The 67,962-nt window shown below is 48.6% G+C and overlaps 1 protein-coding gene and 1 long non-coding RNA gene across 3 annotated transcripts; one reads left to right on the top strand and one right to left on the bottom strand.

Moving 5' to 3' along the window:
• Positions 1-7,843: 7,843 nt before the first annotated feature.
• Positions 7,844-14,130, bottom strand: Gm4262 (predicted gene 4262). The gene is made up of 3 exons (NR_040518.1): positions 13,970-14,130; positions 11,032-11,075; positions 7,844-9,622 (listed from the first exon to the last, which is right to left on the bottom strand). It is a non-coding gene; the product is annotated as a predicted gene 4262 (long non-coding RNA).
• Positions 14,131-29,906: 15,776 nt separating this feature from the next.
• Positions 29,907-63,755, top strand: Litaf (LPS-induced TN factor). Of its 2 annotated transcripts, XM_030249222.1 has the most exons (5): positions 29,924-29,982; positions 47,418-47,601; positions 56,379-56,603; positions 59,615-59,771; positions 61,977-63,537. In XM_030249222.1, the coding sequence occupies exons 3-5, from the start codon at positions 56,384-56,386 to the stop codon at positions 62,083-62,085; spliced, it is 486 nt and encodes a 161-aa protein (XP_030105082.1). In that variant the 5' UTR covers positions 29,924-29,982; positions 47,418-47,601; positions 56,379-56,383; the 3' UTR covers positions 62,086-63,537. The 2 variants fall into 2 exon arrangements, with proteins under 2 accessions (NP_064364.1, XP_030105082.1); NM_019980.2 differs by lacking the exon at positions 47,418-47,601 and having other exon boundaries at positions 29,907-29,982; positions 61,977-63,755.
• Positions 63,756-67,962: the final 4,207 nt, after the last annotated feature.

Genomic DNA, 67,962 nt, shown 5'->3' with positions numbered 1-67,962 from the left:
CTTTTCCATCCCCTTCCCCTCCTTGTCCTCTCTCCTTCCCTCCTCTTTCCCTCATCCCTCCCTTCCTCCTCTCTTCTTCTTTTCCACCCACCTGCTGCTTCTTCTTTCTTCTTCTGAGGCAGGGATCTCCTGTGGCCTGGGCCATCTTAGACCTCACTTAAGGTCTGAAAGACCTTAAGCTCTTGATTTTCCTGTCTCTGTCTCCCAAGTGCTGGATCAGGTGCTGGATTAGAGATGTGAGCAACTGTGTCTGCTTTGTGAGCTGCTGCTGAGATTACAGATGTGCGCCACTGTGCCTGGTTTATGTGCAGCTGGGATTACAGATGTGCATCACTGTGCCTGGTTTATATGTACAGATGTGTGCCACCGTGCTTGATTTATGTGTACAGATGTTCACCGATGTGCTTATTTTATTTGCAGCTGGAATTACAGATGTGCGCCACTCTGCCTGGCTTATAGGCAGCTGGGATTACAGATGTGCCACTGTGCCTGGTTTATGTGCAGCTGGAATTAACCAGGGTATTACTCATACCTGATAAACATTCTACCTACGGAGCCACACCAGAGCCATTTTGGTTTTCTGAGATAGTCTCACTCAGTTACTGAAACTGGCTTTGAATTCATGCCAATCCTCCTGTTTCAGCCTCCTGAGTACTCAGATGATGGGTGTGTGCTACCACCAACTGCTTCAGACCTGTCTGCAGTGTCACACGCACAGGTTCTACCCAGTAGAGTTTGCATGTGCGTCACTAGACCAGCCCAGGTATGGTGTGAGGAAAGACACTGGCTTTAATGGGAAGAGTTGCCAAATACTGTGGTCATGTTTTTCAATCTGCCACACTTTCCTTTTTTAAGACAGATTCCGTCATATGTGGGACAGTTGTGATAAATGCCCCAACACAGTAGCAATCTGTTATTTTTAATGTCCTGCATCCCTTCTGGGACAGTAGGAAACTATGTCCCTTTGCATTATAGTGGAGCTGATTCTTTCAAACTCAAGAGTGGCATGTAGCCAGGAATTTGATCCCATCATTATAGAGATGGGCCAGGGACGTAGGCACATGATCCACAGAGGACCAATAAGATGTTTGCTGGGAGAGTCATAGGATTGTTCAGCTCTCTGGGGACATGCCTGGGGCTGCTGGGGATGAAAGGCCTGCCTGAGGATGAGGTAGTCACAGCAGAGAGCACAATTGACAGATGGAGAGAGCAGGGATGTGTGCCACCATACAGGGCCCAGCTTGTTGTATTTGCATTCGGTTCGCTTTTGGGAGAGCTTGTGGCAAGGTGATGGTTTCAAATAACCAATCCTGAAAAGGCTCCTATCTTGTTGTCTTTGGGAGAGGAGAGGAACAAAGTGAGGTGAGAGGGTAGATTAGGGGAGAGAAGGGGAGGGAGAGGAAGGGAGGGTTCAGATTGAGCTTAAAGGATATTACAACATCTCACTGAAATCTTACACCAACTAGAACTCACATTACTATGTAGCTAAAAGATAATACAGTTCAGAAATGTCTTCCTTAGTGACTTTAGGTAAGCAGATGTGCCTTTCTGGTAGCTCAGCCTTTTAGATCAAGGACAAATTCATAGTCACAGGGAACATGGCTATTGCAAAGCTCAGGCTTTGACAAAGACATTGTCTGCACAGGACGTTCATCAAGCTGTACCTGCTTGCTGTATCACAGTTGAGAGGATGGGTAGCACCACGTGTGGAGAGTTAGAATATTAGAGGGCCAAAGTGAAGTCATAGTGGGCTATTTTAGCCTTTTAAATACCTCCCTCTGAGGCTGAAGAGGTGGCTCAGCGGTTAAGAGCAGTGACTGCTCTTCCAGAGATCCTGAGTTCAATTCCCAGCAACCATATGGTGGCTCACAACCATCTGTAATGGGATCTGATGCCCTCTTCTGGGGTGTCTGAAAGACAGCGACAGCGGTAGTATACTCACATATATAAAATAAATAAATCTTTAAAAGAATATCATTTTCTGGGTATTGTATAATAAGTGGTTGTAACTAATACTCAAAACAATTTAATGGAAGTACTTTAAAAAGATCTATCTTGGGCTGGAGAGATGGCTCAGTAGATAAGAACACTGACTGCTCTTCCAGAGGCCATGAGTTCAATTCCCAGCAACCACATGTTGGCTCACAACCATCTGTAATGAGATCTGATGCCCTCTTCCGGTGTGTCTGAAGACAGCTACAGTGTACTCATATAAATAAAAATAGATCTTTAAAAAAAACTTTTTTAAAAAGATCTATTTCTAACACCCCTATTAAGAGCCATCTCACCAGCCCCCCTCATAAACTTAAAGGATGTAACTCCTGTAGACCCTCTGGTGGCTAGTAGTACCTGTGGTATTTCAGGGGATGGGGTCTGGTTGGCTCCTGACTCAAACCTAACAGGAGGGGAGAGGGAGTGGAAAAGCAGCAGAGACACCCACTTCCACCTTCACAGGAGGCATGCCTTGTACCTGCCCGAGGGCCTGGCTGCCTACATTTGATTTTCCTGGGCTGAAGCTTAGAAATCAGAGGAGTCAGGGTCTCCACCCAGGACGCAGGGTTTGGCACCATAGCCTGGAGTTGGGGGTGCACATGTGTGATAGTCACGTGAGTGGGCAGTGGTGCATGGTCCACCCAGGACCTCCTGTGGTGCCTGCACCGAGGTCCCTGAATCACTGCTATGACTACACCTGACCACGTCTAGCTCTCTGTACCCTGCTGGAGTGCTGGCCAGCTTCCCACTTGTGTATTTGCCTGGCTCTGTCTTGTTTCGTTTTGTTCTGAAATTTTATTTATTTTTGTGCATATGAGTGTTTGGCATATGTATTTATGAATCCCTGGCCCGTGGAGATTAGAAGAGGGCGTCAGGTTCCCTGGAACAGGAGTTACAGATGGTTGTAAGCCACCATGTGGGTGCTGGGAATTGAACCTGGGTCCTCTGCAAAAGCAACCAGTGCTCTTAACCACCAAGCCATCTCTCCAGCTCTTTATTTCATTTTATATTGTTTAATTTGAACTCACAATTAAAGTTTGGAGAATGTGGGGCCAGTTAGATGGCTTAGTGGGAAAAAAAAATCAGGGGCTCACTGACCTTCCTCCCCAGAGTAAACAGACTTCATCTGAACAGCCATTGACTTCTCAGCTTCTCCTCCTGGCTCCCTGGTAAGCCTGAGAGTGCATCTCAGGATCTGGAACATTTGGTTATAGGGCTAGGGGCCCATGAAGGCCCAGTGAGCGTGGGAAGAGAGGTGGGGAAAGACAAGAGCTGAGCCAGGCCTGATGGTGCACTCCTGTAATCCCAACACTCAAGAGGTGGAGGCAGGGGGATCGGAAGTCTACCTGCCTCTGCCTCCTGAGTGCCAGGATGACAGGCGTGTTCCATCACACCTGGCTTTGAAAGGTTTGCTTTCATTACCTTGGATCATATATATGTATGTATCTGTGCATCTGAGGCCAGGTGCTCACGGGGGTAGAGGCACCAGGTCCTCTGAAGTTACAAGGTGGCTCTGAGCCACCAACAGGGTCCTCCAGACCTTGGTGATACATGCACATACTGCTGCAGGGACTTGCCCTGACTGGGCTCTGTGAGAATGTGAAGAAATGACAAACACAGGCAGACACAAAGAGAAGCTGGGTTGGGTGGAAGGGGCGGGGTTACTACATACAGGTAAATAAGGAGGCAGTGTTTATGCTGTACAGAAGAATCATGGTAGAACTCACAGTGCGGGAGCACTCACAGAGCAGGAGCACTCTTCAGGCATCTGCGGTGCTGCTGTGGTGCTCATTATCTGTACACAGGATCAGCATTTGTACTTGGACCAGAGAGGAAAGCTTTGCCGTTTTCTCCAGTGGCAACAGCCTTGCTGCTCCTTTGCTCTTTACTAAGGTTGAGATGTCAAGAGTAGCCTCCCAACTGGGCATTTCATCCCAGCACTTGGGAGGCAGAGGCAGGCAGATTTCTGAGTTCAAGGCCAGCCTGGTCTACACAGAGAAACCCTGTCTCGAAAAACCAAAAAAAATAAAAAAGAGTAGCCTCCCCCAGGAAGCTTTCCCTGACTGCCAGCCCCCAGGGGCTTCTGAAGCACCCTCATCAGGAGACCTCCCAGGAACCAATGTCCAGCCAGAGGGCTCTTTTACCAGGTGTGGCTCCCTGGCAGAGCCAGTGCCTGCCCTAGAGAAGGCCCTCCGTTCTGTCCCCAGCACTGTAAAAGCCCAAACAGCTAAGAACTTGTTGGGCTGCTAGAGGCACTGGAGTCAGGGTCAGAGCCTGGGGCTGGGCAGCCCTCACATGCTAGGCTGGGCCTCCCATCCTCTACAGGCCAAACAGACGCGGAACAGTGGACAGCAGAGACAGGAGGTTTATAGGCGATGAGGCCATGTCAGGAAGAGGTGACTTCCCCAACCTCCAGGTTCCTTCAGGATCCTGACCCAAGGGTTAGGTTTAAATGCCTGCGTGGCTGAGCATCTCTGAGCATCTTGGCCCCAGGACCTCATGAAGGTGGTCTGACAAGTTCAGAACCACGTAAAATCTCTTCCTGGGAGACAAGTTCCTCAGGCTGCACCCGCATCGGCCCTTCCTCCCACCAGAAATTCCTGGGGAAATTCCAGTTTGGGGGTGGGGGGACCATTGTTCAATAGTCTGACAGCCAAAGGGGCTGGAGCAGTGTTTTGGGTGGCTCCTGTCTGGTTGCCACAGTAGCTCCTGGGAGGAAGGCTCTGATGCTGCTCAGTGCAGAACAGCTTTTGTAGCTAAAAGTACCCCAGCGTGCCTCCAGAGACCAGGGCTGCAGGCTTGAGAAGCCACTAGGAGGGCAGCTCAGAGCTATCAGCTGAACGTTTGGATCTAGCCTGGCTTCCAGTGGAATTGTAAACATGTCCTTCTGTCCCTCTCAGGGTTAGCATCACAGAGATGTGGGTGTGACGACTAGGGTGTGGCCTGCTGAAGCTTGGGGGCCAGACCTGGGCTTATTACCATCCCGTTTCCCTTGTGTCCAGAGACAGGGAGGAGCCTGCCCTCTCCAGTGGATTCCCCACAAAAGCCCCCGAATGCCTGTGTCACATGTATCCTGCAACGTCACATGACCTGACTTTCAGAAGCAGCCCAGGGTGGAAGTCTGGGCTGGGCAGAACCTACGAAAGATTGGCTTCAGAACAAGTGGTGTCTTCTGTCTCAGACTCCTCATCCTTCCCTGTTGATGCCAGGCATTAACCACCTTTTGTGACTGGCCACCTGGTGACTCTACAACTATCAGGGGAAGGAATGAGCCCACAGAGAGACTCGTGTGTGTGTGTGTGTGTGTGTGTGTCTGTGTGTGTGTGTGTTGCTGTCTCCACAACGTGGGGGAGTGGGACTTTGTTCTTAATTAGCTGCAGATTTACAGGTATTTCCTGGCAAGGTTAGATTCCTCAGCTATGCCTAAATGTCTGATGGGCAGCAAATGGCTTTTTAAGTGTATTATATGTCACATGGAGGCAAATGTGGTACTAGAAATTGTTTATCTGACCTTCAGATTGAGCTAGATATTGATAAGTTATCTCCACTAACTAAATGAGCCAATTTAGACCAAATTAAATGTAAAAGCAGCTCTCTGTTAAGTTCACTGACCACATAGGAGGGAGTCAGTGAAATCCCCATACTGAGGGAGACAGAGGGGAAGGGAAGAGAAGAGAAATCATGGAGAGAGACAGAGAGAGAGAGAGAGAGAGAGAGAGAGAGAGAGAGAGAGAGAGAGGAAGAAGAAGAAGAAGAAGAAGAAGAAGAAGAAGAAGAAGAAGAAGAAGAAGAAGAGAAGAAAAAGAAGAAGAGGAAGAAGGAGGAGGAAGAGGAGGGGGAGGGGGAGGGGGAGGAGGAGGAGGAGGAGGAGGAGGAGGAGGAAAAGAGAGGAAAGGAGAGAAGAGGAGAGAAGAGAAGAAGAGTAATGCAAGCCGGGCGGTAGTGGCACACGCCTTTAATCCCAGCACTTGTGAGGCAGAGGCAGGCGGATTTTTGAGTTTGAAGCCAGCCTGGTCTACAAAGTGAGTTCCAGGACAGCCAGGGCTACATAGAAAAGCCCTGTCTCGAAAAAACAAACAAACAAACAAACAAAAAACAAAAGAAGGTGGAGGAGGAGGAGGAGGAGGAAGAGGAAGAAGAAGAGGAAAAGGAAGAAGAAGAAGAAGAAGAAGAAGAAGAAGAAGAAGAAGAAGAAGAAGAAGAAGAAGAAGAAGAAGAAGAAGAAGAAGAAGAGTGATGCAAAGGTGAGGGCAGGAAAAGCAAACTAAAGTGCTAAAGTGTCTGGATTATTTAGGAGGGAGTGTCTGGGTGAGAGGAAGCCCAACGAGAGGAAGGTTCTGTGTAGATGTAAGGGTGTGCCAGCCAAGCCCCATAACAGGTAGGGACTGAGGAATGCTGGGAGAACTTTGGTATGTTAAATATGCACCTCAGTTCCTTGTCCCTGGTCTGACTCACAACATCCCAGCCTTTTGTCGATAATAAATGAATAAGAATGACATAATCGTCTATGACTACTTCCTGCTGACGTTGGGGCATTGTTATTGGGGGCCCAAAATCTGGAATGCTGGCCAAGGTTGGTAAGAGTTGGATGCTGTCCAAGTTCTGCAGGACCATCTGGGTCTAGGGATGTAAAGGCCCAGTTGGAACTCTTTGTGAGGCTAGACTGGAGCACCTGTGGGTAACTGCTTCGGAGTTGCCCTGGATGCAGGTCTCCAGGAAGCACTGGGACTTGATAGGATGCTGGGGCAGATATATATGTTAGGGGTAGGAAATAAAGTTAAGGATTTTAGGGAGAAAAAATTTGCTTGGGTGTATGTTTGAAACTTTTAGGCCCGTGGTCTTGATGGTTGGGGGTGGGGGACAAGACCATGGAAAGGGAAATAGATCCCACCCTCAGAAATAGATGGGGGAAACAGACTGTTGATTAACAGTGCTTATTGGAGTCCATTTGACCTGTGAGATGTGGAACCAAATGGATTCCTCGAAGCTTGCCAGAACCTTTTAAGTTCACAAAAAGAGATGCATTTTAGATATGTTAGTATTAGGCTGTTTGTAATCGGTATCTCAAATCTACATTGCAGAAAGAGCAGCAGGCTCACGCCTTTGAGTCATAGTAAAGCTACAGTAAAATGAGTTTGGTCAAGAACATTAACACCCTGGAAGTCTTCCTACAACAGTAGCGTAGTGAGAGGGAGCTCCTGTAGCAGCTTTTCATTCCTCTTACACACACACCCTGTCACTTTCCTCTTACACACCCTGTCACTTTCCTCTTACACACCCTGTCACTTTCCTCTTACACACCCTGTCACTTTCCTCTTACACACCCTGTCACTTTCCTCTTACACACCCTGTCACTTTTTTATCACTTTTTACAGTTTTCATGTTCTCCAACCTTCATAACTTACTTTTGCCAACTTGTTAAATTGTTTATTTTATATATGTGAGTACACTGTCACTGTCTTCAGACTCACCAGAAGAGGGCATCGGATCCCATTACAGATGGTTGTGAACCACCATGTGGTTGCTGGGAATTGAACTCAGGACCTCTGGAGAGCAGTCAGTGCTCTTCTCACTGTAGACATGCTGTCTTAGGTCCTCAGCCGCTTGTCCCAGGTCTGAAACCCAACAGGTATTATATGTGGTGGCCTGTCACCATGCCTGTAATCCCAGTACTTGGGAGGTCAGAATAGAAGGATTACCATGAGTTCAAGTCCAGCCTTGGCTATACAGTGAGTTCTAGGCTAGCCTGGGCTATATAGCAAGACTCACACTGGGATAATCAGGAGCGGGCGTGCTTTTGGGTTCTTAGTCTCATTAGTAAAAAAATATAAGAGTGGAAATAAAATATTAGACGGAAGCTGGAGGACAACTTTATTAGAGGGCAGGTGAGCTACAAACCTCTGCAGCTGCTGGAAGGTGGAGAACAGGGAGGAGAAGGGGACCACCGGTCTTCCTGCTGGAGTTAAAAGGCACAAAGGGCAGTCACATGTCAGGGAGGGGAGCATCCTATTGCTGTGATGAAACACAAACCAAAGGCAATGTAGGCAAAGAACTTAGAGTTTATTTCATCTTACAGATGTCAGGTCACCAAGGGGAGTCGAGTAGGAGCTCTAGACAGGAACCCGGGGACAGGAATGGGAGCAGAAGCTACAGGGGACACTGGCTTGCTTCACAGCTTGCTCAGGCTGCTTCCTTACAGCACCCAGGCCCACCTGTATCACCCACAGTGGGCTGGGCCCTCCCCTCCCACATCCGTCACTAATGAAGAAAATGCCTCACAGACTTGGCCACAGGCCAGGCTAATGGAACCATTTGGTCAGCTGAGGTTCCCTTTACCAGATGACCCTGATTTGGGTCAAGCTGACAAAGCTAACCCTTACAGTGAGGAAGCCCAAAGTATTAGGAAGGCATGCCTAGAGAAGAGACAGAAAGAAGAGAGGTTACACTTCCCTGAGTAATTCAGAAAGCGTGGGCACTCACACAGGTGGATGTGGTCACATTGTAAGAAACTACCAGGAGGCCGGGGTTCTGGGGAGGCAAATCACCTTATCTCATTAAAGGGACATTAGTGCACCTATCTATTTTTTCAGACTTAATTACTTTATTTTTCTTGTATTAAAAACCCTTATGTGGTAGCCACAGCTGGAGCCTGGGTTCTCTGAAGGAAGACACTGGTGTGAGTTTTCATAAGATGTTTCAGTGAATTCCTGAAAAGAAGACTTGGTGAAGCTGGGCGGTAGTGGCACATCCCTTTAATCCCAGCATTTAGGAGGCAGAGGCAAGCAGATCTTTGTGAGCTTGAGGCCAGCCTGATCTACAAAGCAAGTATGCATGTATGTCTCTATCTATATCTAAATATATGTGCATGTCTATTTATATGTGAGCACGTATGCCTCTCTGTATATGGGTGTGTATATGTCTATATATGTGCATGTATATTTTTCTCTACATGTGTGCATGTGTATCGACATGTTTGCACATATCCCTATCATAAATGTGTACATGTATGCCTATCTATATGTGTGCACTTATGTCTCTACTTATACATGTGTGTTTGCTGGCTGGGAAAAGGGAAAAAAGAGGAAAGAGCTCTCAAGGAAAGGGGGTGGCAGGGTGATGGATTGTAGAGGGGACACTGTGTGGAAGAAGAAAGGGACTTGGTGGAGGGGTGGGCTCAGCGAGGGAGGGGAACAAATGAGAACAGGTGTGATGGCGCTCAGAAGTGAAGCACCTTTGCTCTGTATGTGTTGGGAGCCGCGCCCACATTCGCCGTTACAAGATGGCGCTGACAGCTGTGTTCTAAGTGGTAAACAAATAATCTGCGCATGTGCCAAGGGTATCTTATGACTACTTGTGCTCTGCCTTCCCCGTGACGTCAACTCGGCCGATGGGCTGCAGCCAATCAGGGAGTGACACGTCCGAGGCGAAGGAGAATGCTCCTTAAGAGGGACGGGGTTTCGTTTTTCTCTCTCTCTTGCTTCTTGCTCTCTTGCTTCTTGCTCTCTTGCTTCTTGCACTCCTGCTCCTGAAGATGTAAGCAATAAAGTTTTGCCGCAGAAGATTTTGGTCTGTGGTGTTCTTCCTGGCCGGTCGTGAGAACGCGTCTAATAACATGTATGCACCCTAAAACCTTAACCACAGGAAAAAATGATTACATACACACCAGCACCAGCAGCAGCAACAAACGGAACTGCACAACATGCCAAGAAATAGACTGCCCTGCATCCTGAGGACCTCCCTGAACCTGCTTGCTGCCACCTTAGATTCAGTGAGGGACAGAAGGTTTGGGCACTTGGATAAGGGTGTTATCAAGAAAAGTGTCCCCTTTCAGTCCTGCCATCTACAACCTGTACAACCTGACAGAGTGACCCTGCCTGCACTCACTGGTTTTGACACTGTTTTCTCTTTCAAATCTTCCTTCAATTGGGCAGCTAGAGGACATCCTCCCATGCCTTCTCTGTTCTGTGGAAAGCTGCAATGACCTGAGAGGGCAGTGACAGAGTTAACTTCTCTGGGATGACCATCCACAGAGGGCTTTTAGTTTTCTGTAACATCTGTAGGTGGGCGTTCCCTGCCTGCTACCCGGAACTAGGCACTCACCTGATGCTGGAGGGGCCGGGTTGCAAGTTTCCTGCCTGCCCACTCATCTACCACTTCCTATTCCAATCCTCAGATGTGCCCAGCCCCAGCCTAGGCATAATTTTAGAAACTTAATAGATGTTGGCTGCATTCTTGGCCCTGAGCCTGTGGGGGTGGGGCCTGACTGGAGACAGACATTTCTTTCTTTGGCCTTGTTGATTGAGATCCTCTGCTTTCCCCGGGGACCAGCTTCTGAAGGGCCATTGTATGACCACAGCTTCTTGCACACTCGCCTCTTTGTGGGTTCCTACCACACAGCCCCGCCAGCCTGGATTACCATGCAGGATTAGTGGCAGTCATTAGTGGTATTCCCTAAGATCCTCAAAGCCAACAGTAGCAGTGGAAATAGACTTGGAGGACCACTTGCCATCTTTCGTTCATTCATTCGTTCATTCATTCATTCGTTCATTCATTCATTTATTCATCTATTTATCTAATCAGATAGGTAGTTTTTAGAGACAAGATTTTGCTGGGTAGCCCTGGCTGATCTCACTCTAGCCCATCCCTCAAACTCACAGCCACCTTCTGAATCGGTCTTCTGAGTGCTAGGGTTACAGGTATGCCTCACAATGCCTGTTGTCTTAATACCAGAAATGGCAGGCCACATTCAGGTCTGGAGCATGAATCAGGGCCTGGCGCTCAGACACAGGAAAGGCTTTAGTGTCCTTTCTAGGACAAGGTGGTTAGGGTTCTGACTTCGGGGTTGCCTCCTTCCTGAAACCAGCCTTGGCGGAATTCAGGCAAAGAAAGGGGAAGCAGAGAGGACACACGCAGAAGCTGGACCCCCAGCTCCACAGACATCTCAGGCTGGCTCTGGCAGGACACTCCTCACCCCAACCCTATCTTCTAGACCAAAGAACCACTTCATGCCCATCTACAGACAGAGAAGTCAAGGCTCACCTGTGGTCAGCCAGTGCCCTGGGATCATCTTCCACCTCCTTATCCTATTAGCAAAGAGAAAACACTATAGCTTTATTGAGCTACAATTCACCCATTTAAAATGACAGCAAGCACTTGAGTATCCTCCCTGACATGGTCTGTTACCAATCTTTCTTTAATCTGTACTATTGCTTAGTTCCAAATAAAATTGTCTTGCTGTTTTGCAAAGATGAATAGATAGCCAATTGCTTTTCAGGGTGGCACAGCTAGCTCCCCAGTCCATCTCCAGGATGCTCTATCTCACAAAGGATACCGGGTCCTTTTAGTTGCTCCCTTCTGGTGCCTGGGGTTTCTGTGAGTGGCAGGACAGGGAGAGTTCTGGGTCGAGAAACCTGGAGGGGCCACCGTGTAGTGACATTGGCTGTGGCTTCAGCTGGAGGCTCCCTGCTCAGGGCCAGCAGTGCTGTGTCAGTCCCCTGTCTTCAGCTGGCCCAGGCTTTTGCTTCTGGAGGTTCCTAGGCGTCACTCAGAAACATCTTGGGTCACCATGACAGCATGTGGCAACTATCAGCTAAAGGCCAGGGACAAACACTCCCTAACCACTGGCTACCTGACAGTAAAAAGGGGCCTGACCCAGACTTGTGAACTGTGCCCAGGTTGGGAGCTTGTAATGTGTCCGTGACCTGTGGACTTACCCTCTTGCCACTTCCTGACAGGGACTTGATGTAATTTACTGACAAAATCAATGGGAAAGGAAGAAACTGTGGTTAAAACTAATAAAGGCAAAGAATTTCAAACCAGCACAGCTGATACCCAGGTTAATGTACACTGGGTTGTGTGGTAGGTTTAGAGCTTTCTAGCAGCCAGAGCAAAAAGAACAGCAGAATCAATTTTGAGATTTTTTTTTCACCAGTTTAATGTTGGAAACAGAGCCCTCAAAGGCCTAAAGGGCTAGAGTTGTTCTCCTGTGGGTCAGAATAACAGGCTGGAGCTGACAGCACTGTCCTCAAGAGCAGCCATGTAGGGGCCAAAGGAGGGTACACATGCAATGGATCAAGGCCTGAGGTGGATGCAGAGACATCAAACGGGGGGGGGGGGTTCAGAAGCCCCTTGGGTACAGTGAATGAGGACCGCTTGTCAGTCGGATCAACTTTAGTTACGGTGACTGAAGATTTATAAAGACTTTATAAAGGGGGACTGAGGGCAGGAACATCTAGTATGGACTGGGAGCTCAGGGGACCTGGACTGCCTCATTAGCATGGGGAAGCATTTCAGGAATCTCAGGTGCTGGCTGAGCAGGTGTTGTCAGGAGAAAAGAAATTGATCCTATAAACTAACTGAGCTGCCATGACATTCCTCAGGTAGAGGGGAGTGTGGGGCTTAGAATCCCCTGGACAAGGTCAGTGAAGGAGAAACCCTGCTAACCAAGTGTCTTCTTTCTGAGCCCCAGAAGGCTACCCAGTCAAGGGTAGACTTGACTTCATTAGCACTTTTCCCAAGAAGTGGCCAGTTAGGCTAAGTAGGTTGTCTGTGGGCCACCTGCCCTACTGTGGACCACCTGCCCTACTGTGGGCGTCATTGTTCCAGCTGATTACACAAAGCAAGCCATGCTAGGGCAGCTCAGGAGAGCGACTGAACAGAGACGGTTCCGGAGCCAGATGCCTAGGCCAAGACCTGAGTTAACTCCCCTGTAGCTGTGTGATTGGGACTGTTCCAGAAACTTCTCTGAGCTTAGTTTCTTCATCCATATAATGGAGCTGATAACAGTGCCCACCCATTGTGTATATAAAGATTAAAAGAGAGTCTGGGTGCTGCAGTTGGTGAAGGAAGCATGAACAAAGTGCTGGGTCAGTCCCAAGTGTCACAGATGTCACCCCAGCACTAGAGAGGTAGAGGCTGGGGATGAGACCTGATCTCAAATGAGACGCTCTGCTTGCCACGGCATCTGACATCCCAAGTTCAGTCCTTGGATGTCATGAGAGCCAGAGAGCTGACTCCTGTGACTACATGCAAAGCATGTGCACACACATGCACACACACACAGTCACTTATACACACTCACTCACACATACAATACACTCTCATACAGTCACACACATACACACTCACTCATATACACTCACTCACACACACACTCACTCATATACACTCACTCACACACACATACACTCACTTATACATATACACTGACATACAGTCACTCACACACACACACACATACTCAAATACAGTCACTCACACATACACTCACATACACTCACACACACATATATACACACACTCTCACACACATCACTCACACACAGTCACACCCATACACACGCTTACACATGCTCACACACACATGCACACACACTAATGATGATAGTAAATCAAGAGAAATTGAAAAAACAGCTGGCTGTGGGGACACATCTCTGTAATTCCAGCACCTGGAGCCACAGGCAGATAGATCTATGAGTTGAAAGCCTGCCTGGTCTACATAGAAAGTTCCAGGCCAGTCAGGGTTAAATAGTAAGACCACATCTCAAAAACAAAATAAATAACAATAAACAAACCCAAGATCTGTCTGTGTCTGAGAGGTCCTTGGGACTTGAAACTGCATGGAAAAAGCATGAACAGATAGATGTATGGAAGGTGGGCAGAGGGTAAAAACAAGGGTACTGTCGTGTGTGTGTGTGTGTGTACATGTGTGTGTGTGTCTGTGGCACTCCACAGCAAGCAAGACACAAGATTAGCTAGGTAGACCCCACGTGATCGAAAGTTGGTGCCTGAGAAAGTGAGGCCACAGTGGCTGTATGGGCTTTATATTTAAGGGGCAGCTACTGGTGGCTTCCTGAGGGACAAGGGGAAACCTCAGATGTGGGCATCCCACTTTCCCTCTCCCCTCAGCACTGAGGTGCTCAGTGACCTTTGCACTTGGCTTTCCTCTCTCTCAGCCTCCCCTCTGGCAGGTCCTGACCCTCCTTGCTTGCTCTTCGTTTTGTCCTGCTTGCTACCGAAGCTTTTCCTTCCTCAGCTGTTTCTCTCATTCTCCTTGAAGCCGCTGGATCCCCTCCGTGGCCCACGGAACTGTGGGGACCCAGGGCTGGGAAGAAGCCTACATACTCTTAAGGCTGGGACACAGGAAGTTGATGGTTTCCCTCTCTTGCCCATCCATCCAGGAAATGGGCGGGGTCCTGTCTGGGAGCAGGAAGCAGGAACCCGGCCTGGGGCTGGGAGAAAGATGTCCCTAAGATTTCAGAGAGCAGAAAGACAGCAGACCAGTTCCACTTAGCTGTAGGGCACATACCACATGCTCTGGACACATTCTTAAGGAAAGATGGTGGCCAGTGACGTCAATAGGCATTCCTCACAAGTTCCGGGACCACAGTTAGTACAAGAAGAAATATCTGATCTTCCCTAAAGCGTGGGTGTGGAGGGCCAAGATGAGGATCCACACGGAGGGAAAAGGGTTCCTCCCTGCTATAGGGGCCTTTGGCCAGCTCCTGCTGAGCGTCCCCTGTAGTCCTCAAGTCCTGACGCCTGTTCTTGGAAAGGAAGGGAAAGTCCCTCTGTTTCCTGCTCTACTCTGGTTCCTGACACAGAGAACAGATGTCTTGGATCCCATGACACAGATCTTACAGCAGCTGGGCGTGGCAGTCCCTTGGAAAGGCAAATGTCCCGCCCCTTTCCCAGCAGTCTGGCTGAGCAGTTTCAAGCCCTGGAAACAACAAAGACCTCTCTGCTGCTGCACTTCTGGGAATTTGCCGAAGGAAAGGATCCTAAAAGCAGAACAGGAAGTCAGGCATGGTGCACACTGCAGTCCTGGAGCCTGGGAGGCTGCGGTAGAGAACTGGTGGAGCTCCAGGCCAGCCTGGGCTACAATCTGAAAGTCAAGCCAGCCTGAGTTGCAGAGTGAGACCCTGCCTGAACAAAACAAAAGCTAAACACTTCAAATATAGAAAAGAAAGAAGAGGGGGAAGGGGGGAGGGAAAAAAGTGTGTGTGTGTGCACACGTGTGTGTGCGTGTGTTGGCACACACTTGTGAACCCAGCAGTTGGGCAGTTGAGGCAGGAGGATCTCAAGTTAAAGGCTAGCTTGGGCTGTATTATGAGACCCCCCTTTTAAAACCAAACCAAACCAAACCAAAACAAAACAAACAAACAAAAAAAAACCCGTAGGACTGGAACTGGGGCTCAGCTGGTAGGCACAAAGCCCAGCTGAATCCTCACTGTCACATAAACCCAGTGTGGTGTGGAATGTCACACCTGCACTTAGCAGGGGAGGCCAATTCAGGAATTCAGCAACGTCCTCAGCTACTTATGGAGCGTGAGGGTAGCCTGGGCTATATAAACAAAAATAGAAACAACAAATCTCAAAATAAGCAAAGAAAACAAAGCCAACAGCCCCCAAGTGACTGTGGTTGGTGACATCCATGAGCAATGCTCTGTGGGTAACAGTCACCCTGGTGCTGAGCCTGCCGTGCTCAGCTGTGGGCAGGGAGCTCTGTGGATTTCCCTAACCTTCAGTGATGGTGTGGAGGGCCAGCTGGGACTCTGGTGCTACTTCCAGGGGAACCTGGTCAGGTTTTGAGAATGAAGGCTTTTCTTAGCCCACTGCCTGGAAAGGAAATGGAGATGCTGTGAACTTTTCTCACAGTCTTTTCCAGAGATGGAGGCAGGCAAGAATGTTTCTATTTTTCTGAAAACCTTAAAAACAGGCTTTCCTTCCTTGCAAAAACAACACATACTCATTGCTTAAAACAAAAAGCATACAGAATCCTGTGCTGTCTGCCAGGCAGACACCCTCCTGCCTATCCCAGGAAACCATTCCCAGCTTATTCCTGTTTTCTCTTTTAGATAGTTTGCATCCACATTTTACAAACGAATGTTTTTTTTTTTTTTTCTTGAGTTGCAAGCCACACCGGGAAGAACAGCTTTTACATTGTAACCCAGTATGCACAGCTTTGTATGTAAGTAAAGCAGAAGTTTTAGGCAGTGATGATACTCGGGACACCAGTGGGCATCTGGGCATCTCCAAGTCTATTGTTTCTGTTTGCAGAGAAGGGCACTGCTTTTCCCCAGGGCCCGGAGATGCCATGGCCCAGCACTGTGTGACCCGCAGAGATAGCTGCTAGATGCTGACTCCTTGTTCCTTTTTTTCCAACTAGGCTTTGTCTGTGGGACTCAGCAGGCAGCCACTTCTCCTAGCATTTCCATGGATAGCCTGGGTAGGCCCTAGCCTCCTCCCAGGGCAGCAGAACATCTCACATGGAAGGTGGGCAGCCTCTGTCTCTTCTTTCTTCCCAAACTGTCCACAGACGTCCCCGTGATAATACACACACATACACATAAATAACACTACCTCACACAGGACTAGGGATGTGGCTCAGTTCACAGAATGGTTGCCTTATGTGCACAAGGCCCTGGTTCAGTCCCCAGTACCACTTAAACCATGCCTGGTAGCACACTCCTGTAATCTCAGCACTCAGAGGAAGCGCAGGGAAGAGGCTCAGAATTTCAAACTCATCCTCAGTTACATATGTAAACTCCAGTCTTCAGCACACACATGCACAGAAAGGCAAGACACCTGGGCCATGTCCAGTCAGCTGGGTGACTGCGCGTGCCTCCGGGCTGGCCCCGGGACTCTGCTGAAAACCACACACCCTGGTTTTGAACGGACTCAGGCCCAGCTCATTTCTTCTTTCTCCTCCTTGATTCCTCTTTTGTTACTTGAGAGCTTTGGGGAAGTGACTCTTGGCAGCAGATGCTTTCCCACCAGGGAGCAGAAGTGACTTCTGATGCACACGCACCACACTGGGACCAGCAAGGGCCCAGAGGCTGCAGGAAATGAGTGGACACTTTGCCTGGGGGCTCCTGGCTTCAGAGCCTGCTCCTCATATATAAGCAATATTTTTACACTTCCTGCCCAGAGAGGAGCCTATCTGGACTCTAGCCTAGCCTTTGCACTTACTGGCTGTGTGACTGTGGGCAAGCAGCTTGGCTTCAAGGAGTTCTGGTTGCCTCAGACAGGGAATAATGATAGGTCCTGCCTCTTTCTTATGAGGACTAAGAGAATTAGTAGAATATGAAGCAGACCCTTGGCTGTATGTTTGCAGCTATTATTATTTTAAATGTTTAATTTCTGTTTGTTTGTTTGTTTGTTTGTTTGTTTGTTTGTTTTTCAAGACAGGGTTTCTCTGTATAGCCCTGGCTGTCCTGGAACTCACTCTGTAGACCAGGCTGGCCTCGAACTCAGAAATCTGCCTGCCTCTGCCTCCCGAGTGCTGGGATTAAAGGTGTGTGCCACCAATGCCCGGCTAAATGTTTAATTTCTCCTATTTATGTGTATGACTGCCTGCATGTATGTATGTGTACCAAGTATGCTCAAGGAGGTTAGAAGAGGACATCCGAGCCAGGAGTGGGAGGCATAATTCAACCCGATCACATTCACTTCCCAGTCCTCCCAGGTCCATTCTCCACTCTTGTGACCTCCCCAAAAACAAAAGAAAAGGGGGAGGAGGAAGAGGAGGAGGAGGAGGAGGAGGAGGAGGAGGAGGAGGAGGAGGAGAAGGAGGAGGAGAAGAAGAAGAAGAAGAAGAAGAAGAAGAAGAAGAAGAAGAAGAAGAAGAAGAAGAAGAAGAAGAAGAAGAAGAAGAAGAAGTCCTCCAATTTGTGTTGCCCATTTACTCAGTGGAGCATGGCCAAATTTCCAGTGGGCAAACTAAAGTCCTTCCCCACCTGCACCCTTTTGCCCCGGCTACCAGAAGCCATCAACCATGAAGAACTACACTTCAGCATCTCTATCACAGTTTTAAGAGTTCTCTCAATGGCTTCCTGTCCAGACTATTTCTTTTTAGGGATGGAGGTGGTGGTGGGGGGGGGGGGAGGTTGTCATAGAAGCCATCAATATCTCTCATTCTCAACTGTAAAAGAAGTGTCCTTGACCTTTCCATTCGGCAGCAGCATGGGTCATGGACTTTCACATAGTTTCTGGCTACAGCACGGTCCATGGACATCAACACTGCTTCTAGCAGGGCACAGACCACAGATATCCACACGGTCTCCAGTTGCAGCACGGGCCATGGACATCGGCATGGATTCAAGTGGCAACACAGACCACAGACATCCACACAACCACAGAGGTCCACACAGCCTATGGCAACAACCTGGGCCACAGACATCAACAAGACCCTTGGCCACAGTGCTGGCCACTGACACATCATGGCCCTTGGTGGCATCACAGACCACAGACATCCACATGAACCCTGGGCGTCAGCACAGTCTGACAGCAGTTTTAACCACAGACACCAGCACATCCCTGGCTGTAGCCTGGATAACAGACACCAACATGGTCTCTGGGGGTAGCAGGGACAATGGAGGGCACACACCTTTAACTGCAGTACTTGGGAGGCAGTGGCAGGGAGATCTCTGAGCCTGAGGCCAGCCTGGTCTACGAAACAAGTTCCAGGACAGCCAGGACTACACAGAGAAACCCTATTCTGAAAAACCAAACCAAACCAAACCAAACCAAAACAAACCAAACCAAACCAAACCAAAACAAAACAAAACAACAACAACAAAAAAAAACCCACAAACAACAACAACAACAACACAAATGAAGGGGAAACTTCCAGTTTCTTTGGAAAGTTAGTTGTGCCGAATGGTGCTTTGCTGGGGCAGACATGTGAAGGAATGTTTTGCTGAAGCAGATACTGGAGAAAAGATGTTTCGCTAAAGCAAGCATGTGAAAGGGCAAGTGATCAAGGACTCTTTGCTAAGACATGCGTGTATGGGCTCACCTTACATTGCATTGCTGAGCACCGTTTCTTGTGACTCCATAGAGAGAAATGCACCACAAAACTTCTGGTGGTGTGTGGGCAACTTCTTGCTGCTTCTATGGACTTGGACTTTGTCAGAGTGATGTCAGCTGGTACAGACTCACATGGAGTCTTGCTAAGACAGACTCGTGGTGAGACAAGACTTGTGGGAGGACACGTGATGTTTGGACGGAATATAAATAGGGCTCAGTAGATAGTAACGGGGGAAGAGGAGCTTGCATAGCTAGCTTTGCAATGCTTTTTGGTCTCGAGTCTTCATCTTTGCTGATCTTCACTTCGTTGAGAGAGGCACAGCAAAGAGCTTCTCCTGGCATCCCTGCTGGTCTTGGTTGTGCCTGCCGGACTCATGTCAACTCTGTTGAGGCCTGGCTGTTTCTGCTAGGTCATGCCACTGCTGCTGATTTGTGTTTGATATCCTGACACTACTGGACTGAACTGCTGGTATATCTGTGAAGTGTTTGTGAGTGGATCAAACTGCCGATGCTGATTTCTGAGGACCAAACTGTTAATTTCCTGACAATGCAGATTGGATTTGCTCCAAAGAACAATTTCTAAACAGGTTCACTTCCCCGTATCCTAATAAACTTTCTTTTCCATTACCTTGGGTAGGTGGTGGGCTAGAAGAGAGGTTAAAGCATTTAAGAACCTTTATTAAAAATAGGGTTTGAAAATGAAATCTAACCTTAACAAATAAATAAGCCACACAAGCAGAAGGAGCCTATTTAATGGGTAGATGCTCATCCAGCATGTATAAAGCATGGTGATGAGGACAGTAAGGAAACAGGATGCTGGTCCACGGGAAGCAGGGTGCTGGTCCACAGGAAGCAGGGTGCTGGTCCACAGGAAAAAGGATGTTGGTCCACAGGAAGCAGGATGCTGGTCCACAGGAAGCAGGGTGCTGGTCCACGGGAAGCAGGGTGCTGGTCCACGGGAAGCAGGGTGCTGGTCCACGGGAAGCAGGGTGCTGGTCCACGGGAAGCAGGGTGCTGGTCCACGGGAAGCAGGATGTTGGTCCACGGGAAGCAGGATGCTGGTCCACAGGAAAAAGGATGCTGGTCCACAGGAAAAAGGATGCTGGTCCACAGGAAAAAGGATGCTGGTCCACAGCTCTCTATTGTGGAGAAACTGAGTCATGAGGTAGGGGAGGTGGGTGATTTCCTTGGCTGGGATCATTTTCTTTTTTGAGGCAGGATTATAAAGGACATTTAATAAGAAAGATGTCTCTGGGGCCAAGGATGTACTTAGTATATTGCTTGCCCAAATTTGCAGGAAGCCCTGGGCTCCATCGGTAGAGCACTAGTTGGATATAGTAGCACTTGCTTGTAATCTGAGACTTTTGTTGTGGACATCTCCAAGAACAAAGTCACGGAAGACTGACACCTCAGATACTAGGCACTGTGCTGCCAGGACCCTCTGTCTCTCGTCCCTTCCCTACTTCACAGCCCTGGACAGGAGAGATTCCACAATGGCTGAGAAATTGACCCACAGGGAGACTGACATGAGACAGCTGGAGACCATCTTCCATGCCCCCTACTCTTAGTTCTAGGACCACTTCCTAAGTCCACAAGAGGCACACCCTGCCCCAGGAGGTGAGGCAATCCAAGGCTTTCCATTGCTTGTCCCCACCTGAGCTTCTCTAGGCTTCTGAAATAGAAAGTGGCCTTGAACCTCCCATTGCAGGTGCCCCTGAGTTAATGGGCAAACACTGGCACTTAGGGTCAAATTCCAAGAAGCACAATGTGACGTGGCCAAGCCAGGTACACTACAGAGACAGCCCTAGGATGAATGTCCCTCTGTAATCCTGACTTGGAGCTGTCCTGGAGAGACTGAGCTCATGGAGACCCAAGCATGCTGAGGTATGCTCTCAACTCCTGCCTGCCGTTGACCTCAGCACCCCGGCCCCTTCCTGAGCCCCAGCTATAGAGCAATGGAACTGGACTAGCTAGTGCTTGACTCCCATATGCCAAACTGCTTCCTCTGTTCTGTAGGTTGGGACTATAGGTGAGATAGCATTGCACGGAAAGGTCCTGCGGTCACATGCTCCAACAGTCAAAGGTCTGAACTGTCTAGAAAGCTCAGATAAGCCTTCCACAAGCTGGTGGCTGAGTATAAATTGGAAGTCAAGCAGCCTGGGTTTAAATCCTACTACTAACATGTAGTAACTGTATGGCCCTTGACACTTTGCCTAACCTCTTTGACCTTCAACTGCTAAATCTAAATCTGTAAAGGAGTCATTTCCCTTGTAGGGTTATTGAGACAGCAGTGTGGTGTGGTGGACCATGTGACTGTTTATGAAATAAACATGGCTCTGAGTCATGCTTCATCCCTCCCCCACCCCAAGCTTGCTCCCCTTGCAGATTGAAGTTCAGCTGGACTAGGGGATGGGTGGTTCCTGGAAGCTACAGGAGGAACCAGCTGATGACCGTAAGGTCACACAGCCCTGTTTAGTTGCTTATGTTTTGCTCTGCCGGGGGTGCAAGCCAGGCCTTAAAGTGCAAGGCAAGTGATTCCTGCTGTGTACCCCAGCCCATCTTCAGTATTGATTTGGGATCTTCCTTCCCTAATTCAAACCAGAATATCAGAACTCCTATCTAGGTTAGTTAGACATTGTGTTGACTTTCAGTCAATCTTGACACAAGCCAGGGTCATTTGAAAAGACGGACTCTTGAGATGCCAAAGCTTTTAAGTTCAGACCTCATTTTAGAGAACCTGACCTAAGTTTGAACTCAGGTTAAACTAACAGGCTGGTCCCTAGCATTAGTTTCCAAGTTGCCCCCCAACAAAACCTGAACCTAGCTCCAGTCTCTAAGCTAATCCCCAACAAGACCAGAGATTCTAGGTTATACCCCCAACAAGACCAGTGTCTCCAGGTTATTCCCCCAACGAACCTGCACCCCAGGTTACAAGCCCACCCCTTGCCTAACAACCACCAATGCAGAGAGGAGCAGAAGTTAAGTTTATGATATGACTCCCAGCACCAGTCACTTGTGTTAAAGGCCACAGTAGCTTTCCAATTAGATGCTTGCACACATACTCCCTGCTTGCTGCTTACTATAAAGCCTTGCCTAGATAGACATTCAGGGCTTCACCACCACCCAAACCATCCTGCATGATGGTGGTGCATTGGGGGGCCAAACTAGCTTGAATAGAATAAAGACCCTGCTGTGAGTTGCATCTGATTGACTCCTGTGTGTGTTTTTGGGGATCACTAATATTTCCCTGGTGCAACACTCTCAGTGGGGAAAATGGCTCCACAACATTGGCCCTGCGGGTAAGCCTGTGGGGCGTTTTCTTCATTGATATTTGATGTGGGGGGCCCAGCAGTGCTGTCCCTGGGCAGGTGGTCCTGGGTTGTACAGAAAAGCAGGCTGAGCAAGCTACAAAAGCAAGCCAGTAAACAATGGCCCTCCATGGCCTTTGCTTCAGTTCCTGCCTCCGGGTTCCTGCCTTGTGTTCCTGCCTTGACTTTTCTTCCTGAGGGACTGTAAGGCAGAAGATGGAAGAAACCCTTTCCTCCTTAAGTTGCTTTTGGTCATGGGTTTATGACAGCTGTAGAAACTAGGACAAAGATATTTGCTGTTCCTCTCACCCTTGTCCCTGACATAGTAGTGAATAGGGCTCAAGATGCATCAGCAGTGGAGATGACATTAGCAGTGGAGTGGGGCAGAGGAGAGACAGGGAGGGGGGAGGGGGACAGAGGAGAGATGGGGGGGGGGATGGAATTTGAAGAATCATCTCACCCCACCTGGCTCAATCCGTATCCCCAGCCACCTCCTTGCTGTGTGTCCCAGGTATGGTGCTTGACTTCTCTGGGCCTTTCCCCCTCTCATTTGTATAAAGGTAGATTGCCGAAGGGAGATGAGCTCATACCTCTTTCCCTCCCTGCTTCCCTGCTCCCTAATTTCTCTTCTGTTAGAGGCTCATACTGTATCCTGTGATTTGGCTATGGTTTTTTTTTTTCCTTCTGTTTTTAAAAATAGAAACAGAGGCAAGTCTGTGGCCAGGCCAGGATCTCTGGGTGCCACTGCTTCCTTCTGGCCCCAAGCTCACCCGGTTTCAGCCCTGTCTGCAACAAGAGAAGAGACTGCACAGGGTCACAGCCTGTAGGCTCTCCCTTGAAAGCATAGAGTTCCCCTAACCTCTTCAGTGTCACAGGCTTCCTGCTGGGCTTTCAAACCCAGAGCTTAGAGCTCCAGGTCCTGAGAACTCAAGCTGTGTCACTCAAAGTCACAGTTGCATGTGCTAGTAAGAGGAAGTGCTGAGCCTCCATCCCGAGGCTTACGGTTCCAGGCCCAGAGCCCTGCCACTGGAGGAAGGTTGCTCCAGGCTTTTCCCCCATTTTGGGTTTTGTTCTTGGGTATCAGGGGTCTCCTTCTACTGACCAAGGCTTGTGGCTCTCTCCTTCCTCTTCTCTCCTTGATCTGAATGCTTCAGCTCTCCTTTGCTTAGAAGAAAGTTGCAGTTCCTGGAAAGGAGCTGGCATGCCCGCCCTTCGGAAGGCATTTAGGATGTGGAGACTGCAATGGGCAGAGCAGGGTTTCAGAACTAAAGAGAAACTTCACTAGGACAATTACATCATCCTGAATAGAAGAGATCTGCTGGAGGAGAGAGGGCCCTTTTTTCTCAAATCCAGAGGACAGAGAGGGTTCTGATTTACATTGTTTCAGAGGAGTTGCCAAGGTTCACACCACACCTTGTGGTCTAGCCTGGCCTACATGCCGGAGACAGTGAGGCAGACAATAGGTGGGACTGTAAACCTGTGGCCCCAATGTCACAACATCCTATATTCGTTTGTTTGTTTTTGTTTTTTGAGACAGGGTTTCTCTGTGTTGTAGTCCTGGCTAGTCTTGACTCTTAGAGATCCAACTGCCTCTTCCTCCCACACGGAGGACCTTTGTATTCGCGTCCTCGCCCAGCTTGCATCCTATGTTTTTTATTTTTAATCAACTCTGTGTCCCAGAGAGAGGGGGGAGAACTGCTGGGGCTTGGTCTGACCTCTAGGTTGGAAGGAGGGAGAGAGGGAGGGAGGCAGAGAGAGAAGGAAGGAGGTTGCAAGGAAGGAAGAAAGGCTTACCATCTAGTATCTTGCTGCTGCTGGGCGGGTCTGAGGCTTTTCTGGGTTTTGTGCAATGAGCTCAGCCCTTGTCGTCTATGATAAAGACTGTGTGTGGTAGAGAGAGAAGAATGAACTCTTCTTTCACCACAGAGACGAACAGGGTGGGGTTCAGTATGTTAGATTGCAGACCCCTCTAGCTGCCCCTCTCCCTTTCCTAGAAACCAAGCTATGCGTCCCTGAAGTAGCCCAATGTGTCTTGTCTTCTTGCTGAGGTCTCCCAGCCCCTCTCCCTTGAAGGTTCCCCGTCAGGCAGATTTTGTTGTGCTAAATCACATGGTGTGCAATTTTCCACCAACCCCAGAAAACTTAGAAGCCCCCTTTATTTGAGGCATGTCTCTGAACTTTCTGTCTCCTCCTAGGTCCCCTGTCAGGCTGCCCCACAATGACTATTTTTTTTCCCTTTTCAAGTAAGCGATCACTAATGTTCTCTCACTGCAATGGCCCTGTTGTTGTTTTGTGTGTTTTGAGCAGGCACTCATGTAGCCCAGGCTAGCCTCACAGCTCTATGTGGTGGAGACTGAGCTTCCCCTCCTCTTGCCGTTGTCTCCCAAGTGCACCAGCATGCCAGGTTATATTTTATTTTATTTTATTTTAGTGCCTGTTTGTGTTCCCACATGCATGTAGGTACCTGTGGAGTCCAAAAGAGGGCGTCAGATCCCCGGAGCTCTCTGACCTGGATGCTGGGAACTTCACTTGCATTCTCTGGAAAAGCAGCAAGTTCTTTTTACAGCGGAACCCCTTCTCCAGCCCCCAGGCGATTACAGAACATATTTTATTCATCCTCATTCTCTTTCCTTCTCTAGCCCCATCCTTCCCACGTGTGCGCATGTACGCGGGCCACTTTCAGCAGTTGCTTCTCTTCTCCGACTGTGTAGGTCCCGGGCATTGAATTCAGGCTGTCAGTTAGGTTTGGAATAAGTGCCGTCTGGCTAACCCTGTATCCCTTTCTCTGGTAGATTTTTGTTTTGTTTTCTGGCTTTTCTGATGCTCGTGTTTGGAGCCGGAAGGGTGTTATAGTTCTCAGGCTTCGGTGCTGCGGGTCACCCACAGTCACTGTGCGGGGTTGTTTCCAGCAGCTGTGTTTCTTTTTTGGAAACAGAGTCTTACTATGTCGCCCTGGTTAGCCTGAAACTTGCTATGTTGACCAGGCTGACCTCAAATCACAAAAGCGCCCTGCCGCTTGTGCTGGAACTGAACTCACATTGTCAGGCTTGGCAGCAAGCACCTTTATCCTCTGAGCCCTCTCATCAGCCCTATTTTTGTTATTTTCAGACAAACAATTTATGTTTGCTTATAAAACATCAGAAAATACAAAAAATTCTTTGATTATGTTACATGGGTACAACTATTTATTGTGTCCTTTATTCTTAGAAAGTTTGAGAATTTTTTCCAGATGTTTCTGTGTACTTCCCCCTCCCAGATGTGTATTGTATAATTTTTATTTAAAACAAAAAAAGGTGAAGCAGAATTGTGCTGCATTCTGTTAGGAATCAGTGTCTGTCCGCTGCCTGCCACTGCCATTTCTACAATCCCAGAGAAGATGGCTTTCTTTCTCATCCCTAGGAATCTCAAGGTTCTGTCTTTTGGCCTCTCTTGCTGTATCATGTTGGATCATGGGCTTGCTCTTTTAAGACTGGTCACTCTAAATGGCCAGATCCTACATTCTGAAGGAACCAGTCCGTGTCCTCCAATTCCACAGGCCAGACAGAGAGTTAAGTCATGCTATGTTGTTGGAAATTGGTTCTAATACTTTGATTCAATTGAGAATCTGCATGTCCAAATGCTGAAGGTTCTTGTCCCCAGTTGGTTTTTGATCCATCACTAAAGATATCAACGGTCAATGGTTGGGCATGGGGCAGGATACTTAAGAGTTGTGTGGTTAGGACGCAGAGAAGAAGGGATTAGAATTCCTATGACTTAGAGTCAAAGAATGGGTCGTAGGAGTGACAGGAGATAAAGCTAACCAGCCATGTGTGACTTTGAGTAAGTGGCCACTGGCCTTGGGTAGCAGGGGAAGGCTAAGGAGTGACAGTCTTTGAGGTAGCCAAGGCATTTAATAATAAGCTAGTGTGTGTGTGTGTGTGTGTCTTTCATTCTCATATCCAAAGACAGCTCCTAGGCAGGTACAGTATAATCTGCCAGGAGCCAAAGTGGTGTAGCAAAACTCACCGCAACACTATGTGGCTTTGTAGCCCTTAGTTTATGGTCCTAACTACGTTCTTCACACTTCCTGTCAGAAGGTCTATGCATGTTGAAATAAATCATGTGCTATGGGACTTCCCACCAACCCCTGAAAAGATATAAGGGTCCCAAATGTCTTTTATTTAGGGGATGTCTTAGTCACTGTTCTATTTCTGTGAAGAGACACCGTGACCAAGGCTGCTCTTGTGAAAGAAAGCATTATACTGGGGCTGGCTTACACTTTCAGAGGCTTAGTACATTATCAGCATGGTGGAAGCGTGGTGTTTGAAACCTCAAAGCCCATCCCCAATGACTTCCCCAGCAAGGCCACACCTCCTAACCCCTTTTCAAAGTGTCAGGTCTTAGTGACCAAGCAGTCAAATATATGAACCTCTGGGGGTCATTCTTAGTCAAACCACCACAGGGTTGCTGGTCATCCTCCATGACACTCTTCTCCAGGTTCCTTGTCCCCTTCCACAGGCATCATCCTAATGTGATGTACTGTCCCTTTCGAAGGCTCTCCCACATCAAGGCCTGATGATGGCGGTCATGATGTCAAGTTTCTGTCTTTTGGTGTTTTGTTTTGTGGTTTTGTTTTTCGAGACAGGGTTTCTCTGTATAGCCCTGGCTGTCCTGGAACTCACTCTGTAGACCAGGCTGGCCTCGAACTCAGAAAGGTTTCTGTCTTTTAATAAAGCACACTTCTGGGGGCTGGAGAGGTGGCTCAGCAGTTAAGAGCACTGACTGCTCTTCCAGAGGTCCTGAGTTCAATTCCCAGCAACTACATGGTGGCTCACAACCATCTGTAATGGGATCTGATGCCCTCTTCTGGTGTGTCTGAAGACAGCTACAGTGTACTCACATAAAATAAATAAATAAATTTTTTAAGTGCACTTCTGAGGTAGGGGCTTGTGCCAGCTCTTTCCTGCTTGCTCTCCTCTTGTCTAAACCCCTTATTTAGATTTTTAAAGAATTAAGAGGCTGGGGATGTGGTCTAATGGGTAAGTGCTTGTTGTTGGACCATGAGAACTGGTATGTGGACGCCCAACCACAGAGGGAGTGAGGGAAAGGTAGCCACCCACCAGAGCTGAAACAGCAGCTCCAGGGTTTCTGAGAGACCTGTTTCAAAATATCAGGTGTCTTCTTTGATTGTTCTTCATTCCCCCCCCCCCCCCCCCCCCCCGTTAACTTCTGGCTTCTGCACTCACACTCGTGTACACACACAGAGAGAAATAAGCAAAACACACACACACACACTTGCTTTCATGTACATACAAACACTGCACCGACACACATGGAGATAAAGTTGGGTGTGGCAGCAGATGCCTACACCAATACCTTTCGTGAAGAAGAGAAGAACGGAATGAAGGAAGGAAGAAAGAAAAAGGAAGAAAGGAGTCAGTTTACATAGCATAAAATGTAACCTTTTAACTGTCTTTGAGCTCCCCATCAGTGGCACCTAAGCATTCGGCACCGTGCACCCATCACCACTCTAAGCATTCAGCACCGTGCACCCATCACCACTCTAAGCATTCGGCACCGTGCACCCATCACCACTCTAAGCATTCGGCACCGTGCACCCATCACCACTCTAAGCATTCGGCACCGTGCACCCATCACCACTCTAAGCATTCGGCACCGTGCACCCATCACCACTCTAAGCATTCGGCACCGTGCACCCATCACCACTCTAAGCATTCGGCACCGTGCACCCATCACCACTCTAAGCATTCGGCACCGTGCACCCATCACCACTCTGACATCCCTGGCGGTGGCTTCCCCTGCTCCTCCCGATCTTTCTAGCACCAACCAGCCACTAATCTGCTTTGTCCAGGAATTTACCTGCTCTGGGCGCACTTGATGCAAATGAGACCATAGGATAAATGGTCATTGTGTCGGCCTTCTTTCACCCTGCACAGTGTTCCCAAGATCTCCGGGCCATGGTGGCAAGCAACAGTAAATTCTTTTGTTAGGTTTGGATACCTCTTACTCTTTGGCACACACATATGGTACTTTACATATCCACTGATCTGTTGACCACTTGGGTTTTTATTTTCTTCAGCTTTGGTGAACAGCAGGGCCCACAGCAGTCTTGTACAGACTTACACGTTGGAACACTTGTTTTCAGTTGTGTGTGCCACCTGGAATCAGAACAGCAGCTGCACCCTCTCACGTGTACCAGCAGTGCACCAGGGAGAGCATTTCTTCCCTTCCCTTCCAACGTTATTACACATAAGCACACATGCACAGATGCGTGTAGACAGGCCAGAGGCCAATGTCACATGACTTTTTCAATTGTTCTCTGTGTTTATTTTTTTAATTAAAAAAAATTTAAGGGAGAGCTTGAACCCAGTCTGTATCCCAACTACTCGTCCCATACCACACATTAAGCATTTGAGGTACCCATGTTTGGGGAAACCCTAGGAACAGCATGTGAGGAATACAATGGATAAGCCTCACCCAGGGAAAAGCAATTACATGACCATAATATGGTATTTCCTTTGCCAGGTGTGCTCCATTATACTTTTTGGTATAGAATCTCAATTGAACCAAGGCTCTCCAGTTCTGTAGTCTGGCTGCCAGCAAACAACAGGGATCTTCCTATCTCTCCCATCCCAGCACCGAAATTACAGAGGAGGATTTAGGAGGCAGGGCCTATCTGCTAAGGGTGGCCATTGAAGGTTAACTCTATTCCTTGTCTCTGATCACTCCCTCTTCTCCAGCCTGGTCTACTGTAATGTGAGTAGCATCGGCATAGCTTCAGCTGCCATAATCTCAACAGCTTTGCCAAATCTTTCCCACGGAGATGGACTGAAACCCTCTCACACTGTGACCCAAAATAAACCTTTTCTTCCTGCAGCCTTTTCTGTCTGCTACTGTGCTCACATTAAAGCAAGGGGATAAAATGTAAGCCATGCATGGTAACATACACTTTTAGCCTCAGCACTAAGGAGACAGAAGCAAGCAGATCTCTGTGAATTCAAGGCCGGGTGGGGCTACACAGTGAAACACTACTGTGAGCTTGTGTGCGCTCACGTGTGCGTGCACCCCCCCACCCCCCCCACACATGTACGTTGTAAGAATGTTTTTTTTTTTTTGTATGTGTGGGATGAGTTGAGACAGGGTCTCATTGTGTATCTGAGGTTGGCTTCAAACTTCCTATGTCTCTCAGATTAGCCACATTTTTTTTGAGAAACTGTTCAGCCGTAAAATGTGCTGGGCTTGTGGCACTATACTCATTTATGGGCCGCTGGGTATGAACCCTGTTTTCATGCATGCTAATGTTAGCCCTCTAACAGCTGAACTGCAGTCTGGCTAGTTTTTGTTTTTTTGAGACTGGTCTCACTATAAAGCCTTAGCTTGCCTGGAACTGTTTTAGATCAGGCCGATCTTGAATATACGCCTCTACCCTCAGTACTGTTCATCATATAATTTTATTCAAATTATAAACTTTCATCAGCTACATAACATACAAATGTTGTCTCCCATTCTGTAGGTTGTCTTTATGCCTTGACTTTGGTGGAGGTGTAGTTGTGGCTGTTAGAAACAAAGAATAATCTCTCCCCTCCCTCTCCCAGGCCTCGCGGCTCCAGAGTCCGCCTCCCGCCCGACCTTTTGGCCCCGCCTCCGCGCGCCCCGCCTCTCGCCAGCCCACTCAGGTCGTAGCTTCATCCCTACTCCTCCTGCCTCAAGGCTGTTACTCCTCCCCTCCTAGACCCCACCCCATCTGGCCCTTTCCAGCAAGCCACGCCCCGAAACATCTCCGCCCCCGGCTCGCCCTGCCTCCCCGGAGCCCTCCCGGCCCGCGCGCGCGGCCAGAGCAGACCTCCCGGCTCGACTGGCGGCGCGGGCAGCGGTGAGTGCGGCCCTGCTGGGTGCCCGGTGGGGAACACCAGATTCGGGGCGCTGGGCACGGGGCGGCAACAGAGGCGAGGGTCGGGCTTTGCCACCTGCCTAGAGTCCCGGGGCACCGCGCTCTCCTTGGGGGGCGAGCAGGGATGTCGTGGGACCCGGGGTGGCGCGCTCTGGGCGGGATTGAGGGCGAGGGGTCCCAGCAGTGCGGTTGTGTTTGGTTCTCAGTCTCGGACTACCCAGCTTCCGTCCGAACCTCACCAAATGATGCCCCTCGGGCTTATAGGAAAAGGCGCGACTTTCTCTAGTAACCTTTAGTATCTAAGTTGCGATTTGGAGAACGCCCCTGTGTGTACTCTGAAAGCAAAAGCGAATAGAGAAAAAGTAGAGTAACTTTCCAGATGCTCTTTAGCTGTTCCGGGCCCACGCGTCTTTTGCTCTTATCCCTGTGAGTTTCACACGGGTTCCCAGACCGGTGCGAGCGTATCGGAGAGCAGGGGAACTTCAGGATCGCGGAGTCTAGAGCCCAGGCGAAGGAGGACGTGACCCCCGCCTGTCCTGCCAGCCCAGTTCTTACTTCCCAGTGGTTTCCAGGTCCGTGTGGGTCTAGACGGTGCTTTTGATCGTCATTCGGTATCGTGCCCCCAGCTTTCCGTTGAGGTTTAAGAGGAAGAGGTGAGGAGAGCATGGGTGTGTTTTAGAAAGGGTCGTTTGGACATTCCCTACCTAATACTTTGTCGGGTTTGTGCTTCCGGAGAGTGAAGCTGATGTCATTCTCTGTTGGACTGAGCGGTAGTCATTGGGAAATAGTTTGTGGAAGTCACGGGGCTCTCTAAGCTCATCCCCTTTTTGCTGTTTTGAGACGGTCTTAGATAGTCCAGGCTAGCATCCCAACTCCATATGTAGCTGAGGCTGGTCCTGGACTTTTCTGCCTCCACAGTGTTGAAATTACAGGGTTGTGCCACTGAGCCGCTCCTCCAGCCTTTTCTGAATTAAACCGTCCTCCCCTGAGTGAGCTGAAGCTGGTTCAGGGACTCCTGGACTCCATATTGGAGTCCTTTGAAGGAAAATCATTTCTACCACTAGGTGCTTGCCTCCTCTTCTGCCCTCCGCTCCAGCCTTCTCAGATTGGCTCTTTTAAAGTAGAACTAATGCAGAGAGAAAGGAGCTGAGTGGTATCACTAATTCCTCCAGCGATTGGCTTTATCAGTTGGATCAGGATCCAGAGGGTGTGTCGCTTGCCTTGCCTGACCTAGAATAACACCCATACTTCATCTTCTCAGCCAATCCTTGTTCTGCCTTCTAAAGGTGTTCAGGCCAGCTCAGAAATATTTGTTGTAGATCTACTTACTGTGGGAGAGGCCCATTGTCCTCCTTCCTATTCCACTAAAGGCATTAATAATGAATGGTTTTATTCCTGCCTGAAAAAATATCCTTATGATAGTTTACTGAATCAAGTGACACAGTGATTGGTATCAGATCCACCCAGTGTCTTGAGTCTCTAAGATACTAGACTCCCTAGATAGTAGCTCCCTTCCTTTGGCGGATACATTCCTTTGTCCATCAATACTTTTATGGCCTGGCCGTAGGAGGGGAAAGGGCTACCCCTTGTCCTTTGAAAATGCTGAAAAAATGGCTCCTGGCCCTAAGTGGCTTATGCTATGGGCGAAAAGCAGGCGTGCTGTTGAAAAGTTCAGAGCTTAGCTCAGAATCCCAGCTTAGGCAATTGGGAGATGTTCCTAGACAGGGAAAGTTGTATGGGAAAGCTGAGGTCTGAGCACACTGCACATAAGCAGAAAGGTCTCAGCAGAGCTGCAGCAGAGGTGTAGACAAGTGCAGGATGGAACACAGTAAGAGCAAAACCTGCTGAGTGGAAGGGGCTGGCCATAGGCAGTTCCTGCTTTCCTGCCTTCCATTTAACCCAGTCATTCCTACTGATGTCGGCCTCACGCTGAAGTGAGAATGGGCAGAACCCCTCCCCCCACTTCAAGTTTTCCTGCAAATTTCCCTGAAGCTCTGGTGAGGGTGGAAAGTAGGAGGAAGCCCTGGAGTCTTGGCACCAGTCATTTGTATTTTGTTTGTTTTGGCTTTCTGCTGCCATGAAAATGGCCCCGGGAACCAGGTGGCTTATATCCACAGGTAAACAGACCCTGCTCTGTGTGTCGGTCTCTGCCATTTGGCCACCCATGGCTGGCTCTGAACTTGAGTGGTGTTTACCCACTGTGGAATTGGAGTTTGAGGTCAAGTGCTGCTTCTGGGGTCCTCATAACTTTGTTTTATTGTTGAGCATTTCAGTCTGGATAGTGATGACAGCATTAGACTCACTGAGAGTGTCACTTGACTACAGGTCTTTGAGAATTGTGTGTTATTTTGTTAAGTTTGTAGACAAGAAGGTATGGCCCCTGTCTCAACATCCTAAGACTCACATCCAAAATGCCTTCAACAAAAGACACATTAGAACAAAGACATTGAAACACAATTTGTTTGTACACAGATGGTGGGGCTGAAGCCAGTCTTTTTGCTCAATCTTTTTTGTTGTTGTTGTTGTTGTTTTTTGTTTGTTTGTTTGTTTTTTCGAGACAGGGTTTCTCTGTATAGCCCTGGCTGTCCTGGAGCTCACTTTGTAGACCAGGCTGGCCTCGAACTCAGAAATCCGCCTGCCTCTGCCTCCCGAGTGCTGGGATTAAAGGCGTGTGCCACCACACCCGGCTTTGCTCAATCTTTTTGGCCCTCTGTAAATTTCATTCTCCTGGAGATGGGGCAGGACTCCAAGGTTCTAACAGCTATGATCAGGAGAGAGAGAGGTGGCCTTTCCTCCCCCTCTTCCTCTCTTTAAAGCATGTGTATGGGGAGGGCAGAGATTCCTTGCTGCTCTTTCAGAGGACTTGAGTTTGCTACCCACCATCCACGTCAGTCAGGTCAGAACTGCCTGAAACTCGCTCCAGAGGATCTGATGCCATCTTCTGGCCTTTCTGGGCACTGCACTCATGTGCACATACCCACATCTGGACTCATATACCTAATTAAAAATAAAAATGAAACTTAAAGTTTTAGGTGCAGGTGTGTATATGTGGCGCCTAGAGGACAACTTCAGGGCTTTGGGTCATCTTCTGGAGTACTGCCCACCTCCTTTGAAGCAGGATCACTGGCCGGCTAGTGAGTACCAGAGACTGTGGCATCTGTCTCCCCAGTGCTGGGATTACAAGCGTATGCCACCATGTCAAGCTTTTTCTCTAGGTCCCGGAGATTATACTCTGGTCCTTAGGCCAGCACCGTTGTAGCCAGGTGGCTCCTGCAGGGTTCAAGTAATAGCTTCCAGTTATGACAGCCTTGGAAAGCAGTCCAAGTCCTTCACCTGCCCACAGGGAGGGGAGGCGGGAAGACATCAGGGGAGACAGTGCTTCTGAGAGCCAGGCAGTTCCGTTCCTGGTCAGCGTCGCTGATACGATGAGTGTCATCCTGAGCAGTTTCATTGCCTGCGCTCCAGTAGGTTAATCATTCATTGGGCAACAACTATCCACCTATTCCAATCTTTGTAGGGCATTAACTCCCAAGGGGTCAAGCCTAGCAGATGTGTCCAGGCTCTGACCTCATCACTGACACCACTGGAGAACCCTGCAGCCAAGTTACAAAAAAGGATTGTGTTGGGTCTCATTCTCCCTGAGGTGCATCTGGCCTCCAGGACATAGGTTGGATGAACCTGGAAGGCTCCAGAAAACCAGTGGTAGAGAACTTAAGCCATTTGGCTCATGGAGCCTCTTGAGCGACCTAAGTCTCAGAGTTTAGTGTGAGCTGGACATGGCCCCACAGGCCTCTCTCTCATTCCAGCCCTCAGGAAGTTGAGACCAGACTCAAGAAACCAAACTAGCAAACCTACAATAGCAACAGGAAACTTACCATTGACTAACTTAATCCTGATTCCAGTGAAATTTATAGACCATGTTCTGATATTTAAATATGTGTGTGTGTGTGTGTGTGTGTGTGTGTGTGTGTGTGTGTGTGTGCGCGTGCGTGTGCGTGCGCGCGCGCATGCTTTTTGTTATTTTGTTTTTGAGACAAGGTTTTTCTATGTAACCTTGGCTGTTCTGGAACTCACTATGTAGATCAGACTGGCCTTGATCTCAGAGCTTCCCCTGCCTCAGCCTCTGAAGTGCTGGGATTAAAGACATGCACCACCACTGCCAGCTTAAAATATTTAATTAAGAACTACCAGTAGAACAGGCAAGATTGCTCAGACGGAAAAGACACTCGATGCCAAGTCTTATGATTTGAGTTTAACCCTCAAAATCTATGTAAAGGCAGGCGAGACCTGCCTTCCGTAAGTCACCCTATGACCCCCATGCTTGTACTGTGTCATATGTGTATGCATGAGCACATACACACAAACTAAAATATAATCTTAAAATTAAACAGTAGAACCCAGCAGGATTTCAGGAAACGTGGGAGGTGAAATCTGGCATAACTGGAGCAAGCATGCGAAGCGGTGACGGCTTTCTTGGTTGGGTGGTCCTCTCCTCTCCCAGTGAGCCTGTCCTTTTCTTGCTAGCCTGGTTCAGGCTTATTGATGCTGTTCATGGGGGAGACTGGAATGTGGTTTCACGGGATCCGCAGGGAAGTGGTACACGCTGATTGTAGGGCACAGCTCCACTCACTGTGGAAGCGGTTTTAAGTGGTTTTCCAGTCCACAAATCAGTGTAATTTGTACTTGTGCTGTATGTGAACCTTGTGGCAACTTTATCTTTGCCTTGTGGGACACACGAGCCTACAGAAACCACTGAAATTCAGAAGATGGAGTTTGAAAACATTTCTGTGAAATATTTTACCAAGTTACCAAGAACTTCCGAGTCCCCCCCGCCCCCCCCACCGTATGGATCAAGTCTGTCAGGGAGGACAGACACCACCCAGCAAATGCCATTTCTTAAGCCCGAGGGTCTGACAGTGCTCATTTGTCTAGTCTGTCTTTCCTTCTCTGAAGTGTTTCAGGAACACCATTCTTTCTCCTTGTTTGGCCGTCAGTCATCACCAAGTTACATTTCATTGCAGTGATCCAGTTTTTGTATTTTACAGACTGCAGTTAAGAATGTTTAATCTCATGGACGTACAGTTCTAGCTTTAGCACAGCCCCGCTCCTTTAGGCACAGATTACCCTAAGGGACATTTTACTCCCTCTTCCAAGACCTCAAAGCCAGATCCTTTGGCCTTCTCAGCTAGTTTTCTTTCTTGTTTACAAACTAGGCCATTTTCTAAAGCTTGCTTCCATCTGCATGCCAGCTCCTCTCCACCATACTGGAGTCGTTTCTGTGATTTCCATATTTGTGCTACCCAGCCTTGTGTTCCCTTTCCACGGCCAGGGCAGCTGGGCTGTGGGCACATGAGTGGAAATGAAAGTATCTTTTTCTTTCTGGAAGAACTGATTTTAGAGGATTACATTGGTGATAAAAAGGCTGCTTTATCTCTGTGAAGGCCTTGCCCTTTTGGGTGTTGATCTGATACCTAAATCTACTCAGGGGAGCCTGTATTTTGCACAGCATGTACCACCCACATGTGGCTGAGAAGGAAGTGGGGAGAGAGGGGCTGGGAACTGCGTTTAGTTTGGAGGTGCCTTTGAAAACCATTGTTTTGCTGAAATTCGGGATCTCTTCCCTTTTGAGTTTATTTTAAACTTTTTTCTTTCCCTTTTTGAGATGGGTGGTCTCACGTAGCCCAGGTTGGCCTCCTACTCCCCAAGTCTGGCTAAGTTTGAACTCCTAACCCTCCTGGCCTCACCTCTTAAGTGCTGATATTACAGGAATATATCACTAAGCCTTGCTACTTTTAATTTCTTACACGAGTGTGTGTGTGTGTGTGTGTGTGTGTGTGTGCATGTGTATATTCCTGTTTGCTTGTGTTGGGGTACACATGTATGTGGGTGAGTGTGTCCACCCAAAGAAGTTGTCAGATTTCTTTCTCAATTTTAACTATGTTAACTATTGAGTCCTGTGCTGAACCCAGAGTTCCCCATTGGCTAGGCTAGCTAGCCAGCTGCCCCACTCCCCAGCCCCTATGTCTGACTCTGGAATGCTAGGATTACAGGCCTTCTTCACACTTGCATGACAAGTCTCTATCTACTGAGACATCTCTTCAGTCCTTATTCATCTTTTCTTTTCTTTAAAAAAATTATTATTTTAAACAGAGTCTCTCTTTTCTGTAGCCCTGGCTGTCCTAGAACTCACTCTGTAGACCAGGCTGGCCTTGAACTCATTGAGATCCACCTGCCTCTGCCTCCCAAGTGCTGGGATTACAGGTATTAGTCATCCTGTCTGGCCTAAAGAAAATGTCTTTCAAATAAAATTAAATTTTATATTTCGCATATCAGTATTTTGCCTGCGTGTTTGTCTATACACAGCTTGAATGCCTGATGCCCCCATAATCCAGAAGATGATGTCAGGTCCCCTGGAAGTAGAGTTACAGAGTTACTGTTGTGAGCTGCCATGTGGATGCTGGGAATGCAGTTCAGGTGGCTCCTGCCGCAGAGGAGCACAGTGCGGTCCTTGCAGGAACAGAACCTGCCTAGAGCGGGAAGCAGTCAGGGCCCAGGAGGCAGTCATGTGTCATCAAGGCTGTGTGCGGGCAGCCCTGGGAAGTAGGATGAGCCTGGAGAGGATGCTGGGTGCGTGATCCTAAGTCTTTTTTTTTTTTTTATCTGGGGACCCAGACCCTTAGACATATAGTTGAGAAGTAACATCAAAGAGGCAGCTTTGTCAACCGTTACAGCAGCCATTCTCAATCTTTCTATGCTTTGACCTTCTATTTATTTATTAGTTTTTTGGTAATTTTTCGAGACAGGGTTTCTCTGTGTAGCCCTGGCTGTCCTGGAACTCACTCTGTGTAGACCAGTCTGGCCTCAAACTCAGAAATTTGCCTGTCTCTGCCTCCCAAGCGCTGGGATTAAAGGCATGCTCCACCACGCCCTGCATGATCCTAAGTCTTAATAAAGGCCTCATTCCCAAAGCTACCTTAGCTGGTTGCCTACCGCCATTGGAGTTTGTGAGCTGGGCTAGGAAGTAGATATGACTTTCAGCCTCTCAATATTAGGGAGTTGTTAGATACTTACAGGTTTCAGGGACATTGTGGCTGGACCCCTCCATTCTGGTAAACCGACTTGAAAACCCAGGACTCTGATTACTCATGGAGGAATGGGCCTGAGTCCTATCTTTGGCCCTGACGCGGGTCCCAGGATTCTAAACCACTGGGAACACTGGCTAGCTGGATTATCTCTCTCGGGTCTAATGTATTCCAAGTTGACTTTATCTTCCTTCCTCTACCTCCTGAGTTCTGAGATTGAAGATTTTTGCCACTAGGCTAGCTAGGAGGTTCTGATAACAGAGCACGTAACACTGTAGTCCAAACGGGCCTGCCAGTCACTTGGACAGGCGAGTGCCTCAGGAAAAGCTGCTGCTGGTTCTGGGGCAGGCAAGGCAAAGGTGCTTGCTGTACGAACCTTGAGACCCAAGTTTAATACCTGAAACCCACATAGAGTGGAAGTGGAGAGCTGACTCCAGAGAGTTGTCCTCTTAACTCCACACCAATTTCTGTCCCATCCGTGAATATTTAAAAAATAAATTTTAAAAGGTGTTTATTCTAAAGATTTCAGAATACGTTGGGTGTGGTAGCGCACACCTGTGATCCCAGTAGTGGGGTATCTGAGGCAGGAGGACCACTGAGAGTTTAAGACCAGCCTGGTTTATATAGCAAGACTGTTTTAAAATATAAAAATATTAAGAAAGGAAAAAGAATACAAAGCTTGCAGAAGAAGGGTGTGGCCTCCTTGGTCACTGTCAGTCTGTTCTTGTCCAAGGATGCTCTGTCTATGAGAGGTTCTGCTTGCCTTTTGGACTACACTCTGTCTTGTCTGAGTTCTCTTTCATTTTTAAAATGTTTATCTTGTATGTATGTATGTATGTATGTATTATGTATGTGTATGTATGTGTGTGTGTGAGCACATGTGTGTGTAGCTCAGGCTGGTTGCAGATTTCCTAGAATTGTGTGTGCCATAATGCCGGATACTCAGCAGAATAATTTCAAGGGAGATCTTGAGACCCTTGGAGACTAAAGATCCCAATGGCAAGAGCAGATGGCCACTCTGGCTTCTGTCACTCTCAGGAAGTACTACAGGGCAGGAACAGCCTTTCTTCCGCAGGAGGAAATATTTACACATAATTTACACTGACGGAAGAAAAATCACAAGAGAGAGAGGAACAGGCAACATCTAGAAACTTAGACATATTCTCTAGACGTGAGTGCTGGGAGGACAGCCTGTGACAAAGTCCATCCACACATGGTATTGACTTTTGGTCGTCTTTCCTATGCTGTAAATGGAGTCATTCCGGTGAGGAAGTTCCTGGGAGAAGGACAGGACAACCAAGTCCTTCAGAAAGCTCCTGCTGTCTGCTTCCTGGGAAAAGGCAGTCCTGAAACTCTTAAGCCAAAGAATATAGTCTAAAGGCCAAGGATCTGTGCTTTGGGGTTAAGTCTTCCTTTTTATTTATGTGCAATAGTGCCTTAACAGCTGAGCCCTCTTTCCAGCCTGAAATTTTCTTTTTTTCCCCTCTGAGACGTAGCCTCATGTAGCCCAGGTTGGCCTCAGACCGTCTGTGCAGCTAGTTGAGAGTGACTGCACCTACTGAGTATTGGGGTCACAGCAGGTTTCTGGACATCGAACCTATGGTTTCATGCGTGCCAGGCAATCACCCTTCCAACCAAGCTGCTGGGGTCCAGGTCCTTGGAAACGCCATAGCAGCATGTTGGAGGTGGTGGTGGGGCTCTGCTGTGGCCCCTGGAGTAGCAAGGAATGAATAGAACCAAAACCATAGACAGACCCTCTCTTTCCTTTCTCCCCTTCTCTCCATTTCCCATTTCTCCCAGATTTATAGAAAACAGAAAGATTTATGGGGTCAGCTTTAGAAGAAAAGTTATGATACTGTTTTTGGAACTGGAGAGATGGCTCAGGTTAAGAGCACTGGCTATACTCATAGAATATTTGGCAACATCTGGAGGTGTTTTTTATTTTCACAGATGAGGAGAGGGGAGGTACCATGTCTGTGTAGAGTCAGGGATGATGTTAAATGTCCTACAGTGTGGACAGATCCTCAGAGGATCTGATCTCAACATCACCAGTTCTAAAGTTGAGATCTGTGCTTTCAAGCTTCCTTGGTATATGGTTAAAGGGCATAAGGATATGGGGAGCTTTTTTGTTGTGGTGGTGGTCAGACAGTTTTATATATTTAAGATTAACTTCCTCCGCCCTCTCCTGTCTCTTAACTGCTGTAGGCCACACATAAAAGTAAGACCTGAAGGGAAAAGGGAAGGGGCTCTTGCTTGCTTGAGCACAGGATTGGACACAGGAAAACTCTTTTTAAAAGTTTTTATGGTTAGCATACAAAATACTGAGTTTCACATTTTCATGCAGGCATATTCATTGCCTTATTCATACTCACTTCCTGCCAACTTCCTTTCCCCATCCCTCTCCCTTCAGCCCCTTCTCCATCTCCCCTCCCCTCCCCTTCCCTCCCTCCCCAGTCTCCCCAGCCCCTCCCACATCTCCCCTCCCCTCCCCTTTCCCCACTCCCCTCCCCCTGCCCCTCTTCTATCTCCCTTCCCCTCCCCTACCTCCCCAGCCTCTCCCCCATCTCACCTCCCCTACCCCCCCCATCCCTTCCCCTGCCCCTCCCCCACCCTGCTGGTCCTCTTCTTTCCACTAAAGGAGCTACTTGTCTTTCTGAGTCTTGCTTATTTCCCTTAATCTTCTCTTGCTCCATCTATTTTTCCTGCAAATGTCATACAGAATTCCACTCTTCTTTACAGCTTTCTTTTTTTTTAAAAAAAAAAAAAAAAGAGCCCTGGCTCTTGCAGAGGACCCAAGTTTGATTCCCAGCACCCACACAGAGGCTTAGAACCATCTGTAACTCCAGTTCTCAGGAACCCAGTGCCCTCTTCTGGGCTCTGCAGACACCAGTCTGGGGCACATACAGCCATGCAGGCAAAACACCCACACATAAAATAAAAAGAAATACATCTTTAAAAAAGATAAGAGTTTCCTCGAAACGTTTAAAGAGATTGCTGGTGAGACTGGAATGGCATAGAAAGTTCTGGAGCCTTAGACTCTGGCATTCGTGAATGATGCCCAAGGCTTTGTGTGGTGTGGTGTTTGTTGTAGTGAGTTACTGGGTGGCTCCTGGCATTCTAGGGTTGGAGGGTTATTTTGAGGATCTAAGCTTATTCTTGCTAAAGGTTAAGTGCTTTGGGGAACTCTGTTGGGTCCTCCAGAGGCCCAGACTGGTGCCCCCTGCTGGACTCCCCCAACCCCACCTCCACCCCAGGATACAGATGTGCTGCCTCTGGGCAGATGTCCACCCTGTTCTGTGCCTTTCCCGTCCCCCAAACTTTTCATTCACTCTAAGAAGCTGGTCTCGTGCCCACCTCCTTGCGTCTGCTTGGGCTTGCTAGCTAACCTTCAGTCTCCCTGTAGACTCTTTAGGCCAGCCAGGAAGGGCTCCCAGCTTACTGTGCCTAACCCATCTTTGACTTCCTGAAGTCCCTGCGTGAGAATGGGCCATAGCACAAAGCACAGCAGGGGACTGTGAAGTGGAGGGTGATAGACTCTGAGTCCTCTCGCCAAATGATAAACCCCTCACCGCAGGACTCCTTAGATGGCAGAATTCTTGGTTGCTCTGGCCCCTTACAAAATGTCAACCCTACAGATCAGGGCTGAATACAGATTCCCCCACACACTGCCTTTCTCTCAGAGACCAACCTGATAAATACTTATCTGACCTAAACAAAGCCGCTGTGGTGTCACTTGCCCAAAATCCCAGCACTTGGAGGGAGGCAAAAGACCTGGTTCAGGACTGTTTGAAAAATCCAAAAGAAGTCGGGCAGTGGTGGCGCACGCCTTTAATCCCAGCACTTGGGAGGCAGAGGCAGGTGGATTTTTGAGTTCGAGGCCAGCCTGATCTACAGAGTGAGTTCCAGGACAGCCAGGGCTATACAGAGAAACCCTGTCTCGAAAAGGAAAAAAAAAAAAATCCAAAAGAAGTTTGGAGAGGTGGCTCAGTGGGTAAGAGCTTACCAGTTTGCAGAGGATCAAGGTTCAGTTCCCAGAAACCACGTTAGATGAGTCACACTTGTCTGGAACGCCAGCTTTCAGGAGCCAGTGGCCTTTTTCCGGCCTCTGGAGACAACTATGCTCATGTGAAAAGAGACAGAGACAGAGAGACAGAGAAAGAGAAAGAAAAACAATTTTTTTTAAATCCAAAAGAAAAAACAAGTGAAGACAGTGTAATACTGGGTAAATAATTATTCTACTTATTGTCTTGGGAATAATAAAAAGTGGTGTGCATGCGCAGTGCAGCTGGCTTGGGTTTTTTCCAAACGATTTTAGTCCATGGTTGGTTGACTGTGCGGATATGGACACCCCAGATAGATTCTTCCTTTAGTCTGTAATTAGAGGCCTTGATCCCTGTGCAAACAGGAGGGACCTAGCACATAGTTCACAGGACAAAGGGCTGTGGTCATGTTACTTTAACATATGATGGGAGAGCTGCCCTGGGCCTGGCTGGGACCAGCAGGCGGGTTGACTAAGGACATTTTTTTTTTTAACCTAAAAGAGGGTTTATTTGTTGGGTGTGATTATAGCTGTGGCCAAGGAGAACATGAAAGTGGCAAAGGTCACTCCCCTCTCTCCTCTGACCTCATCTGCTTCCTGCAGAGCATCCCTGCAGAGCATCCCTTATGTGTCCTCCCAAGGTGTGTGTGATGGAGGGACTGTGACTAATGCTGGTGGTATCATCTTCTTGCTGTCCTGGCTTGGTCACACCATGGCCTTCCTCAGAGACGACGTGTCCTTTGCACACGCAGAGTTCTGGTGCTGCTGATGGCTGCATACTGTATCCTGTGTGGCAGGATGGCTGGGTGGGCAGTCCACTGCCCTCCCCAGCAGCTTTGCAGAGAGAGCCCAGTATTCTGGTGGGTGGAGTTGCACACTGACTTTCAGCTGGTTCCTCCATGACACGAGCCTCAGTTTACCCTCCAGGGAGGTCTATACTCCAGCCAGTTCCCCTGTGATTTAACAGTGGGTGGGTAAGAAGCAGTACTAGGACATTAGGTGTGGGGTTTTCTCTTTCACATAGACTTTTGATTTTATTTTCTGTGTGTATTCATGTTGTGTGTTTTTAAGTGTCCATGCAGAGGTCAGAGTGTTATTCTTCAGGTGCTGTACACATCTTAGTAAGGCTGCCTTGCCAGTGAGCTCAGGGCTGGATTTTCTCATTGAAGCTGGTTAACTAAACTGTCCAGTGAACTCCAGGAATCCGCCTATCTCTGTCCCCCATCCCACCCCACCCCCACCTCTAGCTCTGTAATTACAAATGAATAATGCCACACTATGCTTGCTCCCCCCACCCCAAGATTAAAACTTAAGTTCTCGTAGTTATAAGGTGACCACTTTACCTATGGATCTCTCTCTCCAACCCTAAGTAAGCATTCACCATAGCTTCAGATTCACAGAAAAGATGCAAAATTAGCCTAGAAAGTTCCTCTGTACCCTTAGTGCACCTCACTATGGTAATAGAATCCCTTCTTCTTTTCTTTGAGACAGGGTTTCTCTGTAGCCCTGGCTGTCCTGGAACTCACTCTGTAGACCAGGCTGGCCTCGAACTCAGAAATCCGCCTGCCTCTGCCTCCCAAGTGCTGGGATTAAAGGCGTGTGCCACCACTGCCCAGCCCTTTCTCTTTTTTTAGACAGGGTCTTGTGAAGTCCAGAAAGGCCTTGAACTCCTGGCCCTCCTGCCTGCTTCTTAAATGCTAAGATTACAGGCAAGCACTATTCTCTCCTTCCATGTACCACCGCCTGAGGTCTGGGCAGCCATGCCTCCACTCCCCCAGCCGAGTTCTCTTATATATATATCTCAGGGTCACTGTTTGGTGACTTCACCCTATGGTTCCTTCACCAGCTATCACCCTGGTGGGGACTTAAGCAGTGTCCCCTCTGCCATGTCTCTGCTGGGTAGTACCATGGTTCCCTAGATACAGGTCCCTCTGAGGCACAGGTGGAAAGGCTGTGTGCTATCCTACCCCTCCCTGTATCTGCTCCAGCACCTGCTACATTGGAGAGGTTCCTCATTAGAGGCTGGGGGTAGTCTTGAGGCTTTTAGGCTCCTCTGTAAGCCAGGCTTTGAGGTCTCAGCTTTCCCGGGAGATCTCCAACACGCTTGCCATTGTCCACAGACCCCTTCCAAGCCAGTGTGTCCAGCAGGCAGTCACCTGGCCACACCCATGCTTTCCTCTAGGGATGCCCTACATTTCCTTATGTGGCCAGGCTGAGTGGTTGCCAGCTGTCTTTCTGCTTCCGTTTTACTTATGAATTCCATTAAGTCATTTCTCTCTTTGTTTTGCTAGCTGTGGTTAGAAGCAACCACATAGGACTTTACCATCTTTAAGAATTTCTTCTGCCAACTGTGGATCTTACACTGGCCTCCCGCACAGAGCCTTGGGGCATGCCTGTGCTTTTACTACTTCAGTTTTTTCCTGAGCTCTCAGCCAGAAAGAAGGCCCTAGCCTGACACTCTGGTGCGACTATGGTGAGCTCAGGGTCCCTTCTCACTTTTGGAGGTGCCCCTAAAGTCCTTTTCCTCTCCTGTCTTGGCTGCTGCTGGCCTCTCCCCCTCCAGCTGTTACTCAGTTCCAAAGACGTGTACATTCCAGCTGTCCATCAGGGCAGCACCTGCCTCCCGGGTCCCATCCTGTGTTTACTACAGTAAGAGGATACATGACGTTTCTGTAATTGAAACAGTCCAGCTCGGGGCTGTGCATTGCCGGCCAAGCATTCCGCCAGCTGAGTCCAGCTCTCGCCTTCTTTGTTTATTGTTATCGAGACAGGGTCTCTCTGTTATGCAGCTATGGCTGTCCTGGAACACACTATGTAGACTGGGCTGGCCTCAAATGTAGAGATCCACCAGCCTCTGTCTCTGAGTACTGGTGTTAAAGATGTACCACCATGCTTGACTTATAGAAGTGGGCAGTGGTGGCACACCTTTAATCCCAGCACTCGAGGCAGAGGCAGGCAGAACTCTGAGTTTGAGGCCAACTTGGTCTACAGAGCAAGTTCTAGGACAGCCAGGGCATCACAGAAGAAACCCTGTCTCAAAATAAATAAATACATACATACATACATACATACATACATACATAAATTCATAAAAACAATCTCATTGTGAATCTCTGGCTGACCTTGACCTCCCTATATAGCTAAGAACAATGACCTTGAACATGCCATCCCCCTACCTCCCTCCCTCCTTACTTAGGTGCTGACAGTCAGACCTATGGCTTCATGTGTGTTAAGCAAGGACTCCACCCGTTGACCCCCATCTTCCTCCTAGAACTGGGTAAACTTATGATAATCAACAGAAACTAATTAGTTTTCAGTTATAAAAGCTGGAAGTCCATTAGCAAACGGTATGAGGGAGAACCAAGTCACGTGGCAGAGGACTGAGGCGGAGGAGGAAGGCCACTAAACCTGCCTTTTATATCAACACTTGTCACTAGATACATTGATGATCTGTTTTTTTGGGTTTTTTGTTTGTTTGTTTGTTTGTTTGTTTGTTTTGGTTTTTCAATCTGTTCTTTAGTCCCCACTTCCCAGAACCACACTGTTGGGGGTCAGGTTTTCAACATGCTCTGCTTGAGGACAAGTCGGACTGACGGCACTCAGTGCAGCCTGCTGTGACTCCTCATGAGGGACATCACACTACTGAGGGCTAGGCATGGGCATGCCACCCCTCAGCCAAACTGCACATCTCGTTTGGATGCCACCAGTTCTTCTGTCCTATCTAGGGTCCCACGTTATGGTTAGTTGTGCTGTCTCACTTGCGGTTTGTTGCAGATTTTTTTTCTCTGGATCATTTGCCGGAATTTGGACTCTACCACTCTGAGATGTGCTGTGTTCCACATGGCAGGTTTTCATCTGCTGGGAGTGTGGAGAGCTATGGCGTTCTTTCCCTTCGTGGTGGTGGAGCGTCCCTGTTTTGAGAGGGTGAGGCCTGCCTAGAATGGGAAGACGTACAGGGCATGGCCGGGGGAAGGCCTGTGCTCTGTTTGTAGGGTTTGAGTTGAGTGAGGGAACCCTGAGTTGTTGGTGACCCACTGTGGAAAGAAACCACAAGTCAGGGTAGCATTATCTTGCCAGGAAGATGTGGTCCCCAAGCCTGAGCTCAGAACCTGAGGAAAGCAGAAATTAGGAAGGGGCTGTGGCCAGGGAAGGAAGAGGCCTTGTACAGAAGGTGTACCAGTGAGAGAGGGTGCACCTGTGTGTGTGAGAGAGAGAGGTGGTAGGGCCAAGGAGTAGACTTCACTGTGATAGAGAAAAGGTGAGGCCCCTGTGAGGCCTGGGCAGAAAGCTGCCTAGAAGACAGGGTCTGTCGTACCAGAAGCCCTCTGGGAGCTTACAGGCCTCAATTACACAGAGGAGAGCCAACTCACAGCTTAAAATGGAGTCAGAGGGGCTGAGAGTATAGCTCAGTTGGAGGAGTGCTTGCCTAGCAGGCACAAAGACCTGTTCAGTCCCCAGCACAACATAATCCAGCAATGGTGCCACAGGCCTAGAATTCTAGTACTAGGGAGGTGAAAAGCCAGGAGGGTCAGAAGTCTATGGCTAGCCTCAGCCCTGCCTAAAAACAACAATAAAAGAACATACAATACGGGATGGCAGAGAATGAGACACATCCTCAGGTGGGTCCTTGGGCCAATGTTAAGGTGCCATCTTGGCTTTGTTCTGGTAGGGGTCATTTGGACATGGGAGAGGGGCTCTACCTTGGCCTGTGGCTTCTTCCTCTACATTTTCCAGGGTTAGTGTAGCCTCTGATTTTGTCTTCCTTTTAGAAAGGCTCTTATGATGACACGCAGCTCCGAACTCTGCATGCAGGAGTCGCTGACTTGTCTTGGGGTAAACCGAGTTAAGGTTGCAGAATTTACTCATGCCCCAGGAAGAGGCAGAATCCGTTCAGAATGTCAGGAAGCCACGTAGGGAGGTGTCAGGAGGGGCCCACGCAGGAGTCACTGTTGAGTGGATCTCCCCGTGGGACTCAGAGCTGGTTGTTTGGTGCTACTGGGGCGTGTTGACAGCCTTTAGCCTACAGGACATCTGGAGGTCCAGGAGTCACCGTCTGCCCTCCAGATCCTTTCAACTTGTCTTTGTCCCTTTGTCCCTCATGACAGAGAGGAAGGATGGGGTCTTTCCCCTCCTCGCCTACACCCTTGTCTTCAACCCTATCTCCCTAATGCACCCCCTTAATCTTGTCCTTATCCTTCCCTAGACCCAGGGATGGGTGGACCTCGAAAGAAGCCCCTTCCACCAGCCTGGGGACTTGTGCCACATGAGCATTCACCAGCGATTACAAAATGAGCAAGCTGTGAGCCTGCTAAACTGGCGCTTTGTTTTCCTCTCTCTGGTTTCAACATGCTCTGCTACCGCCTCCACACTTCCCTGTCAGTGTCTATCCACCCACATCGTGGCTTGCTTGACCTCCTGCCTGGACATTCCAGGGCACCCTGCTGAGCCATATTTCACCAGTAGGAATCTGGAGGTAGCAAAGGGCTGGCTGCAGTCTCCGTCCGGAAAGTGGCCAGCCACTCTGCCCAGCTCTCACTAGAGCCTCACATCTGAATGGAAGTGTGAAGTGCCGCATGAACACTTGTCATGACGTCAGCGACTTCCCCTGACTGACAGACTGACCACTTCCTCTCCTTAGATTCTAAGTCAGAGCTTTTGTTTCCAGATGACCCATTGCGTCTGTGTGAGGAGGACAGACGTCAGCCTTGATTGTAGTTTCTTGGGAGTTCCACCTTACTGACCTAGAGGTCACCCAGTAGGCGAAGATTACTGCCAAGTGAGCCCCAGAGAGTTGCCTGTCTCTACCTCATAGCCATGAAGTATTATGCCTAGCTATTTTTAAAACATGGGTTTTGGGGGGTCAGACTCAGGTCTTTGTGTTTTCAAGACAAACATATCACCAACTGACCTATCTCCCTAATGCACCCCCTTTTTGAGAGGGTCTATATAGCCCAGCCTGGCCTTGACCCTCCAGCCCAGCCTCCTTGGGAATTACAGGCCTACATCAACTACACCTACCTAACTCTATCCTTCCAGATCTCGAGATGGGTCTTGTGTGGCATTTAAACGTCGGTACTGTTCTCTGCAAGTGTTTTCTCGGTACCACTGGGACTATCTTGTTCTACATTGCTTGGGACTTTCCTGGATTTTGTACCCAAAGTGTTACTTATTCAGGGAAGCCTTTTCTGTCTTAGGTAGGGTGGAGTAGTGGCTCACCTGTGAGTCACCGTGACGTTTTGGCCGTGCTTATAGCTGCTAAGGTGCTATTAACACATTTCCATTCTTGCTCTTTACAGAACCCACAGGGAGTCAGGAAGACAGGCAATGGGAAGGTGCCCTGGACAGCTACAGCAAAGAGCTAGGATGCTGGCAGCTGAGGCAGGGCTCCTACCTGTCCTGTGTGCTCTGTGCACTTGTCTCAGGTGGACGCTGGCAGCCGTCAGAGGGAGGCCTACGGAGACAAAGCCTGCTTGGGGACATGTAAGCAAGACTGCCAGTGCAGATCTTTGCAGTGGTGACAGAGATGAGACAGGAGCATGGGGCCAGGGAGGGACATTGGTCATTCTAGTTAGGGTGTGGTGTGGGTGTTAACTGGCTGGTTTCAGGTCTAAGGTCCTTGGAAGGACTGAGAATATGGCGAGAAACACTCAAAAAAGTAGAAAATGAGAAATGCACACTGTAGGACCTGGAGTAATACGAAAAAAACTGAAAAACATGGAAAATGAGACAGACACACTGTAGGACCTGGAATATGGCAAGAAACACTGAAAAACGTGAAAAATGAGAAATGCACACTGTAGGACCTGGAATATGGCGAGAAACACTGAAAAATGTGAAAAGGGCCATTTTGCAAGCTTGAATATGAAATTGTATGTAGAAAGTTCTGACAATGTCTCTGTGCCCCTCCCCGCAGGGTTGGAGATTTTAGTAAAGATACTTTGATGTATGCTTAAGCACAAGGGCTAGAAGAGTGGTGCTCAGAAGAAAGTAAAACACCCCTAAGAGTTTGGGTGTGGGGCCTCTCCAAGACAGTCAGCAAGGAAGACACTGAGTGCTGCTCCTCAAGGGGGGTCGCCTTGTGCTTCTCTGGCTCATCGGTGCCATATAGAAATAAGTTTCTAAGATGAGACCTCATTGTGCAGATGCTGGGTATCGTTTATCTCCACTCTATCTGGTGAGGCAGGGGCTTTCATAGAATTCAGAGCTGCCAGCTGACTAGAATGGCCGGCCGTGGCCCTCTGGGCTTGCCCCTTTCTCCAGCTGCTCAGTGCTGGGTTTCCAGGTGCCTGGCCCCACACCTGCATTTTTATGTGGGTGCTGGGGATCAGAACTCAGGGCCTCATGCTTACGTGGAAAGGAACTTACAGACCAGCAGAGCCATCTGTATAGCAGCTCCTTAGTGTTTTTGCAACAGAGACTCACTGTGTAGTCCGACCTAGCTTTGAATTGTTGATCCTCTTGTCTCTACTGTCTGAGTGAGAGGTTACAGGCATGTGCTAGCATGCCTCGAAGAGTTAACTATTTAAAGCCAACAGCAGGCAGCTCTTCATAGCTTCACAGTGTTGTGTAACTGTCACCTCTGTCTCAGAGCCCCCACCTCCCTCCTGTGCCATCATCCAGTCCCTGGTCACAGTCAGGGACTGTGCTTTCCATGTCTGCCGACTTTCCTGTCTGGGCATTTGGCATCAATAGGACTGGAGGGAAGCCTTTTGTGCCTGGACTCTCTAGAGCAGAATAATTTTTAGGATCATTACAAGCTGTGGCTGGGAGCCCGGTGACCTGGTGGCCTCTTGGCCTTTGGCAGCCTTCTCTTTAGCTATAAACTGGGGCTCAGGCTGAACTCTATGAGGACAGCCAGGCTGCCTCAATCCACATGGGCCGGCTGTGGGCCCAGGCCCAGAAGAAGACTTAGCGTTTGTGGGAATAACTGACTCTCCTGGACTCTCAGGGAATTCTTGAGTTGTTGGAACAATTCCTTAGAAATAACTCTGACTGAACACGGGGTGTCTATAACCTGACATTCGCTGATCTTAAAGATCTAAAGATCACTGGGCCCGATAGTGCGGCTTCTTCCCAGGATTTTGGGGGTGTTTTCCTCCTTAGCAGCATTACCTACCTATGTTTTCTCCTTAGGAGATGAGGGGCCCCAGATCCTTTATCTTTTCATCTCTGAAGCAGGTGGAGAGGTGACAGCCCTATGAAGTTTGCATCTCCCCACCGCCAGCCAATATGGAACCCTGTTTTGGAAGGGGCAGATAATTTTTGATTAAAAGTGCTTGGTAATAAAATAGTTGAAATCTATACTTGTCAAGGAATTTTTATATCATGTATGAGTGTGTGGAAGTCTTAATTTACCATACAAAACCCTTTCTTTACTAAGAATAAGTGTTGTGTGTTAGAGTGTCAGAGAAAGCAGTGGTCTCTTGCCAGTCAAACTTGGGGTTATTGCCTACACTTATTTTCTTGTGAGTTTGGTTTGGGAGCAACCTGTGCAAATCAGGCTGCTGCTGCTGCTGCTGCTGCTGCTGCTGCCTCTCCAGGCTGGAGGAGCTTTGGTAAGGTGTGAAGAGCTCTGGAGTCCATGGATGTGGTTCTAGCCTCAGCCTCTCACCTCTGACTTGTGATGAGCAGCTCAGCCTCTCTGAGCCCATTTGTTCAGGTGTGAATTGGAATGACCGTGATCATAATGTTCTTGTCTCGGTGAGTCACATATAGAGCGAATTAGTCTACTAAGTAACGTAAGAGGCTAGAGGTGGAAACCAGGGCCTTAGCAGTCACAGCCCAAGTGCTGTCCCCCGACCTCCACCTCAATTTATTTTTTAGGTTTCTTCTTGTTGTTGAGACATGGTATCCTGGAATGCACTCTGTAGACCAGGATGGCTTTGAACTCAGAGATCCATCTGCCTCTTCCTCCCTAGTGCTAGGATTAAAGGCATGCGCCACCACTGCCCAAACCAAAACCCCATCTTAGTGTATTTGTGAATCCAGGCGTGTGGTGGGTCCGTGAGAGATGAGTACTGTAATAGATTTGGTGAAGGCAGAATATTAATGCTCAAAGTAAATGCCTAGCAAGGATCAGTTAGCAAAGTGCTTGCTGCATGAAAATGAGGGCTTAAGTTTGGATCCCCAGAGTCTGTACATGGGCACAGGCACCTGCAGGTATGAACAGATGTGCACACACACAAAATAAACAGCACTGTCCAGTGCCACCTGGCACCCCTTCTTGCTTCTTGGGCTGAGCACACAGTATTTTTAGTGGTAGACACCCAAAACGTAGGTCTGGAGGACCTGGCTGTGATAGATTGACCGAGTGACAGGGTGGAAGCAGACGCCAGCCAGCTCAGTTGTGCTTGTCCCCAGAGCAGTGGACGGGAATGCTCTGCAGTATCTGTTACCACAGGTGGGCTGTAAACTGTCCTGGGAGGGCCTGGCCTTGGCAGGGAGGGACTGGGCCAGATTCCATCAGTGAATGGTTAACTTTGTGTTGGGAGGGTTCCATCTGTGACAAGAACCCTCTCTGGCTAAGGGACATGCTGGCCTTGAGCGCGCTAGGGGAGTGACAAAGGGTGACCCTGTGAAAACAAAGTCTTAACTATTGCTATAGTGTGTGGCCCTCAAACTCACCTCTGCCCAGCAAAATCTCAGTTCTTGATTGTAGTTTCTCTTGTTAGGCAGAAATTAAGTTAAATTTAAATTAATGAATTGAGTTAAACATAATTTAATTATTCTGCCTGGGATAGATGGAGCTGTGCTAATGAAAACAAGCCCGAGAGACCTTTCTCTGTAGCAGGCTCGGGTGGAGCCTGTGTCTCCCAGACATGGTCCTGCAGGCCACAAATGGCTATCAATTTGTCCCATCCTGTCCTGTGTATCACTGAAGTTGCCATCTTCCCCAAAGCAGATCATCGAGGCCCTGCTGCAGGGGGTCTGGGATTCTGAGTGCTAGATTGATATAGGCCAGGGTTATTCTCACAGCTGGTCCACACTCTAGTTCTGTTCTTGCTTGTCTGCAGTTGGTTGCCTAACCCACAGAACCTTCCACAGCAAGCTAACACAGATCCTGGGTTCAAACATGCAAAACTTATTCAAGGCAGCCACAGCAGGGACACTGTACCAAACTTCCTAATGTTACAGCCTCATGTCATGGTGACACCTCAATCAGGAAATTATTTTTGTTGCTATGTCATAATTACAATTTTACTGTTGTTTTGGATCATACTGTAAATCTGTGTTTTCTGATGGTCTTCGGTGACCCCTGTGAAAAGGTCACTCTGCTCTCCAAAGTCACGACTCCTACAGGCTGAGAACCACTGCTCTGGCTCTCCTGAAAACAGCAGGACTTGGAGTGTTTCGGCAGCTGGTCTTGCAATCCCCCCAAGCCTCTGGGCTCCATTTCCCACCTTTAAAAAATAGGCTTGGGGGGCTGGAGAGATGGCTCAGTGATTAAGAGCACCATCTGCTCTTCCAGAGGTCCTGAATTCAATTCCCAGCAACCACATGGTGGCTCACAACCATCTGTAATGGGATCTGATGCCCTCTTCTGGTGTGTCTGAAGACAGCGATAATGTACTCACATACATTAAAATAAATACATCTTTTTTTTTTTTTTTTTTTTTAAGGCTTGGAGTTAGGTGGTGACACACTCTTTGGAGTTAGGTGGTGACACCCCTTAAGCTCATCATTTGACAGGGGGCTATGTGAGTTTCAGGCCAGCCAGTGCAACATAGTGAGGCCCTGTCTTTAAACCAACCAACAAACAAACAAACAAACAAACAAAAGATTTGAGACTGCCAGGTCCTGGTCAGTTTTTGCAAGGATTCTGAGGTCTAGGTTTGGAACTAGCTAAGGCTAGAGAAGTCTTTCTGAGATGGCGAGGACAACCACCTCTAGCTCCTTGTGTTCCCTTGGTGAATGCTGGGGTAAGATGAGTCTGGATGAACAATTGAAAGATCTTAGTGGCAAAGTTAAACAGTGGGGAGGAAGGAGAGGGACAGCTGGATACTCCTTTATTTCCTCCACAAAGCTCCCAGTAACTATGGCAACTGGATTTTGTCAGGATCACCTGACTTGACTTGTATGACCACTCAGCTGCCCAAGACCACCAAATAGATGTTACAAGGCCGGACTTTCTTCAAACAAACAAACAAACAAAAAGCTAATTAATTTTGTGAGGGATAAGGCACACTCACCTCATGGCTTGCTTTGGTATAGAGGTCAAAGGACAGCTTGCAGGAATCAGTTCTCTTTCCCTACCATGTGGGTGGAAGCTGTCTGAGCCATTTTGCTGGCCCTTGCTTTCTCTATCTCCGTGTCTCTGTCTCTGTCTCTGTCTCTCTCTTAGGAATTATAAATGTTTGTTTGTGTCTGTTGGAGCCCACAGCCTGAGAGACTGTTCATCTGCTCCAGAAGATTCGGTCAGAGCTCGTGAAGATGGCTCAGTTAGCGAGCTGTGTGTTGGGGTGGGAGGTAGGGCCTTACTCTCAGGGCCAGGACAGTGCAGGATCAAACCAGTCAGTCAGTTCTTTTGAAACTGGTATTAAAGCCAGGCCTGGTGGCACAAAGCTGTAATTCCAGCACTGGGGAGCTGAGGAGGTGGCAGGTCAGGTGTTCTAGGTCAGCCTGGTCTATACTGAAGTCTTCTCTTAAGATAAGCAAAACCTTGGGGCTGGTGAGATGGCTCAGTGGCCAAGAGCACTGACTGCTCTTCCAGAGGTCATGAGTTCAATTCCCAGCAACCACATGGTGGCTCACAGGAGGGATGTGATGCCCTCTTCAGGCAGTCAGCTATATGTGCAGCAGAGCACTTATGCATTAAATAAATACAATTTAAAAAAAAGAAGATGCCAGGCAGTGCTGGTGCATGCCTTTAATCCCAGCACTTGGGAGGCAGAGGCAGGTGGATTTCTGAGTTCAAGGCCAGCCTGGTCTACCGAGTGAATTCCAGGACAGCCAGGGCTACACAGAGAAAGAAACCCTGTCTCCACCCCCCCCCCAGAAAAAAAAAGATAATCAAACCCCCAAATGCAGGTGCTAGGGTGACTACTGTATGAAGCCATCTTAGCTGGTGCCTCTAGGCCATTTCACAACACCTTTTCTTGTCCCTCCCCTGCCAGGTGCAATTTCAGGATTCCTGAACACACCAGTTTTCTGATCTTGTAATTTTCACATGGGCCCTCAGTTTTCATAGTAAATCTAGGAAGTGTGGCTGGCTGTTCATGGAACAGGAAAGGACGGTTTGTCCTTCACATCTGCCTCTCTCATGGCGGAGGATGATTTCAGTTCCTGCTGAGCAGTAGCGGCCTTCTTCCTCTTGTCAGGAGTTTCTGCAAGCTGGGTCAGTGCTAGAAGCAGAGGGGATGGGGTAGGCTATCTCCCGGAGACATCAGCTGGTTTTGGGGGTGAGCTTTGCCTGCCTGCGGCAAATGTCTCTCTGCATTTCCTTTCCTGTCAGGAAACCCACAGTGCACCTCAAACTGTTTTTGGGTCCTGTATAATTTCTTTTGTTGGTGTGTGTGTGTATGTTTCTAGCTCTGAAGTGGGTTTTACAGCATGTTCCTGTCATCTTCTGAACCCACCCCCCTACCTCACCCCACCCCCGTTTTTAATTCTGGAGATCTTGGTGCGCCTTCTCCAGACACCTCTGCATGTGGTCGGGACTTCATTTTTTCTGCTGGGAAGGGAGCCATGTGGGTAGCTCACTTTAAGCTCTTCCATAGCTACGATTTGAAGAAGACACTGGTGGAGCCGGAGTTAATTCTATATGTAACTAGTACCTTTGAACATAGAGCCAGTGTTTAAGTAAGTGATGGGGACTGTCTTGCATCAGTTGTGTAGTAAGCTTTTAAAATCTAGGCTTTATTTTATGTAACGACCTATCTGATGTGGTATGTTAACTTTAAAGGATTTATTTATGCACTGGGAGTCGCACGCCGTAGTGTGCGTATGGGGGGAGGGGAGCTGGAGAGCAGCTTTGTGGAAGTCAGGTGTTTTTACCAAGTGGGTCTTGAGGACTGAGTTCAGGCGGTTAGTTCTGACAGGAGCACCTTTACCCACTGAGCCACCTTACTGGCTGGCTGTCTTGGCATTTCTTGATGTTGATTTACCAAGCCCCCCAACCCGTGTCCTTACTCACTTTGAAATGCTAGTCTAAATCCCCAGGGACTCCTCTCCTTGGGGTCCAGTGGAGTTTCCTTGAAGGACTCTGGCCTTCTCTCTGTAGAGGCCCACTCTTTGCTTCCCACACATTCCAGAACAGGACTGATCTCTGGGTGGAGGTACTAGGACTGCCCGGGCCTGGTACCATGGCCCACTGCCCTCAGTCCTGGCTGCCTGTGTCCTGAGACAGGCTTATATAGCTCTCTTCTAAAGCCACAGAGCCTGTTGTGCCTGCTTGGGAAATAGCCACACGAAAGCCAGCCCTGTGCCGCATGACTGCTGAGCATCAGCCATTCAGGGCACAGCCTGGATCCCGGAATATAAGTTCCAGGCAGGCAGCAGCTCTGCCAAGGGCAGAAAAACTCTATGCCTTCATGGAAGCCACTGTGTCCCTAGCTGCCCTGGGACTCCACCTTGCAAATGAGAAATTTTGTGATTGGGGTTTACTTTGGGACCTTTAAGAGACAGGCTCTTGCTGTGTATCTCAAACTGGCCAACAACGACCCTAAACTTCGGATCCTCCTGCCTGCCTCTCAACCTTGTGAGTGTTGACATTACAAATATTTGCCACCATATCCAGTTTTTGAAATGCTGGGATCAATCCAGGGCCTCACGCACACTGGCAAGTGCTCCCAGCTGAGCCACATCTCCAGCTGATATACTTCTTGTTAAGATTAAAAACATGTCTATGTGAGTTTTGCCTTCATAGATGTGTGCATCACACGTGTGCTCTACCTGCAGATGCCAAAAGAAACCTGTAGTTACAACGTAATTCTGAGCCCCATGTGGCGTGGGCCATCTGCTTTACAGGGAGGGCGGCTTAGGGCTGGGCCGGTGGTTCTGCGGTTACAAAAATACACATTTCTCCTCCAGGGACAACATGAGATTGGGTCCCATCATCCATGGCAAGTGGCTCAAAACTGTCACTATAGCTCCAGGGCATCTATGACCTCTTCTGGCACTTCATGTTCTCTCTCTCTCTCTCTCTCTCTTTCTCTGGCACTTCATGTTCTCTCTCTCTCTCTCTGCTTTTTCTCTCTCTCCCTTTCACTTACACACACACTTACTTAAAAGTAAAGATTTTAAAAGAGGTAGATTTATTGAGCATCTTGTTATGTAGGTCAGGCTGTCCTTGAACTTGTCTCTTCCACTCCAGGGCTGAGATTACAGTGTGGGGCACTGTGCCCTGAACATAGTTACTTTGTAAAAACAAAACAAAAACATAAATGGTCATGTATCAGTTGTACAAATTGAAATTTTGTATTTTTAGTATTCGATTTTTATATTCAATTTGTAAATGCAAATTGAAAAAACCCCCCATGTAACCAGCCAGCCCTATGTGACGAAAGAAAATGGCCAATCTTAAAATACCCTCTCCTACTCCTTCTAGAGCTCTCTCTCCTGGTATCTAAGGCCGGGTCTTGCTCACACCTTGCCCATATTTGACATGTAAATACTGCTGTCCTTTCTGCAGGTTAGTGAAAACCACATTGATTGAACAAGAAATGTTGGGTTCTGCTGGGTTCTGAGTGTGTGGGCTAAAGGGATAGTCTCCTCAGATGCAGCTCGTACCTCCCCCTGGGTCTCTAGGTTCCGGTTATTTGGGGCACAATAGCTTCCTTTTTTTTTTTTTTTTTTTGGTTTTTCGAGACAGGGTTTCTCTGTGTAGCCCTGGTTGTCCTGGAACTCACTCTGTACACCAGGCTGGCCTCGAACTCAGAAATCTGTTTGCCTCTGCCTCCCAAGGGCTGGGATTAAAGGCGTGCGCCACCACACCCGGCAATAGCTTACTTTTTACCTGTACTTGAAAGTCCCTTTTGAAGGTGATAATTTCCTTGACTGTTCTGTTTGGCAGATTGGAGGTTGAAAACTTGGGCCATAGGGGAAGGGTGCAGGGAATATGGCTGCCTTCTTTCTCCCCTCCCGCTTTGGTGGTGTTTATGACAGTCTTAGGAAGTCTGGGATGGTCTCTAACACTTGTTCCATAGCTGAGGATGATCTTGGTCTGCCTCCACCTCCCCAGTACTCCATCCAGCATGGGCCATTCCCCCACTTTCTGGGTCAAGAGAATTTCTTATGGGTGTCTTCTATTTTTGTTTTAGGTAAAATGTCGGCTCCAGGACCTTACCAAGCAGCTGCAGGCCCTTCAGTAGTGCCCACCGCACCCCCAACCTATGAAGAAACAGTGGGTGTCAACAGTTACTACCCAACGCCCCCAGCACCTATGCCGGGACCAGCCACAGGGCTCATTACAGGCCCAGATGGGAAGGGAATGAATCCACCTTCGTACTACACCCAGCCTGTGCCTGTCCCCAACGCCAACGCAAGTATGTCTGTTATCCAGGTTCTTGCAGCTCCTTAGTCACCGAGCGTGTGGACTCCAGGAGGGAGAGGGTGGCAGTGAGGTGTCAGAGCCAAATGACAGACACTGTGATGTCCACCCCACCCTAGTTTCTCATAGGATGTTTCAGACATCTCATTGTTGAGGACTGCAATTTCCCTATTATAAGACACATTTATGGAAGCCAGCAAGATGGCTCAGTGGGTAAAAGTGCTTGCTGCTAAGCCTGACTACCTGAGCTTGCTTCCCAGGACTCAAATGGTGGAAAGAATTGGCTCCTCAAAGTTGACCTCTGACCTCCACATGCATGTACATGTGCGTGCACACACACATGCACAGATGTTAATAAAAATGTAATCAAAATAAATGAACAACAAAAACCCCAAGAAAAGTATGTTTAGGATCCTCTCGTGCCTGCTGGGTCCTCCGCCCTCGCCACCACCCCTGCCCCTGAGTACTTAGAGTGGGAGGTTGGGAGGTCAGAGACAGAGTCGTGTGGCCAACTGCCATGAGAACAGGAGTAAGAAACAGAAACAGTGTTGAGTAAGAAGATGATGCAGCCGGGCAGTGGTGGCGCATGCCTTTAATCCCAGCACTTGGGAGGCAGAGGCAGGTGGATTTCTGAGTTCAAGGCCAGCCTGGTCTACAGAGTGAGTTCCAGGACAGCCAGGGCTACACAGAGAAACCCTGTCTCAGAAAAAAAAAAAGGGAAAAAAAAAAAAAGACAATGCTTCTGGACCCTTGGGGGCCCTCTCCATAGTCCTTTTCCTTGAGTCCTCTGTGGCCAAGTGTGTGGGTACACTATTTGGCACTGTAAGCTGATGAGAACTGTCTGAGGGGCCAGCAGGGTTTGTCTACACTGTCCTTCCGTCTTTGTGTTTGTGTGTGTACCTATGGAGGTCAGAGGTCAACCACAGTGTTCTGTTTAGTTTTAGCTCTATATTTATATAAATATATATTTTTATAAAATGCATTAGCACGTGTGTATGTGTGTAGGTGCTAGAGTGTATGTATGTGTGTATGTATGTATGTATGTATGTGTGTATGGTGTATGTATGTATGTGTACCACGTTGCATACCTGATACAGAATTTACCTTGGATTTACAGGGGTTGTGAGCCACCATGTGGGTGCTGGGAAGAGCAGCCAGTGCTTTTAATTGCTGAGTCATCTCTCCAGCCCCCTCTCACCTTTCTTATGTCTCAGTTCCTGTATCTGTGATGTCTGGTAGCAGCTCTCTGAGTCAGTGGTCATTCTGTTAAAATTAACTTCCTTGTGTGAAGCACAGAGCCATCATCTGCTAAGAAGAAGCCAGTGTGGTTGTTGTGTTCAGTTTTGACTTCTTGGGGTAGAGAGTGAGCTAGCAACTTTTTTGATACAGGGTATTGCTGTGTAGCTGTAGTTGGTATATAGACCAGGCTCGTTTTGGACTCCTGATTTTCTTACCTCTAATTCCCTAGTGCTTGGATTATAGCCGTGCCACACCATGCCCAATTTATGAAGTCCTGAGGGTTGCCACATACTAGGCAACCACTCAGCCAACTGAACCTTGGCACCAGCCCTCTAGTCTATTAGACCATCCTGTGATCAAGAAATAACTTGATCTTGAACCAAAACAAAACAAAAATTATTTACTGCAATTTTTGTTTTTGTTTTTCGAGACAGGGTTTCTCTGTATAGCCCTGGCTGTCCTGGAACTCACTTTGTAGACCAGGCTGGTCTCGAACTCAGAAATCCACCTGCCTCTGCCTCCCAAGTGCTGGGGTTAAAGGCGTGCACCACCACGCCCGGCCTTACTGCAAATTTATGCATAGCCGAAGTGTGCGTCTTCCTGCCTTTTACAAGCAGAGTCTCAGTGTTAGGAGTTAATGCTGGGTGGCCCCAGTCCTCTGAACCCAGGCCATATAAGTGCATTCAAAGGACCCAGCAGTGTAGGAGAGTCACTTTGACAGAGACATAGCTAAAACAGCTTTCCCAGGACAGGTGGTCTAGGAGAACCAGGTCCTGCTAGGAGGACAGGAAAGTCTTTCTCTCTTCTCTATGAACTTTAAAAAAAAATCCCTCAGAAAATTATGAAAAATCTGTCACTGTTTGCTCTCTCTGTTTGTCATTTTTCTTTCTTTTCTGTTTAAAAACATACATGATACTTGGGGCACAGGAGGAGGATTGCCACAAATCCAAGGTCTGCATTATCTATGTGGTAAGTTCCAGGCTAGCCAGGGCTACATACATAGTGAGGCCCTGTTCTATCCCATCCCTTTCTAAACTTTACGTATACACAGATACAGTCGACATAAAATCAACTATTGTCAGCTTCTGAGGCAGGAGGACCACAGGTTTGAAAGCAGCATGGGCTATATGGTAAGATTCTCATAATCACAAAAATATGAAGGACAAGAAAGTTTACTATTTCACTTAAAAATAATACTTGAATTTATTCTTTGCACATTTCATGTGTGTGTGTATCTGTCTGTCTGTCTATTCATATATTCTTGATCATTATTCCCCTCTGCCTCTCTCTCTCCCCCTATCTGTCTCCTTCCCACCTCCATGTCCTTCCTATTACCCCTTTAATCACCTTGAAGTACAGCTCAGTGGTGTTAGGTAGACACACTGTCCACCCCCACTGTCTAGTTTCTGAACTCTCTGTCTTTCCAGAGTGCAACAGCATCTGCCCACAGGCACTGACTGACGTGCGATCCTGTAGGCATCTGTGGAGTTTCCCAGTGCTTGTCCTTCTGTGACTGGCTGATGTCACTCAGCGTGGCTCTGCTGTGCCAGAATCTCCATCCCTTTAAGGCTGAGATAGAATTGTCTGGACAAGTACCTCTTATCCTTTCATCCTTGGAAGCCACTGGGCTATTTATGCTTTGGGGCTAACAAGAGTGATACCACTATGAGCTTGGGCTCTGGGGTAACCACTGTGGCCCCAGCTCTCATGTGTGAACACCAGCCACTCCTTGCTCACTGAGTCACCTGTGCTGTCTTCTGCCCTTAGTTGCCGTGCAGACCGTTTATGTGCAGCAGCCTGTCTCCTTCTATGACCGCCCCGTCCAGATGTGCTGTCCTTCCTGCAGCAAGATGATCGTGACCCAGCTGTCCTACAATGCGGGAGCCCTCACCTGGCTCTCCTGTGGCAGTCTGTGTCTGCTGGGGTGAGTGAACTGCTCCTTAGCCTCTGGAGGATGCCCACTCTGGGGTGATTGGTATTCAGAGTGGGAACTTAGCTATGGTAGGGGCTATCCTGTGCATTGTAGGAATGTGTGTATGAGTGTGGGAATGTGTATGCATGACTGTAGAAGGTTAGCCTCCTGTTTGTCTTGTGTATTAAGACAAGGTCTCTTACTGCTCTTAGACATGCAAAGAGGTTAGGGTGGCTGAATAGTAAGTCCCATAGACCCTGACCAGCTCCCCACCTCAGGATTAGAAGCTGATGCCAGCATGCCTGCTTCCCCGATACCCTCAAGATAATTTAAGAAATTACTTCCCTTTTCTCCTTCCTCCCTCCCTCTCTTTCTTTCATTTTCTTGTGTGTGTGTGTGTGTGTGTGTGTGTGTGTGTGTGTGTACATGGACATATGCCATGGCACACAAATCAAGGTTCAAGGACAACTTTCAGTGGACAGTTCTTTCTGCCATGTAGTTCAAGGAATTGAACTCAGGGCCTCGTGCTTGCAAGGCAGAGTCTTGTCTGGCTGAGCTATTCCCAGATACCTGGAGGATTTTTCTTTTTTTCCTTCTGTTTTTATGCTGCTGAGGTCAGAACTCAGGATCTCAACGTGCTAGGCTTGCTCCTGTCTGTGTACCTCAGCCTGGTTGAGGATGTTGAAGGCTGAGCACAGTGGTGTGTCCTATAATCCAAGCACCAACAGGAGGAGGTGAAGGCAGGAGAATGAAACTTAAGGGCTGCCTGGGTTACAGAGTGAGACCCTGTCTCAGTAAAACACAAAGCAGGGCCAGCAGATAGCTCAGCAGCTAAGTGTGCTTGCCGCCAAGCCTCACAATCCCCAGAACCCACACGGTGGAAGGAAAGACCAGACTCCCAAAAATTGTCCTCAGACCTCCACACGTGTGCCATGACGCATAGTTTGGGTTTTATGATATTTGTAGGAAGCCCTACCTGTGTGCAGAAGTTGACTAGACTGACTGTAAGAGGAGTCATCTGGGGAAGTTGATTTCCTCATCACTAGAACTCTGAAGACAGCTTTGTCCTCAAGTTAACCCCAGCCCACTCCTGTTGAAGTTTGACTGGATGCTGCCGGCTCATTTGTTGGAATTTTTCACGTTTATGCAGCTAGGTTGGCTGAACAGGCAAAACACAGGCCATGGGGCCATCGAACATGTGAACTCTGTGTCCCTCCCCCCCCCCTCCCCACCCCACTCAAGACAAGGTTTCTTTTGTGTAGCCCTGGCTGACCTGGGACACACTGCTGCCCAGGGAGGCCTGTGTGACTTCTTTGCAAACCAGTTTGCCAGTCCTTATCTAAGATGGTGATGGCCTCTACTTCCTCTTCCTCTCTTCCTCTCCTCCTCTTCCTCCTCTTCCTCTTCAGCCTTCTCCTCTTAGAGAGGCTCGCCTTGAAGTCACAGTGTACCCAAGGGTGTCCTTGTACCGATCCCCGATCCCCCTGCCTCTACCTTTCTAGTGGTTGGATTACAGCCCTGTACCACTCTGTCTCATTTATGTGGTGCTGGGTGGACCCAGGGCTTTGTATCACAGTCCCAGAATGCTCTGCCTACCTTTTGGGTTTGGTTTTGCCTATTTTATGCCCAGGATCCAGTTCAGCTCTCCCACATGCTGTGCAAGTGCTCTCCCACTGAGCTACATCCTGAGTGCTGGTGTTCTATTGCTTTTCAAGTCTTAACTGTGTAGCCCAGGCTGACTTTGAATCAAAGTCTTTCTAGTGACAGGATTGCAGGTGTGCACCACCACGGCTGGCTATGTCTCCTTTCCATGTCCTTTTTTACTCAGTAGCATACTTAGGATACTGGTTTTGGGTTTGGGGACCCATCTAGAGTTTCCAGGGTGGTCCTGTATCAAGAGAATTATTTTTTTGCAAAGACCTTCCCCCTTCCTTTTTTAGTCAGGGTCTCATGTATCTAAGGCTGGCCTCCAACTGCCCCAGGTAGTCAGAAATGACCTTGAACTCCTGATTCTCCTGCCTGTATTCCTGCTGGAATTACAGGCTTGCACATCTGATACAAAGGGTTGAACTCTAGGCTTTAAGCATGCATGGGGCATATTCTTCCAGACTGTCTTCAGCTCCACCCCAGCCCATCAAAGGCCCTTCTGGGATTCCAGCGCAAGTGCACCCAGCCTCCTTCCGCAGCTGGTGACGTGTTCCTTGTCTCTCCTCCCAGATGCGTTGCTGGCTGCTGCTTCATCCCGTTCTGCGTAGACGCCCTACAGGATGTGGACCACTACTGCCCCAACTGCAAAGCGCTCCTGGGCACCTACAAGCGCTTGTAGGACTTGGCCAGCCCGCCACTGCAGAGGTAGTAGACAATTGCTACCAGAAGTCACCTGACCCTTGCCCAGCCAGAAGAGCTTGATGTCATCTCTTCGTGGGCTCCATCTTCGTGTCTTTTAGGGGGTGGGAAAGGTAGGAAGAGTAACAAGCCTCCAAGCCCAGAAACTGCTGCTGGAGTTGTGCCCTGCACATGCGAAGACGTGGACCTTGGGTGTTGTCTCAAGGGTTTCCTGCCTGCTCATGTTACCCCACTAACTGTGATTGTTACCCCATTTGCATCTCCTCTGCTGATTTGCCATTGGTGCCAGTCTCAAACCCCGAAGCCACGATTTGCCTTATTTTTCACTGTTTGGCTTGATCTATTCCCATCCCTGAGACAGAGCCTGCCTTAAAGACTGGTTTTGTAATGACAGACGTCTCTGGCACTCAGAATCACTTTAATTTCATAGAGTTGGGTTTTTTATTTTTGTTTTTTTTTTTCCCAAGTGCACAGAAGGGCTGCTCACACCCACCAGACACATACAGATAAGGTCACAAGTACTAAATAAAAGGCTCACATTCCTTCCTGTCTCAGCTCCTGGCCTGTGAAGGGTCTCCTTTCTCATACAGTTTCTGGGAACTCCCTTTGTTCATAAACACAGATGAAAGTTACTTGGCAGGGAGACATTTCTAGAATAACTTTTGTAATCACGATACACCATTTCTCCATTTGCTGGTGTGTTTTTAGTTGGTTCTGTTTTAGTTTTTCACATTCAGTCCAGCTTGTTGGCCAGGCCAGCCTCGAACTCCTAGGGGATCCTCAGTCTTCGGCTCTCAGACATGCAGGGCCCTAGCTGTGTGCCTCTACACCCACTGGGCCTTTTGTTCTGTTTTTCTTTGACAGAGAAACAAACAGGTAATTTCATTGCCTGCCTATGTAGGTTTGGTGTAGTTTTGAAAGCCTTGTCTCTGTGGGGTCTCTTTGAGGGAGTTGGGGGACCTCTATTTGAGCCCTGCTTCAGTGCCGAGAGATTGGGAGTGGAACTCCCTGAAACATGATTTCAGTTTTTAGAGATGACCTTCTGTGGTACGGTCATCATGGTCTCCAACATCACCAGACCAAGTAGAAGGATGTCAAAGACAAATTCAGGGCTCTTTCTAGGGTGACCACTCTGCCGTGTATAATATTGTCCCAGTCTGGCCAGCTTTCTAGGAGGCCCTGGCTCCATCCTAAGTCTACACAGGATCTGCTGCAAATAACAGTGTACGGAGTCAACCTGACCCGGAACAGAAGTCTGCATGCTGGTTAAGATGCAGCCTAGCCATTGCCTGAGCTGTTCATACAATGATCCGGAAGTGCTAGCCATTATTTTTGCAGTGAATTATGGATACCATACATGACTTTGATATCTGCTTTTAAACAAATAAAATCTTTGATCACTCAGTGAACAATCCAGTTCACCTTTTATGAAGAAAGGCCTTGTGTTGTGTTTCCAGGCATTGCCCGAAGAATCTTAAGTTGCTCTGTTACACTAGAAAATCCTTCCTGACCCACACCTCAGGCTTCAGCTGCAGCAAGATGACTGTTGCTAACGAGTTGCGTTCGAAGGTTTGGCTGTCGGGAGCCCTTAGTCGTCATCAATGGCAGCAAGCCACGGCTTTCAAGTTTTAATAAAATGCCAAGAAGGAAGCTGTCCCCATTCATTCTCTGAACAAAACCCTCCTTGTTCATTGGCCCAGGGTGGCTATGAGATACTAGGAGAGGGGGTGCCAAGCCCAGAGCATGGCTGCCACCCCATTCTCCTACCTGTGGTGACAGCTTCAAGTTGAAAGGTATGGGGGAATTGAGTCATTTAGTTGTGGTTTGTATTGCACTGAAACCCTTATTTGTGTTGTGAAATTGCTGCTCATGGGGTCTCAACTATGTGGTTTCTCTTTTATTTGGTCAAGTTCAAGGCTGTGCATTAGAAGTTTGGCTGTCATTGTGATGTGTAACTGATCTCAAGCTGGTATTCATTACCCCTGCAGAGTCTTCTAAACAAAGGCCCTGTGTGGAGGACTGCAAGATATAGATTACTTGGAGTAAATTGCCAGGTGCCCACGTGCTTTTGTGAATTTAGACTCCTGCCACTGTGTCTTGGGGGATAGACAAGTATGCTAGTCTAGCTGGCCTCTCAGGTCCCCAGATCTACCTAGGCAGACTCTGCTAGCTGGCTAACAGTCACCGTACATCCAAGGCTTCCTCCCACCACACCCCCAAACAGGATGGAGGCTGTGTGGGGACTCTGTACAAACTCTCAAGAAGGGACTTTGAACATGGCTGGCCTTGGTGCCCATTGCCCCAGTACATGGAGGGGTGGATGTTTCCTGGTGAGCCTGTTGGTAGAGAAGCTGGGAGGGCAATGCAGGAAGCTGCGGCGAGGGTGTGCGGTGAGGGTGTACGGGAAGTGAGTGGCCATCAGTAGTCCCTGCTGCGGCGAGGGTGTGCGGTGAGGGTGTACGGAAGTGAGTGGCCATCAGTAGTCCCTGCTGCGGCGAGGGTGTGCGGTGAGGGTGTACGGGAAGTGAGTGGCCATCAGTAGTCCCTGCTCCTGGGCCACCACTGCTTTTGACTTGCAAAATGGTCTGGGTGTGGAAGCTTCTTTCTCAGGATCTCTGCCTTTTCCTCACTCCCTCATGCCAGTTCTTTACTACTAGGGATTGAATCCATGGCCTCTCAGGCTCTAGGTACGGGACCAGACCAAACACCTGCCCTGCTAGGGAGTCCAGCTGCACTTGTTTGCAAGAGGTCCTCCTTGCTGAGCTTGTTGTCTGTGTACCCCCGCTCCCCCGTGGAGGGATGGAGAGGGTCATGGGACCTTCACCTGACTCCAGGCACTCCCTGTTTGCATGTAGCCTCCAGAGGTCTGAAGAGCTGAGTAGACTCAGCTGAGCTGAGAGAGGCAGCTCCAGTGTGGCTGTGGGGAAAACCACCACTGCTTGGTACTGACTTTCCTTTGCAACCTCATGGGGGAGGAGCATCACACCCCTGCAACAGACCCCTCACCTGCATTCTCTAAGGAGTTCCAGTAAACTCATTCATGCCCTGAGTGAACTTGGGCAGAACTTGGCCTGGACTTGTTATTTCGACCTTGGGATGAGAGAGGTAGAATTTGCTTATGTCCTTGCTGGAAGGAATTTTAGTAACACTGTGACATCTTGAGCCCTTGATTTGGCCATTTATTGGTTTTTCTGTTCTGTTTTGGTTTGGAACCAGGTCAGGGTACACAGTTCAGGGAGATGGGGAGCTCCAGGGGTGCCTTCACCCTCCCTGCCCTCCCCCAACCCAGCACTGGGATGAGAGGCACCCACTCAGAAAGACTCCAGAATGCACAAAAGGGCAGCATGACTGCTGGGGGCGGGGGAACTTGAGGCTGCTTCCCTAAGCTGTAATTTGCATTTTGTGTAAGTGTCTGAAACTAAAGCAGTAGGAAGAATGTGTATCCCATGCCAACTGGGAGGTGGTGGTTGGGCATCGGCTCTCCCTCCATAGGCCTCAATCTAAGACAGCCAAGAGTGCATATCTGGCTGAGGGGTCTTTTTGTGTGTCTTCCTGAGTGTATGCATGTAGGGGTTTGGGTGTGGCTGGAGTGGAGGGTTTGTTATATAAGCTTTTCTAAAATGGACAGTGTAGCTCTGTGCTGTGGGAGCTTGGTGTGTGTGTGTGTGTGTGTGTGTGTGTGTGTGTGTGTGTGTGAGTGTGTGTGGCAGAGCTGTATCTCCGATAACAGTGACATGGCCAGCTCACCAGCTGCCAGCCTAGGACCAGCTGTTTGTGGCCACTGAAGCATAATGGCAGGGTGCGTCCCGTGTCACACTGTGTGGATGATTGGGTGTAGCATTCTCTCTTCTGCTGCCGTTCTAGGTTGGTGCGCTCTTATTTTGTGTGTTGCTTGCCCTGTGCCCGGCAGCAGTGAATCAGTGCAGGCCTCCACCTAAGACAGTTGTGAGTGTGTTTGTGTGTATCTCTCTGTTTCTGTGTAGAGGAAGGGATGGATCTGCAGGCCAAGCCCCCTTGAGAGAAGCTGCTAAGATACAGTACCTTGCTAACATGGGCACTGAAGGATGCTTAAGCACGCTCCTACCTGGCTTTCCCTACTTCCAGCCATTCAGTCTTGCCTGGAGTCCCAGCCAGGACAAGGCATCGTGGGGAAGACTCGCTAGGCCAGGTGAATGCTCTCTCAGCAGCAGGAAGCTTTTGTACATGGAACCTGCGGGGACCCCAAATCCCTCTAGCAGCATGACCAGTGTGGGCTGGCTAGCACAGAAATGCTTTCATTGTATTGTTTTAGTAATTAGAAGGGGAAATGCCTATATATGGTAACAAGCCTTCCTCCTTTAACAGCCGAGGAGCTGAGCTGTCTCTCCGCCCAGTACGATGACATACTGACCTGGGCTTGGGCGTTACAGTACATGGATGACCTCCTGAAGATTTAGGTCAGTTTTGGTCAGTTACACTCCCTTTTGATGTCCTTTTCCGTTTTCTATTTACTTATTGTTTGTTTATTTATATTTTTTCCTTTCCTTTCTTTTTGAGAGTTCTATAGCCCGTGTTGGCCATGAACTTTTATGTGGCTATGTAGCCAATAATGACCTTGAATTTCTGATCTTCCTGCCCCACCTCCCTAGTGCCGGGATACAAGCAAGCACTAGTTGCCCAGTTTATGTGTGCTAGAGATGGAACCAGGGCCCCAAACATGCTAGCCAAGTACTCTGTCACTGAACGGATGTCCAGCCCTTCATGGTTGACTTCTGTCGGGCCTGGGATAGTGTTCACAAGGTATGGATCATCCAGGTCACAGCCTTGGACATGAAAGGCTTTTGTGCCAGACAGCCTCAGTTCTGTATCCTGGTCCCACATGGTAGAAGGAGAGCTCAACTCCTACAAGTTGTCCTCTGAGCTTCACACACGCACCATGGCAGAAACTCACAATTACAAAAACTAAATGCAATAAAAAGGCGTCCAAAAATAATGCCATCACATCCCCCTAGTTCTTGACGATGGCAGTCTTTTTGTTGTTGTTGTTGTTTTGTTTCTTGAGACAGGGTTTCTCTGTGTAGCCCTGGCTGTCCTGGAACTCACTTTGCAGAACAGGCTGGCCTCGAACTCAGAAATCCACCTGCTTCTGCCTCCCAAGTGCTGGGATCAAAGGCATGTGTGCCACCACGCCCGGCAATGATGGCAGTCTTGCTTATAAATGCACACTGAGATCCCTTTACTCCTGCTGAGAACCCGGGATGAAAGGCAGCCTTCGGTGGCACTTACAAATAAAGCAAGGGGGCTTGAGGAGGCTGTGCATGCTGGGTAGCAATGTTGGAACTGTTCACAGCAGAGGGACCTCAGGTCTAAAATTCACCCAGGACTTAGAATACATCACGACCCTGGCCACATCCTTCTGTGGGGGCTGTGAGCTGTAGGATGTTCAGCAGCCTCCTTGGTCTCCACCCAATAGTCTCACACCAGCTGTGCTTAAAACACACACACACACACACACACACATGCACACACACATGTATATGTTTTTCCAACATGACTCTCAGTGCCTATTAGGCACAAAAATCACTCTAGAGCTCCAGCAAAGCGCAGGGCCCACAGCCAGTCCTCCCACACTCAGGATTTGTATCCCTGGCTGGCCTGAGCTTACGGTTAAACACATGTTATGTCCTAAAAAAGGAAAAAAGTGCCCACACCCATGGTGTGGGTGAGCCTCAAAAGCACGGAGCAAAGAGAAAGCAGATGTGAGAGGCCATGTGCCTAAGACAACCTGAAGTGCACAGAACATATCTGGGATGGAGCTCAGTTGGTGGGGAGCTTATCCCGCATATGCAGTCTCAGCACCACACCTGTCATAAGTTCA

Source organism: Mus musculus, chromosome 16, assembly GCF_000001635.26.
Source record: "Mus musculus strain C57BL/6J chromosome 16, GRCm38.p6 C57BL/6J".
Taxonomy (NCBI): Eukaryota; Metazoa; Chordata; class Mammalia; order Rodentia; family Muridae; genus Mus; species Mus musculus.
The sequence above is the reverse complement of the archived record's forward strand: the minus strand, read 5'-3'. Positions and strand labels throughout refer to the sequence as shown.

Coding starts and splice junctions, on each gene's coding strand:
- Litaf (NM_019980.2), top strand. CDS start 56,384: ATGTCGGCTCCAGGACCTTACCAAGCAGCTGCAGGCCCTTCAGTAGTG. Junction 56,604..59,614: donor TGTCCCCAACGCCAACGCAA/GTATGTCTGTTA, acceptor TTCTGCCCTTAG/TTGCCGTGCAGACCGTTTAT. Junction 59,772..61,976: donor GGCAGTCTGTGTCTGCTGGG/GTGAGTGAACTG, acceptor CTCTCCTCCCAG/ATGCGTTGCTGGCTGCTGCT.